The following is a 72089-nucleotide window of genomic DNA, read 5'->3' on the forward strand; positions in this document are numbered from 1 at the left end:
CTGGTCTGGAGCCAGTAAAGTGTTGTATGCTGGTAAACCTGATTAGGGGACCCCTCCTTGCTTCCAGGCATGGCATCACCCCCTGTGAGGGAGGCAATGCCACTGTGGCAACCGGACCCCTGGGGTGCCACATTCCCCCCTAGTTAAATTCAGTACTCCGGGACTGAGGACACCTTTTGAATTAACAATTAACAACAATAATTATTCACATTACAAATTAATTTACAAAATCTCAAAAAGGTAAGATTGCAGAATAACAAAAACCAAACTAAACTTGGGAACAGTCATTGCGGCGCTTAGTGTTTACGCCGCAATCTGGGAATTGTTTTTTTTTCCGGATACCTGGAGGTTGGTTGGTGGGAACCGCCTCAACCCACTTCGTGTATTGTCCCTTGGTGTGGCTTCAGGGCACTCTGTCGGTGGGCCTGGTTTTCGGCCACACCTGCGGTTTATTTTCAAGGCCAATCATTAACTTTATTCAACATTGTCCTGACCACACCTAGTCCTGTGGTCCATTTGTCCATAATTTTAATAACTATATCCACTCACGATTACTTAAAAGTTCTTACAGGAAGTCTCTGTAGGATCTCATACTTAACGGTTGCAACTATACAACATATACTATTATTTTACTACTTTTTAGTCCCTATAACGAGCAGGGAGCTGACCTATGGTACTAAGGGTTGATCTACGCAGTACATTTGTTGCCAATGATCTACCCGAGTCTCTAGTGTCTACCGCTGGTGTGGTGGGCTCAGTGTGGACTACACTACGGTTAGTCTGAGGTAACACCGGTAGGCTTGGTGGTCTTCTACGACTTCTTTAACTCACCATGGGTATGACAGATTCACCGCTAGCAGAGGCTAGATTCTCCTGATCCGCTGCTGATGAAACATCTGTTTCTGGGACCGACTGGTCTCTCTGCTTTTCTAGAGTCTCTGCGGCTTCCAGTGAGGCTACTTGGAGAAAGGTCAGGACACTTACCACGATTGCTTGGTTCACCTTCGTCCAAAGACAGGGGAAATTCTCCAAGGATGGTTTGAACCGTTTCTTCCACCTTTTCTGTGTGCTGGGGGCTGTTTTGGTCTTCCTCTTTGTGTTTCAATTGATCAGGCCATATCTTCAGGTGGTCTCTTGAGACTGCCGCCGAAGTCTCTTCTCCATCTTTACTGATGAGGCATACCTTGGTGTTGTCAAAATTTGAAGTTAAGACGGTGTATGGCTCAACCTCCCACTGATCATCTAACTTGTGAACTCGTCTTTTCCTTTTGAGTACCTGTTCTCCAGGTGACAAGGGAACTGCAGGTGCTTGCTGATTATAAGTTCTCTCCTGCTTCTGTCTCGCCTGGGACAAACTTCTCTCCACACATTCTTGCACCTTGCGGTATTGGTGCTGCCGCTCCGTATCCCAGTCTGTATCTGGTGATGTCGTCTCAGGTGTTAACACTCCATGTCTAAGTCAATGGGTAGCTTGCCAGGTCTTGCTCTTATCAGGTAGGCAGGTGTACAGTTAGTGGAGTTCACCGGGATGTGGTTATATAGGTCCACCAAATGTGGTAACTTCTCTGGCCACAGGCTACATTCTTCAAGGGGCAACGTCTTGAACAGGTCTATTACCACCTGGTTCATCTTCTCGCACAACCCGTTGGTCTGGGGATGATACGGCGTCGTCCTTATTTTCTTGCAGCCATACAAGTTACAGAATTGTTGAAACACTTCTGCTTCAAAGGCTGGGCCTTGGTCGGTAAGCACTCGTTCAGGGTAACCATGCGGGCGACAAAAGTGTTGTTGAAACACTTTGGCTACCGTCTTAGCCGTGTGATCTTTCACTGGCACTACTACCAGGAATCGGGAGTAGTAGTCTGTTATGGTGAGAGCATAGACATAGACTGACCGGCTTGGAGATAGCTTCACGTGGTCCAAGGCTACCAGTTCAAGTGGTTGGTGATTATGGGCTGCAGGGGAGCCCTCTGGCTATCACGGTCTTTCCGTCTCAGGTTGCATGGACCACATTCTCGACACCATCTCTCGATTGCTTTCCTCATGCCAACCCAGTAGAATCGCACACAGAGCAGGACTTCCAACTTCTTGAACCCGAAGTGTCCTGCTTCATCGTGGTACGCTTCTAAGACCATTGGCGCATCCCGCTTCGGGACTACCACCTGTCAGACCAGTTTGTGTGTCTGGGAGTTGATGCTTCTCCGACACAACTTTCCCTCGTAGATGAACAGCTTGCCCTTCTCCTTCCACAACTGTTGGGTCTCCTGTGGAGCATCTGGACCAGGGTGTGAGTCAGCTTGTGTCAGCAACTCCTGTACTAGGTGGACAGCTGGGTTGCTATTATGCGTTTCTGCCCATCCATGGTGGGGCAATGGGTTAAACGTGGCCTCTCTGTTGGTGGAGTGCTTGTTCCTCACACAATGGGAGCACTGGGTCACCCCGTGACGGTGGAAAACCGGTAGCTCTATCTCCTCCAGCTCTTCCGGGTCTTCTCCCCCATCTGGCAAGTTGGGCATAATGGACAGCGCATCAGCATTAGCGTTTTTATGCCCCGCCCGATACTTGATGGCAAACTCGTAGTTGGACAGTCGAGCCATCCATCGTTGTTCTAGGGCACAAAGCTTCGCCGTTTCAAGGTGGGTCAGCGGGTTGTTATCCATGAAGACTGTAAATCTGGAGGCGAGGTAGTGTTTGAAGCTCTCTGTTACAGCCCAGACTATGGCTAAATACTCCAACTTAAAAGAACTATAGTTGTCGGGGTTCCTTTCCGTAGGACGGAGCTTCCTGCTGGCTTAGGCAATCACTCTCTCTGCCCTGCTGTTCCTGGGACAACACCACTCCCAATCCCACGTTGCTGGCATCCGTATGAAGTATAAAGGGTTGGCCATAGTCGGGATAGGCCAGGACTTCGTCTCCCGTAAGAGCCACTTTCAGTCGAGTGAAGGATTTTTCTTCTGTTTTACTCCACTTGAACAGAGGATTCGGGTTCTTGGCCTTCTTGGACTGGCCTACTAAGAGGTCCTGCATGGGTGCCGCCATCTTGGTGAAACCCTTGATGAATCGCCTGTAGTAGCCTACCAGACCTAGGAACTGCCGCACTTCTTTGATAGTGGAGGGTCTTGGCTTGTCCTTGATCACAGTGACTTTTTCAGGGTCTGGTGCTACACCTTCGGCGCTTACCACATGACCTAGGTACTGTACCTTGGGCTTCAACAGGTGTCACATGGACAGCTTTACCTTCAGGCCATAACCAGATAGGGCTTCGAACACCTCAGCCAGGTGCTCTAGGTGGTCTTCATATGTCTTTGAGTAGACGATTACGTCGTCAAGGTACAGCAGGACGGTTTCAAAGTTTTTGTGTCCTAGGCAACACTCCATTAACCGCTTGAAAGTTCCCAGGGCTTTGCAGAGCCTGAATGGCATGCAGTTGAACTCGCTGAGGCCCATTGGTGTTGTAAACGCGGTCTTTTCTCTGTCCGCCTCTGCCACGGGAACCTGCCAATACCCACAGGTGAAATCCAAAGTGGAGAAATAGTTAGCGGATCTTAGTGCAGCTAATGATTCCTCAATTCTGGGTAATGGGTAGGCGTCCTTATGTGTAATGCGGTTAATCTGCCTATAATCAACACACATCCTCATTGTACCGTCTTTCTTTCTAACGAGGACTAATGGAGCTGCCCAGGGGCTGCAACTATCTCTGATCACCCCAGCCTCCTTCATCTCCCGTAACATTCCTTTGGCTCATTGATAGTGAGCTGGGGATACAGGCCGGTACCTCTCTTTAATGGGTGGATGATCACCTGTGGCGATATGATGTTGGACCCCTTTTACCTGCCCAAAGTCTAGTGGGTGTTTGCTAAAGACTCGCTCATATTCTTGGACCACCCGGTACACCCAATGCTTTTGGTGCAAAAGGGTGGAGTCAGTGCCTACTTGTAACTTCTGACACCAATCCTCCACCTTCCCCTTGGAGCCATTATCCTCTGCCAGGTTTGGATGGAGGCAAGGGTTCCATTGCCTTTATTGCATTGTTACTGGCAGTGAACAGCTTAGCAAGGGTGACATACCCGGGTAAATGGACCTCTTTCTCCCCACAATTCAGGATGCGTATCGGTACTCTCCCCTTGCGGACATCGACCACCCTCCTGGCCGTCAAGATGGTGGGCCTACTATCAGAGTACACGGGTTCTACCAGGGCCTGATAATCTTGACCCCTGAGACCTATTGCTGCCCGACACCATATTAACATTTAACTCCTAGGGGGCATTGCAATGGGGAATGGATCACTCATCCTCACACTGCTGACTTCTCCACCAGACAGCTCTACCTGTTGTCTTTGCATCAGGGCTCTTATTTCCTTCTGCAGAACTCGCTGCTGACCAGAACTGGCAGTTTCTGCGACCTGTTGCAACAAAACAATAATTTCCCCAAGTCAATTCTCTATCACATTGGTGCCTATAGTTATCATGGGATGACTTTCTCTGCGATCAATATCTACAATAATCATTCCTTGTGATGGCAATTCTACTGGGCCAACCTTTATGATCACCTCTTTATACTCCACCTGAGGCAAGGGCTAATCATTGGTGGCAAAGATATTAATATGTTCATCTGGACTGTGGGTAATGTCTGAATCAGTCCAGTATCGTTTGAAAAGGATATATGGCATCGTTGTCACCTGGGATCCGGTGTCCAGCAATGCGTTCATTGGGATGCCATCAAGCACGACAGGTAGGACCGATGGTCCTCCCACTTACTTGACTTGCCAACTTTGTGGGCCTGGTCGTCTTACTCCTCGGGGTTGGCCCTCTGCCCCAGGGGTTGCTCATTTAAATCACAGAATCTTGCAAGGTGCCCCGCCTTTTGACAACGGCGGCAGATGGGTTGTCTGTCCTGGTCGTAGCGATCGCTGTTTCTCCCTCTGGTCGGTGGAATTCTTCTCTGTCGTCACCACGGGACGTCATCTGGACTGGAAGCCAGCTGGATTCTTTCCTTTAGAGTCACTTGCATGGCCTGCACGGTTTTGGTTAGTGTAGCCACACTTTTGGTCAGCTCCTGGACCTGAAGGCGTAGGTCTGCAGAGGGGTCATTATCTAGGGTCTGCGCGTCAGCCTCCACAGGTGCCGGCGAAAAGGATGCCACCTCCTGGTGGTATGTGATAGCTGGGCGCCGGAGGGGTGCAGTGCCACTTGGGGTTGATTCTCGCAGCACCCGGATGGCCCGGTCTTTAAATTGCACAAAGTCAAGATCAGGGTTTTGCAGCGCTATAATGCGCAGCTGAGTCTGGTGAGCGTTAGACAGGAGCCCCTCAATAAACTGCTCAGTTAGCAATCTGTCCTCATCATGCACACTGTCGGGGTCTACCTGTTTGATGGCCCACTGTGCCTCCTGCAGGTTTAGAGCAAAGTCCTGTACACTGTCCTGCACCCTTAGTTTGCACCCATAGTACTTCATTTTAATCTCTGCTGCTGTGCGGGTGTCAAAGGTATCCTTCAACCGGGCCAGTATTTCCTTAACAGTGCCTTTGTCCCTGCCCGGCCGGGACTTCACCTCTCTCTGGGCTGCACCGATTAGCTGGCCTATAAGGATGCTGACTTTCTCCTCCTCAGACAGGGGGTACACTTGGAACAAACTGCGCAGTCTCTCCCCAAAGTCGCTCAGGGTGTGCGACTCCCCTGAGTACTGGGGCAACCACGCCGTCCCTAGTATATATGGCATTGATAACGACATCACAGTGGCGGCGGTCGCGCCCACGGCTGATTCCTCTCCCAGGTTGGGCATCTTCCTCCCCCCTAGTGAATCTCAGCCAGGTCCTGGGTTTCTGCTGACGTACCACCAGTATGTTGCTCTGCAGGCGGGAGGGATCGCTTACCCGGCGGTTCCGGATCGGGACCTCCTGCTTCCCTTCCGCTGACGGCAAATGACATGATGATACAGTTCAGTAAAGTCTATGGCACACAGTACCCGGTTATACCGGGCTTCGTTAATCCCGTTCGTGACGCCAAGTATGATGCACCCCCTGGGCCGTGGGGTACTCGGTAGCCGGGCCGGTCGATGCTGGAGGATGTCACGGTGGCAGTGACCCGGTCCGTGACCCAGGGCAGTCAATTAAAGGAAAAGGTAAAAGGGGAATAAAGTTCTTAGAGATAATGTTCGTGACGCCACCTGTGATATATGGCTATATGGAGCCGCCGCTGCGGTGCAGATCCTCTGGAGCTAATGGTGACGCAGCAGAGTTGGTTCAGCTCTCCACAGGCAGAGCTTAGCTCCAGGGCAGTAGATGGTGATTTTATGAGATAGATGTTGTTTGTGCGGTGTAATGCAGGTGATGGCGCAGATAACGACCAGTCCACAGCTTAATGGCGGTTTCCTCTTATCTTTACTTGTGGTTTGTTAAGCAGACCGGGGCACGGGTACTAGCTGGTAGAAGAGGTCCACACGGCCTGGAAGCAAGTTGGGAAGGCCTTCCCTTTGCGCTAATCTCTTTGGCCCTGCTGCTTGAAGCTATGCTTCGGCCCTCGTCCCTGAGTAAAACGTCTTTTTCCTCACCCGTATGGCAGGCAGCTCGGGCATTCCTTAAGTGTCACTTCCACGTGGTGGTGCTGGGCACTATGATGCTGCGGTGTCGCTGGGCGTCTGGTGGGGCCAGGAGACCTGCAAGCTCCTGCCCTCCGGATTCAGCTGCTAGGCCTTCAGTGCCCCACAACCACAGACTCCGGTGTTCGGTTCCTTTGCGCTTTTCTCTGGGGTGAGCTTATTCACAGCTCCCTTCCCCAGGTCCTTCCTTGTCCCTGTCCTGTCTCCAACTCCCCTCAACTAACTCTTACTAACCCCGCCTCCAGATTCCAGTTTAAAGTGGAGGAGCTCCCCTTTCTGGTCTGGAGCCAGGAAAGTGTTGTATGCTGGTAAACCTGATTAGGGGACCCCTCCTTGCTTCCAGACATGGCATCACCCCCTGTGAGGGAGGCAAGGCCACTGTGGCAACCGGACCCCTGGGGTGCCACATACATACATTACATTACTTATCCTGTACTGATCCTGAATTACATCTTCGATTATACTCCAGAGCTGCACTCACTATTCTTCTGGTGCAGTCACTGTGTACATACATTACATTATAGATCCTACACTGATCCTGGGTTACATCCTGTATTATACTCCAGAGCTGCACTCACTATTTTGCTGGTGAAGTCACTGTGCACATACAGTGCCTACAAGTAGTATTCAACCCCCTGCAGATTTAGCTGGTTTGATAAGATGCAAATAAGCTAGAGCCTTCAAACTGCAAACGAGAGTAGGTTTTATGAACAGAAGCATAAATCTTACAAACCAAAAAGTTATGTTGCTCAGTTGAATTTTATTAAATTTTAAACATAAAAGTGTGGGTCAATTATTATGCAACCCCTATGTTTAATGTTTTGTGGAATAACCCTTGTTTGCAATTACAGCTAATAATCGTCTTTTATAAGACCTGATCAGGCCGGCACAGGTCTGTGGAGTTATCTTGGCCCACTCCTCCATGCAGATCTTCTCCAAGTTATCTAGGTTCTTTGGGTGTCTCATGTGGACTTTATTCTTGAGCTCCTTCCACAAGTTTTCAATTGGGTTAAGGTCAGGAGACTGACTAGGCCACTCCAACACCTTGACTTTTTCCCTATTGAACCAGGCCTTGGTTTTCTTGGCTGTGTGCTTTGGGTCGTTGTCTTGTTGGAAGATGAAATTACGACCTATCTTAAGATCATTGATGGAGGAGCGGAGGTTCTTGGCCAAAATCTCCAGGTAGGCCTTGCTATCCATCTTCCCATGGATGCGGACCAGATGGCCAGGCCCCTTGGCAGAGAAACAGCCCCACAGCATGATGCTGCCACCACCATGCTTGACTGTAGGGATGGTATTGTTGGGGTCGTATGCAGTGCCATCCAGTCTCCAAACGTCACGTGTGTGGTTAGCACCAAAGATCTCGATCTTGGTCTCATCAGACCATAGAACCTTGAACCAGTCTGTCTCAGAGTCCTCCAAGTGATCATGAGCAAACTGTAGACAAGTCTTGACATGACGCTTTGAAAGTAAAGGTACCTTACGGGCTCGTCTGGAACGGAGACCATTGCGGTGGAGTACGTTACTTATGGTATTGACTGAAAGCAATGTCCCCACTGCCATGAGATCTTCCCGGAGCTCCTTCCTTGTTGTCCTTGGGTTAGCCTTGACTCTTCGGACAAGCCTGGCCTCGGCACGGGAGGACACTTTCAAAGGCTGTCCTGGCAGTGGAAGGCTAACAGTAGTTCCATAAGCCTTCCACTTACGGATGATGCTCCCAACAGTGGAGACAGGTAGGCCCAACTCCTTGGAAAGGGTTTTGTACCCCTTGCCAGCCTTGTGACCCTCCACGATCTTGTCTCTGATGGCCTTGGAATGCTTCTTTGTCTTTCCCATGTTGACCATGTCTGAGTGCTGTTCACAAGTTTGGGGAGGGTCTTAAATAGTCAGAAAAGGCTGGCAAAAGAGATCTTTAATCCACACATGTGAAGCTCATTATTCGTGGTGCCTGAACTACTTCTTAATACTTTAGGGGGACCAAACAGAATTCTTGTGGTTTGAGGGGTTGAATAATAAATGACACTCTGAATTAACTTTTTACGTTTAAAAAAAAAAAAAAAAAATTTGCTGCAGTGCATTTCCCACTTCCAGGCTGATCTACAGTACAAATGTCACAATGCCAAGTTAATTCCGCATGTGTCAACCAGCTAAATCTGCAGGGGGTTGAATACTACTTGTAGGCACTGTACATTAAATTAGTGATCCTCTACTGATCCTCAGTTATATCCTGTATTATACTCCAGAGCTGCACTCACTATTCTGCTGGTGAAGTCACTGTGTACATGCATTACATTATTGATCCTATACTGATCCTGAGTTACATCCTGTATTATACCCCGGAGCTGCACTCACTATTCTGCTGGTGAAGTCATCGTGCACATACATTAAATTGCTGATCCTGTACTGATCCTCAGTTATATCCTGTATTATACCCCAGAGCTGCACTCACTGTTCTGCTGGTGCAGTCACTGTGTACATGACGCGCCCCCTGGGCCATATTCTTTTAGGGGGAATATCCGGAGCCGGATCAGATGGAGGTTGTAGTCTTCCGAGTGGCTGTGACCCGGTCCGTGCCCAGGGTGTCAAACTCAGTTGTATGTGGCAGTCCTACAGATGTTAATAAGTTCTTAATGTCGACTACGCCACCCGTTGTGTTGCGGTCACTATGGCCGCCGCTGCAGCAGGGTCCGCTGAGGCTGATGGTGTAGGTGCAGCTTGTGATGGTATAACCCCCAACGGGTGGGGTATAGCCTCAGGGGGATCAGGTGCAGAGGATGGGGGTGGTGGTGATGCAGGGTAGACGGCAATCAGAGACAGAGTCGGGTTATGCAGTTTAGGATGTTTACTCACTGCTGATGTTCTGGTCACTCCAGCTTCGAGTGACCTCCCGAGCCGTGCTGCGTCCACCAGGTTCTGGATCCAGCCAACCCCCAAATAAGTCCGGAGCGTGACCCTGAGCTCTCCTTCTGTCCTTTCTCTGGCCGTCCCCACTATTGATCCACCCAGGTCCAGCTCCCTCGGGCCTTCTGTTGGGAGACCCTTGGCCTTGGGTTCCCTGACCCTCCACGTGGTATGCCTTCGTGGTGGATATGGTGGGTGGCCGTGGCAGACGCTGCCCACGGCCTCTGGTCTCTGGCTGGGGTGTGTTTTTGCCCCCACCAGCTTGGGTTCCGGTACCCTGTGCCGACTCTTCACCCGGGGATTTAATTTGGGGTCTTAGAGTCCTTTCTTCTTTTTCCCCCTCTGGGTCTCTCTCTCTCCTCTCTCACTCTGGGTCTCTCTTCTCCTCCGCTCGCTGACTTTCTCTCTGCAACTGACCCTGTTCTTAGTTGGTGCCCACCTTATATACACCCTCTATGTGTGAGCTCAGGTGACCAGCACCCAATGAGCTCCTATCTTTACCCAGGCTGCTCCCCCTATCTGCCCCTACACTACTTGGGATGTACCACCCCCCTCCCACTCCAGCCAGGAACAGACTCGGTCGTACCTGCACATTTCTAAGTGGGAGTACCGTTGGTCTGTTCCTCGGAAATGGGGTGTGTGTAGTGCATGCAGCCTACCGAGCTCAGATCCACACTCCATCCTTACCCGGGAGTGGAATATCACACCTCTGGGTTGAGGTGCAATACCCCTGTAGCAGCCGAATCCTCAGGGTGCTACATTCCCCCCTGGTAAATCACAGCACGTCCTCGGGCTGTAAGACATAAAACAACACCAAAACATACAAATTTTTTTTCATAAACATATAAAACATATACAACAACATATATTAGCATAAAACTTTTCAGATAAAACATTCTCGTCGCCTCTGGCTCCTCCTCCGGTCACTGTGCAACGTGTGACCGGGTAAAGTGCGACAGTCTCTCTGGAAAACTGGTTTTCCTATAAAACCGGTAGGGGCGCTTTAGGACGCGCAACTATATACAAGGATATGGCCGCTCTCAGTCCTCGGCCAGTTAAGGAGGGAAAGGGAATGGCTGCTCACAGTCCTCAGCCTGTGGGATTAAGGGTAAACGGGTAAACAGTGCACTCAGCTGGTCCCAACGGGGACTATATTTGCAGTAACAGTTTCTTTATACCCCGATCGGGTAACTATTTACAGCACCTACTCCGCTGTACTCAACAACGTCTTCCTCCTGCTCCTTCTTTGGGGATCTCAGCTTCAGACCCGTCCGGATCCTCTTGCTCTTCCTCCTCACATCGCAGCTCCTCCTCTGTCAGGCGATGCACATGGAGGGCGTAAGGTCCTTTGGCACACTTGTGCCGGGTAAAGGTGACCTCGTCCCCGATATAAAGGTCACGACCTCTGTGCCCCTCCGGCAGATGGACTCCACATCTCTGCGCGTGACAAAGACGTCGCCGGGGGTGTTGTGGTCTCTGATGAAGCCCACCCATGCTGCATGTTGAACTTAATTACAGTCCCGGTGGTGCGGGGACTGTGCGCTGCACGGGGGTCCCTCCTGGTTCGGCTCTTCTGCTCGGCGCTCCTTATTTGGGCCTGTTGTTCCCGGACCCGCCTCTCTCTCCGCTCCCTCGTAAACTCCTCGAGCTGCTGTCGGCAGCACTCAGCACGCTCCGCTGCAGCTGCCCTGGTTTCTTGAGTGAACCCCATTAGGTCTTCTCCGGTGGGGTCCCACTCAAATTGGGTCTCTTCAAGCGGGGGCGAGATCCTTATCACGGGCTTCGGAGCCGGAATCAGGGGTGCACACATGGCCCCAACTCTCCTCTGGTGCTCCAGTTCATAATATCTCTGGGGCCAGATGAAAGGCTGCCCGTCCGGCCACGTGTGCTGGGCAAACAAGTCCTCTCCCAGACGCGGCACCCTTGGTTTTACGGGTGCGGGCGCGGTGGTGGTGGCGCCCGGGTTGCCCAGGCCTTGCGGCCAGGCCTGGGGCACCTGGAAGGTGAAGGGCACCGTCAGGACGGCGGCGCCCTGGGCTACCTGGCCTTGCGGCCAGGCCGGAGGCTCCGCGGAGGTAGGGGGCGCTGTTGGTGATGCGACGCCCGGGAATTCTAGGCCCTGCGACCAGGCTGGTGTTACTTCCTGTTTTGCCACGCTCGGGGTCGGTGCGCATGGCGTCACAGGGGTCGCGGCGGCGGCTTCCGGTTGGGGCCTAGTCTGCGTCGGTGACATGGCGTTTTCGGGCACAGCAGGGGGACTTTCGGGCTCTGCGACGGGGAGCTGGGGCAGGTAAGCGGTGTCCTGGTTTGGGGTATAGACGTCCCCTTTACCTGCCTCCATGCGTTCGGCTCCCTTCTCGGCGCCGTCTCCGGCCTTGGGTCCTCCCGCGCCATCCTCAGAGGCGGTCTGTCTCCTCATCTTGGCTGGCGTGCTCCGGGTCTTGGTTTGCTGGGCCATCTCTCGGCTCCACTCCGCCAATGTCTCTCGCTGTACCCGGGCCATCCTCCGTGCGAGGCCCTCCAGGGCAGTCTGTGCACACTCCCGGTCTCGGGGGAGCTGTGCGAGGACCTCCACTAGGCCTAGTGGGGTCGTGGTTTCCAGCAGGCTCCTGACCAACGGGTCGGTGCTGCTCTGCTCTTCTTCCAGCAGGCTCCTGGCCAGCGGGCCGGTGCTGCTCTGCTCTCTGGCCATCTCCGGGTGAGCTTCTCTGCTACTCCTCTCCAGGCTTCTTGCCTCCGGGTGCGCTCGCTCCAGACTGCTCCAGGCGGCACCCATCTTTGTTCTCTCCTTTCGTCTCCTCCCCCTTCGAGGGCGGTCCCGGGGCCACTTGGTGATTGTCAGCTCCAGGGGCTGTTCTTTCACGCTGACAGACACCTCTAGCATCACAGTCTCTGTTGGTGGGGGCGGTTTCCACTTTTGGCGCCATTTTCGGTCCTGGCCCACGATGGGAGGTGGCCTCTCGCCACCCTCTGGCACGCCCATAATGGCGTCCGCTCTTCCAAGGCGGGAAACCTTTGGAAATGGCGGGAATCGCTTCCCAGTGGCGGGAAACTCTGCAGATGGCGGGAAAACGCTGTTAATGGCGGACAACCGGCTGGAATCGACTTGTGATGGGGTCCGATGGCGAGGACCCTCCGGAACCGGCAGGAGACTTCTTTTTGAGGTAAACTTGCACTTTTCTTCAGGCACGCAGTACCCGGGTGTTGTGGGCACGTAATCCTGCCGACTACGCCAAAGTTGACGCGCCCCCTGGGCCATATTCTTTTAGGGGGAATATCCGGAGCCGGATCAGATGGAGGTTGTAGTCTTCCGAGTGGCTGTGACCCGGTCCGTGCCCAGGGTGTCAAACTCAGTTGTATGTGGCAGTCCTACAGATGTTAATAAGTTCTTAATGTCGACTACGCCACCCGTTGTGTTGCGGTCACTATGGCCGCCGCTGCAGCAGGGTCCGCTGAGGCTGATGGTGTAGGTGCAGCTTGTGATGGTATAACCCCCAACGGGTGGGGTATAGCCTCAGGGGGATCAGGTGCAGAGGATGGGGGTGGTGGTGATGCAGGGTAGACGGCAATCAGAGACAGAGTCGGGTTATGCAGTTTAGGATGTTTACTCACTGCTGATGTTCTGGTCACTCCAGCTTCGAGTGACCTCCCGAGCCGTGCTGCGTCCACCAGGTTCTGGATCCAGCCAACCCCCAAATAAGTCCGGAGCGTGACCCTGAGCTCTCCTTCTGTCCTTTCTCTGGCCGTCCCCACTATTGATCCACCCAGGTCCAGCTCCCTCGGGCCTTCTGTTGGGAGACCCTTGGCCTTGGGTTCCCTGACCCTCCACGTGGTATGCCTTCGTGGTGGATATGGTGGGTGGCCGTGGCAGACGCTGCCCACGGCCTCCGGTCTCTGGCTGGGGTGTGTTTTTGCCCCCACCAGCTTGGGTTCCGGTACCCTGTGCCGACTCTTCACCCGGGGATTTAATTTGGGGTCTTAGAGTCCTTTCTTCTTTTTCCCCCTCTGGGTCTCTCTCTCTCCTCTCTCACTCTGGGTCTCTCTTCTCCTCCGCTCGCTGACTTTCTCTCTGCAACTGACCCTGTTCTTAGTTGGTGCCCACCTTATATACACCCTCTATGTGTGAGCTCAGGTGACCAGCACCCAATGAGCTCCTATCTTTACCCAGGCTGCTCCCCCTATCTGCCCCTACACTACTTGGGATGTACCACCCCCCTCCCACTCCAGCCAGGAACAGACTCGGTCGTACCTGCACATTTCTAAGTGGGAGTACCGTTGGTCTGTTCCTCGGAAATGGGGTGTGTGTAGTGCATGCAGCCTACCGAGCTCAGATCCACACTCCATCCTTACCCGGGAGTGGAATATCACACCTCTGGGTTGAGGTGCAATACCCCTGTAGCAGCCGAATCCTCAGGGTGCTACATACATACATTACATTACTAATCCTGTACTGATCCTGAGTTAAATCCTGTATTATCCTCCAGAGCTGCACTCACTATTCTGCTGGTGGAGTCATTGTGTACATACAGTGCATTACTGATCCTGTACTGATCCTGAGTTACATCCTGTATTATACTCCAGAGCTGCAATCACTATTCTGCTGGTGGAGTCACTGTGTACATACATTACATTAGTGATCCTGTACTGATCCTGAGTTACATCCTGTATTATACTCCAGAGCTGCACTCACTATTCTGCTGGTGCAGTCACTTTGTACATACATTAAATTACTGATCCTGTATTGATCCTGAGTTACATCCTGTATTATACCCCACAGCTGCACTCACTATTCTGCTGGTGCAGTCACTGTGTACATACATTACAATACTGATCCTGAGTTACCTCCTATATTATGCTTCAGAGCAGTACTCACTATTCTGCTGGTGCAGTCACTGTGTACATACATTACATTACTGATCCTGAGTTACATTCTGTATTGTACTCCAGAGCTGCACTCACTATTCTCCTGGTGCAGTCACTGTGTACATACATTACATTACTGATCCTGAGTTACATTCTGTATTATACTCCAGAGCTGCACTCACTATTCTGCTGGTGCAGTCACTGTGTACATTCATTACATTACTGATCCTGAGTTACATCCTTTATTATACTCCAGAGCTGCACTCACTATTCTGCTGGTGCAGTCACTGTGTACATACATTACATTACTGATCCTGTACTGATCCTGAGTTACATCCTGTATTATACCCCAGAGCTGCACTCACTATTCTGCTGGTGCAGTCACTGTGTACATGCATTACATTACTTATCCTGAGTTACATCCTGTATTATACTCCAGAGCTGCACTCACTATTCTGCTGGTGCAGTCACTGTGTACATACATTACATTACTGATCCTGAGTTACATCCTGTATTATACTCCAGAGCTGCACTCACTATTCTGCTGGTGCAGTCACTGTGTACATACATTACATTACTGATCCTGAGTTACATCCTGTAAATCTTTTATTATAAAAATGAAAAAACATAACAATAATAATAACAGAAACATAACAAAATTAATAACCAGAAAATAAACAATGTAATGAACTGGTCCAGCCGCTCCCTCTCTCCTCACACACATATTATACATATACACACAATAATAACTACCTACACCATGACATCTGGACCGGTTACCAAACAAATAATAACAATATAATAAACAATAACAGACAAATTATATACAAACTAATATATACATTCTTTTTTTTTTTTTTTTTTTTTTTTAAATAAAATAAATACTAACTATGCAAATATATACAAGACAAAACAAAACCCCCCACACTCAAGCCCACCAGTCCCTCCCCGGCACTGACCTGAGAGCTGGTCCTGCGTCTCATGCCTCAGTCCATGTCCAACGTCCATAGGACAGATCAGGCAGTGCCAGTTATTCACCCAAATAACCAGTGTCCCACAAGATGAACCCACCTCCCCCCTTTTCCCTCCACCCAACCTTACACCTACATCCAAACCCATATATACAATATATACAGAAACAAACAATAGAATAACAAACAATACAATAACCACAACTGACAAAGCCCAAGTTCGGTGCCTGTAGCCCTACATCACTGTCTACTGATCAATAAAACAAAAATCTATGGTGTCAGCAGCAGCCCACCACCAGGACAGGAGATGACCAGACTAGGGCACACTAAAAGAAAAGCCCCTCCAGAGGAGAGCGGCCCTCCGTGTACCCAGTCTCCCATACTCCAGAGAACGCACCTTCACCAGGTCACCGAGTATGGTCCTAAACACATCGTCCACTGGGAGGATTTTCCGCTGGGTCGATACTAAGTGTGTCACCCTACCTGGATGCCACAAGTGTAATAAAGCTGTGTCTGAGAGCAAGGGGGAGGTTCTCTGGTTAGGGGAACATTAGCATGCAATGCCTCCTGTCTCAGGCCAGTAGGGGGAGCAGGCTGCCCCTATAAAAGCTGGTACTGGGGACAGGGTTAGGGAGAACTGGAAAGCCTGTCTCAGCACTGAGACGTGTCCCAGAGTGGAGCAGGGACAGAAAGTTGATTGCACCTAAGAGGAAGTGTGGCAGGAGAGAGCCACAAGCCAGAGACAAGAGGCGAAGAGAGCCTGTCTTGGCAGAGAAAAGACTTACTTTACCAGACTTTGGTGTCTGAGGCTGGAAGGATTCTACATCCCCCAGCAGAGAACCAGTCCGCAAGGGACTGTATATTCCTTGGCCTAAGAAGCCTGGAGGCCCTGCCACAACCGAAGGGACCAGTAAAGCCGTACAAGGCTGGGAGCAGAAAGGAACCCACGTCGCAGGCCATACAGGCGAGAAAGCACGGAAAGCTCGGAAACGTGGGCTGTTACCCTATCAGGAGGAGATAGCCAGAAGGAGCGTAGAAAGCACGGTAGGCCTACACCCTCACCCTGACCAGGGCCAATTTCCCCGTTGCTCTCAGACATCCAGGTCCCCTCCTAGCTGGGACTGTTTGTGGGTCAGTTTACCTGTTTCAGTAAAGACCCTGGACTGCAACCTGTTGTCTGTGTGCTCCTTGCTCCTCCAGCACTATCAGCACTGGGACTCTCACTACCATCACTCCCACCATCCACTACACTGCCCTGGGGCCGCACTCTTCCCGTGGGGAGTCACACTACCATAGCTGCACACCTCATCAGCCCCAGTGGTCTGCCTTGCAGCGGCGGTTCCTAATGACCGCAAATCCACGGGTGGCGTAGTCGGACATAATCAACAACACGTAACAGACTACCATTGGCCTGACCACCCTGAGCCACGGACCGGGCAGCCACTACTACCCCCATCGTTCCCCTGTCGCCTGGATCCGCGTGCCCCACGGCCCAGGGGGCGAGTCAGCTTTGGCGTAGTCGGCAGGATTTCGTGCCCGCAACCACTGGGTACTGCGTGCCTGAAAAAGACTGTTGTAAACTTACCTGTGGAGAAGTTTCCCGCCATCAGACGCCATCTTGGACCGTTTCCCGCCGTCCGGAGTCGTTTCCCGCCATCCGGAGCCGATTCCCGCCATCAGACGCCATTTTGGACCGTTTCCCGCCGTCTTCTGCCGTCTTCCCGCCATCGGACGCCATCTTCAGGACGCCGTCGGGATGAAGAGGGGCGTGGACGTCAAAACCGCGCGAGATCCGAAGCTCTGCCCCACGCACCGACGCTGCGCAAGGTCCTGGAAGGGAGAGAGAGCAACGCTGACGTCATCGGAGTGCGACGCCAGGTCCTCGTCCAGAGCAGCAGCGGAGCCGCGGCCTACAGAAGAGGATCGTCGGAAGGTAGGCCACACTTCACTAGGGGGGGAGGAAGATGTCGGACACAGAGGCGCCCACTACCACCAACGCAGCTGCAGCAGCGGTGATGCCCTTTTCCTTGCCCTACATCCCTGGAGCGGCCTGGCTGCCCAAATACTCAGGGGAGCCCCATGCCCTAACTGACTTCAAGGAAAGACTGTATAGTTTGTTCCAAGTTTACCCCTTGACAGAGGAACAGAAGGTCAGCATATTGACAGGGCAGTTAACTGGCGCAGCCCAAAGGGAGGTAAAATCATGGCCCATTGAGGAGAAAGGGACTGTGAAGGGTATTCTGGCCCGGCTGCGGGGTACCTTTGATACACGTACCTCCGCTGAAATTAAAATGAGGTTCTATGGATGTAAGCAGCGGGCACAGGACAGCATCAGAGACTATGCCCTAAATCTGCAGGAAGCCTTGAGGGCTATTCAACAAACTGACCCTGGCAGTGTGCAGGAAACCGATAAGCTGCTAACAGAACAATTCATTGAGGGTCTGCTGTCCAGCGCCCACAGGGCCCAGCTGCGCCTCATGTTCTTCCAGAACCCCGACGTGACCTTTGCCCAATTTAAGGACAGGGCCCTAAGGGTGCTCCGTGAATCTGCAACCAGTGGCGCTATAAACCCCCGGCGCCCTGCTATCACCTAACACCAGGAGGCGGCGCCCTCCTCTATGGACTCCGTGGAGGCTGATGCACAGGCCCTGAACCAAGCCCCGTCGAAAGGCCTGCACCACCAAGTCCAGGAGCTGACCAGGAGCGTCGCGGCGCTGACCAGGACCGTCCAGGCGTTGCAAGTGGACCCGTCAAGACCCATCAAGCTGGCTTCAAGTCCGGAGGATGTCCCGTGGCGTCGACAGAGGCGGATCCCGTCGTTCCGAGGGAGGCCGACAGACCGCTACGCAGAGGATGGACAGCCCATTTGCCGTCGATGCAACCAGCCCGGACACATTTCCAGGTACTGTAATTTAAACGGGTCCAACCAGGGGCAGAGGGCCGACCCCCAGGCATAAGATCACCATGCCCTTATAATTGGCGTGATAAGTACGTTGGGGGGCGCCCGGTTTTACCCGTGGTGCTGGACGGTATCCCCATGAGCGCCTTGCTGGATACTGGGTCGCAAGTAACCACAATCCCTTATATACTTTTTAAGCAGTATTGGACTGATGCTGATATCACACGGTATCCAGACAGTAACTTGAGCATCATCGCCAGTAATGGCTTACCCGTGCCGCAGATGGGGTTCAAGGAGATGACCATTAAAATTGGTAAAGTTGAACTGCCGGCACAGGGAGTGATTATTGTGGACATTGACCGTCATGAAAGTCACCCTAAAATAACTGTGGGTACTAACATAATTGAAAATTGTCTTTCAGAGGTAATTGTAATTCTACAACAGGTGGCGGTGAATGCTAGTTCCAGCCAACAAAGGGTCCTCAACAAAGAGATAAAAGCCCTGATGAGACGGCAGCAGGTAGAACTGTCTGGTGGTGAGATCGGTAGCGTAAGACTCAGTGATCCATTCCCCATTTCCATGCCTCCCAAAAGTGAAATGATGATCTGGTGTCGGACTGCAATCGGGTTGAGAGGTAGAGACTACCAAGCCATGGTAGAACCCGTGTACTCAGACAGCAGGCCCACCATTTTGACAGCCCGGGGGGTGGTTGATGTCCGTCATGGGAGGGTGCCCGTCCGCATCCTCAACATTAGGGAGAGGGAAGTACACTTACCCAGGTACGCTACACTCGCCAAATTGTTTGTTGTCGAACACCAAGCTATCAGGGCCGTGGAACCCTTGCCTCCATCTCCTCAGGCGGAGGGTAATGGCTCCCAGAAACAAAAGGAGGACTGGTGCCAGAAACTCCACGTGGGTGCTGACTCCACTCCCCTGCACCAAAAACAAGGAGTCTACCGGGTGGTACAGGGGTACGAGAGAGTCTTTAGTAAGCACCCGCTAGACTTCGGCAGAGTAAAAGGGATAGAACACCACATCCCCACAGGGAGCCACCCACCAATAAAAGAGAGGCACAGACCGGTACCCCCTGCACATTATCAGAACGCCAAGGGTATGCTGCGGGAAATGAAAGAAGCTGGGGTCATTAGAGATAGCTGTAGCCCCTGGGCAGCCCCCTTGGTTCTGGTGAAAAAGAAAGACGGCACCATGAGAATGTGCGTGGACTATAGACAAATCAACCGTATCACCCACAAAGACGCATATCCGCTGCCTAGAATAGAAGAGTCTTTAGCCGCACTAAAATCTGCTAACTTCTTTTCTACTTTGGACCTTACTAGCGGGTACTGGCAGGTTCCTGTGGCAGAGGCTGACAAGGAGAAGACCGCCTTCACCACCCCGATGGGACTGAGCGAATTCAACTGTATGCCTTTCGGGCTCTGCAACGCACCAGGGACCTTCCAGCGGCTGATGGAATGCTGTCTAGGGCACCGAAACTTCGAGACGGTCCTCCTTTACCTGGACGACGTGATCGTCTATTCGAAGACCTACGAGGACCATCTCAAGCACCTGGCCGAGGTGTTCGAAGCCCTGGCAGGCTATGGCCTGAAGGTGAAACCATCGAAGTGTCACCTGCTGAAACCAAAGGTCCAGTACCTAGGGCACGTGGTAAGTGCGGAAGGAGTAGCCCCCGACCCTGACAAGGTCACGGCAATCAAGAGCTGGCCAAGCCCCTCGAACATCAAAGAGGTGAGACAGTTTCTCGGGTTGGTAGGCTACTACCGAAGGTTCATCCCCGGGTTCACTAAGATGGCAGCTCCTATGCAGGACCTCCTGATCGGACAGTCCAAGTCCCGAAGTCAAAAGCCACCCTTCAAGTGGGATAAACCGGAAGAGGAGTCCTTCTGCCAGCTAAAGATGGCCCTCACGGGGGATGAGATCCTGGCCTACCCTGATTACGGCCAGCCTTTCATTCTCCACACAGATGCCAGTAATGTGGGACTGGGAGCCGTACTGTCCCAAAACCAACAGGGCAGAGAACGGGTGATCGCATACGCCAGTCGGAAGCTGAGGCCCACCGAGAGGAACCCGGAGAATTACAGCTCCTTCAAGCTAGAATTCTTGGCGGTGGTGTGGGCCGTGACGGAACGCTTCAAGCATTACCTGGCCTCCGCGAAGTTCACCGTGTACACGGACAACAACCCGTTGACACACCTGGACAATGCAAGACTGGGTGCCCTAGAACAGCGGTGGATGGCCCGTCTCTCCAACTATGACTTCGTGATCAAGTACCGGGCAGGCAAAACCAACGCCAACGCGGACGCCCTATCAAGGATGCCTCACTTACCTGAAGGTGACGAAGACCCAGAAGAGCTGGAGGAGGTAGAACTCCCTGCGTTTCACCGGTATGGAGCCGCTCAACACTCTCACCGCGTGAAGGAGGAGGATCTAACAACTGTGATGATGAATCCCCTACCTCACCACAGCTGGGCCGAGACCCAAGATAGTGACCCTGCAGTCCGCCTGGTGAAAGATCTGCTGACCCGGGAAGACGCCCGCCTAGATCCAGATGCCCCAGAGGAAGCCAAGCAGCTATGGAAGGAGAAGAGCAAGCTGTTCCTCGACGAAGGCAAGTTGTGCAGAAGGATTGTTAACCACCGGACGCACGAGCTGACCTGGCAAGTCGTGGTCCCAAGGCGAGATGCAGCTATGGTCCTGGGGGCTTACCATGACAGAGCGGGACACTTCGGTTGGAAGAAACTGGAGTTCCTACTAAGAGGAAGGTTCTTTTGGGTCGGCATGAGAGGAGCTGTGGAAAAATGGTGCAGAGACTGTGGCCCTTGTCACCTAAGGAGGAAGGACCGTACCAGCCAGAAGACACCCTTGAGGCCCATCGTCACCACGCAGCCTCTTGAGCTGGTAGCTCTGGACCACGTCAAATTGGCTCCAAGCCGGTCTGGATACATCTATGCCCTGACAATCGTGGACCACTATTCCCGTTTTCTAGTGGTGGTCCCAGTAAAGGACTTGACAGCCCAAACAGCGGCCAGAGCCTTCCAGCAATATTTCTGCCGTCCACACGGGTATCCGGAACAGGTCCTGACTAGAGATGAGCGTTGTTCTACTCGAACTGTTCGCCAATCTCAAATTCGAGCTGTTTTGGGCGGTGTTCGAGCCGGTCGGCGAACACGAACAATTTGAGAAAAATTCGGCTGTTCGAGGTTATGTTCGATAACTGTTCGTGCACCAAAATCATAACTGGATTTTTTCTCAGTAATGATGAAAATTAATGTTAATACGCAGTTTGAGTGTACAGCGGGGCGGGGGGAGGGGCAGGGGATGGATCTCTGCAGGAACAATGAAGATCTCCATTTTTTTTTCTCTTTCCCGCATTTGCAGTGGGGAGGTGCAATCTGTCAGCCTATCAGCAGCGCACACACGGAGCGAAGTGCTTTTTTTCACACAAGCAAGGGCATGTGTGATTGGCAGTGTATGTCACATGTCCTTGCCCTATAAGACCAAGCCATTTTCCCCGTCGCCACCATTTTCTCACTGCTGCAGCTGCGTGTTAGACGGCACCGCTGTTGCTGTGTGTGCTATACCTTGTTAATTTCAAGCCAATTTTCGCACAAATATACAGATAGCTTGGGAGTAGGGAATAGTTGTGATTGCAGTCCTTTTAAGGACTAGGTTACAGCATTTCCTACGACTTTTATCAGGCAGGTCTGTGCTCTTAAATAGATAGATTGTGGGAGTAAAGACTAATTGTAATTGGAGTCCTTTTCAGGACTAGGTTACATCAGTTCCTATCAGTTTTTGCCAGGCAGGTCTGTGCCAGTGCTGTGCAAGTTTTTTTCACAGCATTTGGCTGAATCTAGCAAAGCTAATCCTTTTTGGCCTATTGCAGAGTGTGTTAGTCAGTGGAGTAGCCTATCTGTGTTGCAAGATATACCACCTGTGTATAGAATACCAATTTTTTTACTGCACCTAGTGAAGTAAAATCTTTTGGGCATAGCATCATTCTATTAGTCCATCTATACTGACCTCCATCAGGTTGCAAACTGAATATAATTTTTTTCTGCATCTAGCTCTGAAAAAATATTTGGGCTTCTAGCAGTGTGTGGGACTTGGTCTATTAGTCCATCTATACTGACCTCCATCAGGTTGCAAATTAAAAATAATTTTTTTCTTCATTTATCTCTGAAAAAATATTTGGGCTTCTAGCAGCGTCTGGGACTTGTTCTATTAGTCCATCTATACTGACCTCCATCAGGTTGCAAATTAAAAATAATTTTTTTCTGCATCTAGCTCTGAAAAAATATTTGGGCTTCTAGCAGTGTGTGGGACTTGGTCTATTAGTCCATCTATACTGACCTCCATCAGGTTGCAAATTAAAAATAATTTTTTTCTGCATCTAGCTCTGAAAAAATATTTGGGCTTCTAGCAGTGTGTGGGACTTGGTCTATTAGTCCATCTATACTGACCTCCATCAGGTTGCAAATTGAATAAAAAAAATTTCTGCATCTAGCTCTGAAAAAATATTTGGGCTTCTAGCGGTGTGTGGGACTTGGTCTATTAGTCCATCTATACTGACCTCCATCAGGTTGCAAATTAAAAATAATTTTTTTCTTCATTTAGCTCTGAAAAAATATTTGGGCTTCTAGCAGTGTGTGGGACTTGTTCTATTAGTCCTTCTATACTGACCTCCAGCAGGTTGCAAATTGAATATAATTTTTTTCTGCATCTAGCTCTGAAAAAATATTTGGGCTTCTAGCGGTGTGTGGGACTTGGTCTATTAGTCCATCTATACTGACCTCCATCAGGTTGCAAATTAAAAATAATTTTTTTCTGCATCTAGCTCTGAAAAAATATTTGGGCTTCTAGCAGTGTGTGGGACTTGGTCTATTAGTCCATCTATACTGACCTCCATCAGGTTGCAAATTAAAAATAATTTTTTTCTTCATTTATCTCTGAAAAAATATTTGGGCTTCTAGCAGCGTGTGGGACTTGTTCTATTAGTCCATCTATACTGACCTCCATCAGGTTGCAAATTAAAAATAATTTTTTTCTGCATCTAGCTCTGAAAAAATATTTGGGCTTCTAGCAGTGTGTGGGACTTGGTCTATTAGTCCATCTATACTGACCTCCATCAGGTTGCAAATTAAAAATAATTTTTTTCTGCATCTAGCTCTGAAAAAATATTTGGGCTTCTAGCAGTGTGTGGGACTTGGTCTATTAGTCCATCTATACTGACCTCCATCAGGTTGCAAATTGAATAAAAAAATTTTCTGCATCTAGCTCTGAAAAAATATTTGGGCTTCTAGCGGTGTGTGGGACTTGGTCTATTAGTCCATCTATACTGACCTCCATCAGGTTGCAAATTAAAAATAATTTTTTTCTGCATCTAACCCAGCCAATAGTTTTGGCCTAATACCACAGTTTGGCCACTCAGCTCTGCTCGGTTACCATCCATTGTTTTTTTGTGCAAACAACTCCAGAGTTGTGAATTAGTTAACCACCAAAATGAGTGGAAAAAGGCCTGCTGCTGGTGGAAAGGGGAATAGGCGTGTTGGGAAGGGGAAAAAAGGTTGTGTCCGTGGGGTAGGTGCAGAAGAAAGACCATCTTCCAGCCAAACTAAAATGTCTACTTCTTTTAGCGGACAATGTGATAAGATCCCTTTCTTACGGCCACGCCAATCGCTACAAATTCCAGATGAGGCACAAAAACAGCAGGTGCTTCAACGGATATCAAGTGCTCCTTTAAGTGGGCTCTCCTCCACATCAACTTCAACATCACAAATACTCCAGTCCTCAAAGGTGTCACCCAAATCGCACTTGCTTCCTCACAGCTCCCAAATCTCCAGCTGCCCGTCTGAGTATGAGGTAGAACAGATGGTTGAGTCTGCAGAGCTGTTTACTCATACTATAGCCTGGGAATCAGAGGTCGACTCCAGCGCTTCTGTGAATCCAGACGAGGAAATGATCTGCACTGATGCCCAGAATCTTTATGAGTCGGATCCAGGACCAGACCCAGAAGGTTCTGACCATAATGTAGACCCTCATTCCCAAACTGTAACTCCTGTTGGTGTAGACAATGAGGAAGACGATGATAAGACTCAAATACCTGATTGGAGCGACAACTTTAGTTTTTTGTCAGGGCAGGAACAGGTTGGCTCTGAGGACGACGGGTGTGATAATGCACAGGGTGATGATGATGAGGTCGGAGATCCCACTTACTGTCAACCCACAGTCAGCCAAGAGATGAGGTCAGCAGAGGAGGTGGAGGAAGATGCTAGTGACGACGAGGTCAGGTTGCGCCTTCCTGGACAGAGACGTAGTACTGGAAGCACGTCAACAACTGCATCCTCAAACACAACTCTGCCTCTCACCACAAGTCGTGGTGGCTCTTCAGGTCGCATGGGTGCTAAGCCTTGCATAGCCTGGGCATTTTTTCAGATCGATAAAGATGACCCAACTCGTGTTATCTGTAACATTTGTCAGCAAAAGCTAAGTAGAGGCCAAAAAATACATAGTTTGAGTACTTCATGCATGAACCGGCACATGGACATGAAGCATAAGTTGCAGTGGGAAGCTCAGTGTGCTACAATGCGGTCTAGCCGGCCGGGCCAACCACCGTCTGCCATATCTTGTGCATCCGCGGCCTCTTCATCCTCTGTGACTGGGGGGACAGCAGTCACACCTGTTTTGGGGCGCAGACCTGCCACCTCTTTACCCGCAACAGCCAGCGTGATTGGCAGGTCATCATTTTCTTTGGAGGTGGTAACACCAGCTGGTCTTGAGCGCTGTCCGACATCGATAGCACCACCTTTGGATCAAGGCAACCTAACATGTCCGCCTGCATCTTCCTCACAGACCGGCAGTTTGCCGGGGACACCCTTATCAACCCCGTCTAAGCACAATAGCCAGCCCTCGGTCCCTCAGATGTGGACAAGTAAAAGACCATTTCCTCCTAGCCATGAGAAAGCTAAGAGGTTGAATTTCACCATCTGCAAGCTCTTGGCTACAGAAATGCTGCCTTTCCGCCTGGTGGACACAGAGGATTTTCGAGACCTTATGTCCGTCGCAGTGCCCCAGTACCAGATGCCCAGTCGGCACTACTTCTCAAAGAAAGGTGTGCCTGCGCTCCACCAGCATGTCGCACACAACATCACCGCTTCTTTGAGAAACTCTGTGTGTGACAGGGTGCATTTCACCACAGACACTTGGACGAGTAGGCATGGACAGGGGCGTTACATGTCGCTGACTGGGCACTGGGTAACTATGGTGACAGCAGGACAAGGGGCTGCTGTCCAAGTCTTGCCGTCCCCACGAGTTGTGCGTCAATCCTCTTTATGTCAAAGTTCCACCACTGCTTCTGCCTCCTCAACCTCCTCTCGGTCTTCCACCTGCACCCAAAGCCTGTCTGGTCATGCCACAAGCTTTCTAACTGCGCAGAAGGGATCCTGCACACCTCCTTACTATGCTGGCAGTAGGGCTCAACGTCATCAGGCGGTTTTTACATTGAAATGTCTGGGAAATGTGAGTCACACAGCTGAGGAGTTGTGGTCAGCTCTGGAGAACCAATTTCATGAATGGTTGTCTCCACTGGACCTGAAACCAGGGAAGGCCGTGTGCGACAATGCTGCAAACCTGGGTGCGGCCCTTCGCCGGGGCAATGTCACACACGTGCCTTGTATGGCTCACGTGTTGAACCTGGTTGTCCAGCAATTTTTAGCCCACTATCCCAGACTAGATGGCCTTCTGCAGAGGGCACGGTCGCTGTGTGCTCACTTCCGCCGTTCGCATCCCGCAGCTCAGCGACTTACATCTCTACAGAAGTCGTTGTGCCTGCCACTTCACCGGCTAAAATGCGATGTGCCTACCCGGTGGAATTCAACTCTGCACATGTTGCAGCGACTGTGGCAGCACCGACAAGCCCTGGTGCAATACGTTCTGACGTATAGCCTGGGCCAACGAGATTCAGAGGTGGGGCAAATCACGCTGGAGGAGTGGTCTCAGATCAGGGACCTATGCACCCTTCTGCACAGTTTTGAAATGGCGACGAAGATGTTTAGTGCTGACGATGCCATTATCAGCATGACTATTCCGGTGATTTACATGCTGGAGCACATGTTAAACAGAATTCGGAGTCAGGTGGTGGCACAAGAGGAGGTGGAGGAAGTAGAGGAGGAGGAGTTGTATGCGGAAGGGCTAACATCTGCAAGGTCCAGACGGTCGGCAGCACCAAGGCGGCAGGCATGTGAGGGTGGGGGAGATGGTTTTACCAGGGCGCATGGTAGCAGCCAAACTAGTGAGGAAGGTGCAGGAGCCCAGGAAGAAGTGGAGGACGAACTGATGGAAGACTCATCAGATGAGGGAGACCTTGATCACATTTCTGTTGTGCGAGGTTGGGGGGAGAGGACAGAGGAAGGAAGCATGATTGTTACCTCGCCACCAACACAACAGGGACTTGGTGCTCCTGGATGCGCAACACACATGAGTGCCTTCTTGCTGCACTACCTGCAACATGACCCTCGAATTGTGAGAATTAGAAATAATCCTGACTACTGGGTTGCCACACTGTTAGATCCCCGGTACAAAAGTAAATTTGCAGAAATTATTCCTGCCATAGAAAGGGATGCACGCATGCAGGAGTATCAGCAGAGACTGTTGCAGAATCTTACATGTGCTTTTCCACAAAATACCAGTGGTGCACGTAGTGAATCTCACAGTTCCAACTTGCCAACCGTGGGACCGTCAAGTGTTCAGCACTCAAACCGTGACAGAACCACAGTATCTGCTGGTAACATCAATTTTGCGGAATCATTTCACCACTTTTTTAGCCCATCCTTTGCAAGGCCACAGGAGACAAGAAGTCTGACACATAGTCAACGCCTAGAGACGATGGTACAGGAGTATCTCCAAGTAAACATTGAAGCCACGACTGTGTCACTGGACCCTTGCTCTTTTTGGGCTTCCAATCTGGATAAATGGCCGGAGCTAGCCACTTACGCCTTGGAGATCTTGTCATGCCCCGCAGCCAGCGTTCTGTCTGAACGTGTGTTCAGCGCTGCTGGTGGTGTGCTGACAGATAAGCGCACGCGGCTCTCCACTGATAATGTAGACAGACTCACGTTCATAAAGATGAACAAATCATGGATCCGAAACGACTTTTCTACCCCTGTGTCATCCTGGGGAGAGTAAAAGCTTGATGATTGGTTAAAATCACCCTACCAACCGTTTTAAGCTTTCAAATTACTAATCATGTTTATCTGTATCTTGACTGGAAAATAATTTGGGCTTTGTAGCAGTGTGCAGCACTGATCCTATTAGGCCATCTATACTAAAGCTTCACCAGATTTAAAATTAAAAATAATTTTTAGCTGCATCTAGCCCGGAAAATAATTTTGGGGCTCCGAGATGCGCAAGGCACATAAGTGCCTTCTTGCTGCACTACCTGCAGCATGACCCTCATATTGTCAGAATTCGAAGTAATCATGACTACTGGGTTGCCACACTCTTAGATCCCCCAAACTTTTCGATCAACCTTTTCATTTTAATAAAGACCAAAAAAATGGTCATTTTTGAAATTATAAGCATTAGCAGGTTGTTAGAAACTGAAATCAAACAGTTTTCAACTCAAAACTTTATTCTAGGTGATGTTACATTTTCACATAGGACCCCTTGTTCGAAAGGAGCTTCTGAACTCTCTCGTCCATTGAATTTGTCAGGTTTTGGATGGTTTCTGCTTCAATTGTTTTGCATGAGGACAGAATACCCTCCCAGAGCTGTTGCTTAGATGTGAACTGCCTCCCGCCATCATAGACACTCCTTTTAATGATGCTCCAAAGGTTCTGAATGGGGTAGAGGTCAGGGGAGCATGGGGGTCACACCATAAGTTTGTCCCCTTTTATGCCCATATCAGCCAGAGATGCAGATGTTTTATGTGCAGCATGAGATGGTGCATTATCATGCAGAAAAATGATCTTGCTGTGAAATACACGGTTCTTCTTCTTGAACCATGGCAGGAAGTGCTGTTTGAGAAAATCCACATACATTATGGAGTTCATCTTTAGCGCCTTCAGGGATCCTAAAGGGGCCGACAATCTCTCTCCCCATGATTCCAGCCCAAAACATTACTCCACCTCCTCCTTGTTGGCGCTGTAGCCGTGTTTGCGTGGGGTGTCCATCAACCAGCCATCCTCCACTCCATCCATCTGGACCATCGAGCGCTGCACGGCACTCATCCGTGAACAAAACAGTTTTGAAATCAGTCTTCATGTAATGTTTGGCCCACTGGAGCCGTTTCTGCTTGTGTGAAGTGGATAGAGGAGGTCGACAGGATGGCGCATGCACAGCTGCAAACCTCTGAAGGACCCTGCATCTTGTTGTTCGGGGGACGTTGGAGGCACAAGCAGCTTCAAAAACTTGTCTGCTGCTATGACAAGGCTTTTTTGCCGCTGCTCTTTCAACCTGACGTAATTGCCTGTAGGAAAGAGTCCTCAATTTGCCCTTATCAGCACGCACACGTGTGTACTGTGAATCAGCTACATACTTCTTGATTGCCAAGACACTTCATCCTGATCATCGCACAATGTTGATTGTAGTCATGCCTTGACCTAAACACTCCACAATTTGTTGCTTCTCAGCAGCCGACACATCCTTTTTCTTTCCCATTTTGGCAGCAAATGTAGGCTGCTTAATAATGTGAGACAGCCTTCTTAAGTAGTCTTGCCTTTCATTGGACACACCTGCCAAACTAATTAGCACAGGTGTCTGCAATTGCTTACAGTGATATAAAGAGCCCTGACACACATCACCATCAATGAGTTTAACTGACAAACAAACAAATTCTTACCTTATCACTCCTAAACACTTTTTGTATAATAATTTGGAACGCAGTGTACATGTGCTTTTCCACAAAACACCAGTGGTTCACGTAGTGAATCTTACAGTTCTAACTTGCCAACCGTGGTCTGTATGGAGTTGTTCAATAAAGGGCCCAAAATTAAGATAACATAGATGGGAGAGGTCTCTATGAATAGGAATTCCTAAGTATTTGATACCCTGAGAGGGCCAGGCAAAGGGAAAGTTGGACTGGATGGAATCCTATATGGATTTGGGGAGGGAGACATCGAGGGCCTCAGACTTCGCTGCATTGATTTTAAAATTTTACCATGTAACAAAGTGATCTATTTCAGCCATAACAGCATGGATGGATATATGTGATTGAGTGATATATACTAGGACATCATCAGCAAATAGAGAGCACTTGTACTCGGTGCCTCCCACCTCAATCCACCTAATATTGGGGTTATGGCGAATTGATGAGAGCAGGTGCTCCGTCACTAGGATGTATAAGAGAGGGGACAGAGGACATCACTGCCTTGTCCCATTGGTGATTGTGAAAGGTGATGAAAATGTTCTGACGCACCCCCTGGGCCTTGGGACACCCGGAGCCGGACCCTTTTTGGTGGATGCTGGTGGTTGTAGTCTTCGTGGCGGCGACCCAGTTCCGTGGCTCAGGGCGGTCAAACCAGTGGCGGAACTATTTATGTGGTTTTCATGTTTAAATGTCCGACTACGCCACCCGTGGATTGCGGTCAGAGTGAACCGCCGCTACAGGGCAGACCACTGAGGCTGGTGTTGTGGGTGCAGCAGAGCGTAGCATAACTCCCCACGGGAGGAGTATAGCCTCAGGGCAGTGTATGCGGAGGATGGGGGTGATGGTGCAGGGCAGCAGCAGTAACGACACGGAGTCAGTGATGCAGTTCAGGGCCTTTACTCACAGTTCTTATTATCCAGACCACGTCTGCAGGTAACGGCTGCCCACGTCGTACTGTGCTCACCAGGTGAGGGGCTCAGACAACTCCCAGATAACTTTGGAGCACTTCACAGGACCCCCTTTGTGTGTCCTTTGTCTGGCCTTTCTTACCAACACTTCTGTCCGGCTGCCTCGGGCCTCCTCTTGGTAAACTTGGCGCCAGTTTCCCTGACCCTATGTGGTGCCTTCCTAGCGGGTGTAGCGAGGGGCTGCGCCACATAAAATGTCAGAGCCTCCGGTTTCTAGCTGAGGGTCGTTTCCTGCCTCCACTAGTTCGGGGACCGGTCTCCCCCTTTGGCCTGACCCCTCCACGCAGGTGGATTCGGGCGTGCGGTGGCGACTCGCCCGTCCGCACCCCTGGGATCCCTTCATTCCTCGTTCCTGGAGCCTTCTCCGCTCCTCTTCCTTCCTTCTCCCTCTTCCAGGCCTGGGCCTCTGTTACTAGGCCCGCCTCTGGAGCAGAGCTCATGCAGAGCCCCTGCTCCCTGCCACTTCTGCTCAGACTTCTCTGCACTGAACTAAGATGGTGCCCACCTTTTATACTCCCTTCTCAATGCACCCAGGAACTGCTTCCTCCCTGCTCCTGCACTACAGGGTTCCCCTTCCTCAGTGTTCCCTCCCCCCACTCCAGCCAGGGACAGGGACTGTCGTGCCCATCTCAGGGGCATATTGGTCGCCCTGCCCCACGGCAATGTGGTGTAATGCATGCAGGTGTCGGGTCCTGATCCACACTCCATCCTTACCTGAGAGTGAGATATCACACCTCTGGGTGAGGTGCAATACGTCTTTAGCAACCGAACCCTCAGGGTGCTACAGTTCCATTTATCTTCAGCCTAGGTGACGTATTGCGATACAGGGCCGTGATTTTGGCTATAAAAGGGTCCCCTAGACCCCTACCCCAAGCTTTTTAAGAGAATCATATATGGCGTGCCAGGAGACTCTATGGAATGCTTTCTCAGCATCCAACGAGAGTATCTAATTACAAATTTTTAACTGCATCTAGCCCAGGAAATACTTTGTGCCTAGTAGCAGTGTCTGCTAGTAAGCGGATTATCCCGGCTGTTAAGCAAGCTGCACCACCTGTAGTTTAGACACTTAATTTTTTCAAAGGAAATGCTTCGGGACCATGGGATACTTAGTGAAGAGCATCAGGAGGCACCCCAAGGCATAGGGGCTGGGACTGGCAGTAGGATGCCTTGCGGTGGACAGCCGAGCTCGATCCTTATAAAAGCTTTTTAACTGCAGCAGCTTTAGTGGACGCTACTGGAGCTGGAATTACCGCGGCTGCTGGCATGAGACTTGCCCTCCAATAGATCCTTGTAAATGGATTTAAAGTGTATTCATTCAAATTAGAGAGACAATTTAAATTAAAAAGCTTAGAGCTGCCTCCACCACAGGGGGGCTCGCTCGACCCACCAGCGGACAGGCACCAGTATTGCGAGAGGGGGGCTGGCCGTCAGGGTTCACCGCGGCTCTGGCACAAACCCGGCGACACGGAGGTGGCACGGGCAGGAGCGGACTGGCCGTGTCGGCTTCTCACTTTTTGGATTTTAGAAGGGCATGACATGCCTATATCTGTGTCTCCTCCTCCTTTTACTCCTCCACCTCTTTTATTTTCGCATGACTATATGTACTTGTCACTTTTCCATGTGTTAGTTATGTCTTCTGAGCAGTTTGTCAGCTTTTGGACACCTTTGAAGGTGTTTTCTATGTGTTTCTATGTGTTTTTGTTTGCCTGCCATTGGTTTTAACGGTGTTCGAAGGTGTTCGACGAACAGTTCGACGAACAGTTCGGCGAACACACGGGTGTTCGACGAACCGAACCGAACTCGAACACTACGGGGGTGGCTCAACTCTAGTCCTGACAGACCAGGGTCCAGCGTTCGAGGCTGAAATCTTCCAGGAGTTCTGCAACCTCTATGGCTGTAAGAAGATTCGGACAACGCCTTACCACCCCCAAACCAACGGGATGTGTGAGAAGATGAACAATATAGTCATTGATCTCCTGAAGACGTTGCCCCTGGAGGAACGCAGCCTGTGGCCAGAAAAATTGCCGGACCTGGTAGACATGTACAACAATATCCCGGTGAACGCTACAAACTGCACCCCGGCTTACCTGATGCGAGCTAGACCAGGTAAGCTGCCCGTAGACCTGGAGATGGGAGTCCTAATACCTGAGGACACCTCCCCGGATGCGGACTGGGATACGGAAAGGCAACTGCAGTACAAGAAGGTACAGGAGAGTGTTGAGAAGAGCCTGGCCCAGGTGAGAGAGAAGCAAGAAAGACTCTTCAATCAACACGCCCCTGCTAGTCCCCTAGAACCTGGTGAGCAAGACCTAAAGCGAAAAAGAAGGCTACATAAGTTGGACGACCAGTGGGAAAGGGAACCCTACACCGTACTGCAGTCTGACCACGACAACCCAAAGGTGTGCGTAATCACCAAGGACGGAGGAGGAACCACTAGTGTCGTCTCCAGAGACCACCTCAAAAGATGCCCCGAGCAACTCCGTAGTGCAGAAGAGGATCAGAGTGACCTTGAACCCGCAGAGGACAAGGAAGAAATGATCAGCACCGTTCTCGGAGAGTTCCCTCAGTCCTGGACTCGCATAAATGATGCCATAGTGGTACCTGTCCTGCATTTCCTGCAACCGGCACAGCAACAACCAACACCAGAGCCGGAAGGTGAAGAGGAGCAAGCGGTTCCAGAGGCAGAAGAGCCTGTACCAGCAGCCCAGGAGAGTCAACCCTCTGCTGACAGTGAGCCTGCCATGCCTGCGGTAAGCCAAAGGACCCGCAGACAGCTGCCTGCCCTACCTGTACACCCAGCTGGTAGCTGTACCCCTAACGCTAGTGGGGAAAGCCAGGTTAGTCCACCACCAGACAGTGGGTTAAGGAGGTCAACCAGGAGCACAAAGGGACAGATACCCGCTCGCTGGAGAATATAGAGTGCAATAAGATTGTAAATAACCCTGTTGCCAAATGTTAAAATGTTTGCCAAAGTTACCTGCATGTTTATTGATAGTGTGTTTCAGTTTCTTGCAGCTACCGTAAGGACTCGAAGGTTATGGACTTTTTATAACCGGGACCTTGTATGGACTGCATTCTGAGCCTAACCCAGGAATGAACTAAGACTGTGAAGGACTTGGGGTAGGACAGACCCCCACCTGGTTAAGGCTCCCGTTGTTTTGGTGATATGGACACCCGGTCACAGGCCACACTGTGACCTAAAGAACTCAATTTGTGCGCCGTGTGTCTATTAATGTTTTATTGTTATGCATATTATCTTTGTTTATTGTTTAGTCCCGGAGTACTACATTTCACTAGGGGGGAATGTGTCACCCTACCTGGATGCCACAAGTGTAATAAAGCTGTGTCTGAGAGCAAGGGGGAGGTTCTCTGGTTAGGGGAACATTAGCATGCAATGCCTCCTGTCTCAGGCCAGTAGGGGGAGCAGGCTGCCCCTATAAAAGCTGGTACTGGGGACAGGGTTAGGGAGAACTGGAAAGCCTGTCTCAGCACTGAGACGTGTCCCAGAGTGGAGCAGGGACAGAAAGTTGATTGCACCTAAGAGGAAGTGTGGCAGGAGAGAGCCACAAGCCAGAGACAAGAGGCGAAGAGAGCCTGTCTTGGCAGAGAAAAGACTTACTTTACCAGACTTTGGTGTCTGAGGCTGGAAGGATTCTACATCCCCCAGCAGAGAACCAGTCTGCAAGGGACTATACATTCCTTGGCCTAAGAAGTCTGGAGGCCCTGCCACAACCAAAGGGACCAGTAAAGCCGTACAAGGCTGGGAGCAGAAAGGAACCCACGTCGCAGGCCATACAGGCGAGAAAGCACGGAAAGCTCGGAAACGTGGGCTGTTACCCTATCAGGAGGAGATAGCCAGAAGGAGCGTAGAAAGCACGGTAGGCCTACACCCTCACCCTGACCAGGGCCAATTTCCCCGTTGCTCTCAGACATCCAGGTCCCCTCCTAGCTGGGACTGTTTGTGGGTCAGTTTACCTGTTTCAGTAAAGACCCTGGACTGCAACCTGTTGTCTGTGTGCTCCTTGCTCCTCCAGCACTATCAGCACTGGGACTCTCACTACCATCACTCCCACCATCCACTATACTGCCCTGGGGCCGCACTCTTCCCATGGGGAGTCACACTACCATAGCTGCACACCTCATCAGCCCCAGCGGTCTGCCTTGCAGCGGCGGTTCCTAATGACCGCAAATCCACGGGTGGCGTAGTCGGACATAATCAACAACAAGTAACAGACTACCATTGGCCTGACCACCCTGAGCCACGGACCGGGCAGCCACTACTACCCCCATCGTTCCCCTGTCGCCCGGATCCGCGTGCCCCACGGCCCAGTGGGCGAGTCACTAAGCACCGTGCGTTCCACGTGTGATACCTAACCACTGCGATAACTAGAAATAAGGTGCAGTGGTCCCGACCACCCAGGTCCCTGAATGCTCCATAGGCCCATTCCGCATAAGAGAGACCGGCCAGCTGGGGCCAGCCAATGGAGGCGCCCACCCTGTTGTACACCTCTGTGTTAAAGGGACAATGAAGCAGGAAGTGGTCCATGCTTTCAAGCATGGTACCACAATGCTCCCGAGGACGGTTCCTGTCCTCAGAGCTCCTACACTTCAGATTGTCCCTCACACACAGTTTCCCATGGAAGCAGCGCCAAGCCAAGTCCCAAACCTTCGAGGGGATCCTGATAGAATTCAAAAGATACAGACCCACCCCAAGATCCCGACTTGGGCAATCCCTGAGCGCCAGAGGCCTCTGAAAATGGGTCAACAGAACCCTTTTGTCAAGGAGCTTCCTTGGCAGAGTCCTGACCTCCCACATTCCCAGACCCAACCGGCGAATTACCTTCAGAACCACGGTAGCGTATGCCGGGAGATGTCCATGCGTTGTGCGGAGATCCTTCACTTGCCCTCCTGTCTCCCATTCCTGGAAGAAAGGCTGAAACCATCCCTTACAGGAGAATACCCACGGAGGAGCCCTCTCTTTCCAGAGGTTTGCAATATTGATCTTAATGAAGGTATTCACAAGGAATACCACAGGGTTGACCATACCCAACCCTCCTAGTCTCCTCGTATGGTACGTAACCTCCCTCTTGACCAGGTTCAGTCTATTCCCCCATAACAGTTGGAAGAACAAACTGTAGACCTGAGTCCAGAGAGGCTCTGGCAAGATGCACACACTGCCCAGATAGATCAGCAAAGGGAGCAGGTAAGTTTTGATCGGGTTTACCCTTTCCCTTAGGGTCAAAGACCAACCCTTCCATTGGTTCACCTTCTGAGTGGCGATCTCTAGCCTGCAGTCCCAATTTCGTTTGGGGTAATCCCCCTGGCCAAATTCGATGCCAAGAACTTTTGCAGAGACTTTGGGTCCTGGAAGGGTGTCCGGGAGATCAAAACCAGGATCTCCTCCTCCCAGCCAGAGACTCTCACCCTTATCCCGGTTGATCTTAGACCCGGATGCCTCCGAGTAGCGATTTACCTCTGACATCAGCCATTCTGCCTCCCCATCAGAGGAAACAAAAATGGTGACGTCATCGGCATACGCCACCACTCTCAGAGTGGCTTCCGGTGCTGCCCGGTCCATCCCGATCCCAGCCAACGGTCCACGCTCCACCCTCCTAAGAAGTGCAAACACGTACAGTAGCGGGCTCAAGGGACAACCCTGGCGAACACCACACCCACCATCAAAAGAGCTGCCAATCCAACCGCTCACAAGCGGGAAACTCTCTGCCCCAGCGAACAAGGTCTTAAGCCAATCAACAAACCCCCCCGGCAGGCCATACCTCCGAAGGACAGACCAGAGGTACTCATGATGAACCCGATCAAACGCTTTTGCCTGGTCCAATGACAGCATGTACCCCTTCCAGTGACCAGCCCTTCCCTGCTCCACCGCCTCTCGGACACAGAGTACAGCACTAATTGTACTGCGGCCCGGAACAGAGCAATGCTGGGCCCCCGAAAGGAGCTGGGGTGCAAATTTCACCAGCCGATTAAACAGCACCTTTGCCAAAACCTTCCTGTCTGCATTGAGAAGCGCTATGGGACGCCAGTTCTCAATGCAAGATGGTTCCTTACCCTTTGACAAGATGATCAGGGCAGACCTCCTCATTGACTTTGGCAGAGTGCCCGAGGAAAGACACTGATAGAATACCTCAGTCAAGAGGGGAACCAAGGCGTCCTTAAAGGTCTTATAGAATTCAGATGTTAAGCCATCTGGACCGGGAGATTTCTTTAGGGCAAGCCCTTCAATCGCCAACTTAACTTCCTCTTCCCTGATCATCTCTGTCAAAACGCCAAGAGAGGGGTCTACCCCTGGTTCGGGGACGGCTTCTGCCAGAAAAGCCGACATCTCATCCCAATCCAGATCCCTCTTCCCCAAGAGGTGCGAGTAGAAGGATCTGACGACCTCCAGGATCCCTGAACTGGATCTTTTCAGGGACCCCGCAGTGTCAACCAGTCCTGTAACAACTTTACTATTCACTGACATCTTGCAGTTTCTGTAAGGGTCGGGCGAGCGGTACTTCCCGTAATCCCTCTCAAAAACCAAAGATGCGTGTCTATCATACTGACACCTCATTAGCAAAGATTTCACTCTGGAGATTTCCTCGCGGCTACCTCCAGTTGAGACAAGATGCTCGAGTTTCCTCCTCAGGCCCTGATACAGGCGATACCTGTCCAGGCTCCTGAGGCTCGAGAGCTGGCGGAAGAATCTCGCCACCCTTTTCTTAAACATCTCCCACCACTCTGACTCACTACTACAAAGATCCAGAAAGGGTACCTGGCTCTGAAGAAAATCCTCAAAGGACTGTCTTATCTCCGCTTCTTCCAAGAGAGACGAATTGAGCCTCCAAAAGCCTCTTCCCATCCGGGGGGTCTCTGTAACATTCAGGGAAAACAAAATCAAACAGTTATCGGAGAACTCCACCTCAACAACAGATACTGCTGAAGAGACGGCTTCCTCCTTTAAATAAAACCTGTCTATCCTGGACCTACAGTTACCTCTATGATAGGTGAACCCCTCGTGGCCTGGGGTGTGCCGGATGTGGACATCCACCAGGCGAGCCTCACTAGCTATACTATTAAGGGCGACGCTATCATAAGTCAGCTTGTCTCTGGAACCTCCTCTATCCCGGGGCCTCGTGACAGTGTTGAAGTCCCCTCCAAAGACGACCTGCCGACTCGTAAAAAGGTAGGGCTTGATCCTCGTAAAGACACACTTCCGGTCCCACTTAGATTGGGGACCATAGATGTTAATGAGCCGAAGCTCCTGTCCCTTCATGAGGACATCTAATATCAGGCACCTCCCCATTTCTAACTCAATAACCCATCGGCATTCTATCGGTGCGGTAAAAAGGACCGCCACTCCGCTATACGGCTCGGCCGCAAGAGACCAATAGGAGGGCCGAGTCTCCACTCCCTCTTAGCTATAAACACCTCTGCCATATTTGGCAGCCTGGTCTCTTGCAAAAAGAAAATGTCAGCTTCAACCCGGCTGAGAAAATCAAAGGCCGCAAATCTAGCCATATTTGACTTAATGCTGGCAACATTAATGGACGCAAGCGTCAACGGAGTGGGTACCGCCATCCTTGGTGATTAAGTTAGACGGCTTTCCTCTTCGCACTCCCCTTATCCTCTGCCTCAGAGGAGGAATCCTTTCCCCTCTTTAATGACACAGAGGTGTCCATTCCAGCATTTTTCCTTCTTTTCTCGTCCTCGTCTCCGGACTCTGGGCCAGTCCCTCCCCCCGAGGACCTTGCATCCCCAGGAGAAGGAGACTCGGCACCCCCTGTAAGCTCCGCTGAAGCCGGAACCTCACCCTCAGCCTCCTCTTCTGAGGAAGAGATGTTATCAAGGGCTTGGAACAGGTTAGAAAGACCAACCAGAGGGGAGTCGGTTTTACCTTCCTTGGTCAGAGCGGGAGAAGATGTTTTATCCCCCTTCTTTTTCTTCTTTTTGGTGCCGAGCTTACGCTTGTTCTCTAGCCACCGCTTATTATCCTCATCCATACTTTCATAATGGGAGGATTCTGAGGCAGAGGCTGTTTCCTCCCTGTGGATCCTCCTGACCTCCTCATCCAACTCATCATCCCTTGAGGCCTCAGCAGCAAGACTGGCATCCAGGACAGGGGCTGCCCCGGTAGTCTGGGGCTCGCCCCGCTCCCTCTCCTGTCTGCGCTTGTCTAGACGCCTCAGCTGGGCAGGCGTCTTTTTATTGCTTTTCTTCCCTGGCCCCTCAGCTCCCCCACCCCTGCTAGTCCCCTCCCCAGCAGAATCGGCCTCACGGCTTACTCCCACCGGGGTCTCGACTGCATTAGCAAAGGAGCGAGGACAACGGCTGAATGGGTGACCTAACTCACCACACAGGTGGCACCTAATCTCCACACAAGAGGCGGCAAGATGGCCGACACCCCCACACAACGCGCATTTCTGTACGGTGCAGTTTGCACTGAAGTGTGTGGGGTCGCCCACCTGTGACAGAGCTTCGGTTGCCCCTGGTAGAAGACCAGGATACAATCCCTACCCAGGAAGGCAGACGATGGAATGTGGGCAACCGTACCACCTGAACGCTTAAGTTTTACCATAAACGTCCAGGCCCCTGACCAGATACCAAACTCGTCGCGGTTTTTCTTTGGCATCTCCACCACCTCTCCATACCGACCAAGCCACGTCATGATGTCATAGCAAGAAAGCGACTTGTTACGAGTCATCACGGTCACTTTCTTGATCTGGTTTTGGCGAGACACTGCCTGAACGGCAAAGTCTCGCCAACCGGGCTCATTTTTTGCCAACTCATAATTCGCCCAGAAGAGCTCAAGCCCCTCCGGCCGAACAAAGCTGACATCAAACTCAGGCGTGGAATAGGGATGTATCAAGGCGTAGATGTCAATCGCCTTGAAGCCCATCCTCAGCGGGAGCTCCACAACTTTAGACCTTGGCGGACATGCATCACTGCCCCTCCACCGAAGACGGACCACATTCCTACGCACACTGCCTGGCCCGGCTGTTGGAAGGGACCACACTGTGTCCCCCCCTTTTTGCTCTCGGAAGGCCCCGAGGCCATGCCTCTCGATCCAGAAGGATAGATCAACCTCTCGACCCTCTACCATTAGTGATCTCTCCCCCTTCTTTAGAGCCACCAGAAGGCGCCGCTGCAACATGCCGTCCCCAAAGCCCGGAGATGAGGAGGATGCCCTATTTGCCCCGGAGGTGACACTGGCATAACTCTGGACAGGTGTTGCCACCCCCGGGGGGGCAACCGGACCAGTGACCACATCAGCCCCAACAGTATCACCATTACCCACCTCCATCTCACCCTCCACCAAACCAGCAACCACACCACTAGACAATGAATTAGCCTCATTCACCCCCACCACCACATTCATTCCTGCTGGACCAGTAACAATGGCAGATGACATTTTGACCTCCGCATCAGGCACAAGGGGCTCAGTCACCTCCATAGAACTGGAGACGACCTCACCCCCGGTCTTATGTGTGCCCTCCACATCATTGGTCGGTAATTTCCGCTGTTTGGCATTCGGTATAATGTGCCGCTGATCTTTAGCTGCTGTTAGGCGCCGCTGATCTTTAGCATCAGGATCTTCCGGACCAGCGACGCCAATGACGCGCCCCCTGGGCCATATTCTTTAGGGGAATACCCGGAGCCGGATCAGATGGGGGTTGTAGTCTCCGAGTGGCTGTGACCCGGTCCGTGCCCAGGGTGTCAAGCTCAGAGTATGTGGCAGTCCTACAGATGTTACAAAGTTCGTTATGTCGACTACGCCACCCGTTGGATTGCGGTCACTACGGCCGCCGCTGCAGCAGGGTCCGCTGAGGCTGATGGTGTTGGTGCAGCTTTAGATAGTATAACCCCCAACGGGAGGGGTATGGCCTCAGGGGGTCAGGTGCAGAGCATGGGGGTTGTGGTGGTGCAGCGTAGATGATAATTAAAGACAGAGTCGGGTTGTGCAGTTCAGGGTGTTTACTTACTGCAGATATTCCGGTCACTCCGGCCTTGAGTGACCACCCGAGCCGTGCTGCGTCCACCAGGTCCTGGATTCAGCCAACCCCCAAGCAAGTCCGGAGCGTGTCCCTGAGCCCTCCTTCTTGTCCTTTCTTCTGGCCGTCCCCACCAGGGATCCACCTAGGTCCAGCTCCCTCGGGCCTTCTGTTGGGAGACCCTTGGCCTTGGGTTCCCTGACCCTACACGTGGTTTGCCTTCAGGGTGGATGTGGTGGGTGGCCGTGGCAGATCCTGCCCACGGCCTCCGGTCTCTGACTGAGGTATGCTTTAGCCCCCACCAGTTTGGGATCCGGTACCCTGTTGCCAACTCTTCACCCTAGGGTTGTACTTGGGTTCTCAGAGTTCCTTCTGTTTCCCCCTCTGGGTCTTTCTTTCTTCTCCTCTCTCACTCTGGGCCTGGGGCTGCTCTGCTCCTCTGCTCTCCTCCTCTGACTTCTCTGCAAAGACTGGCTGACTGACTGACTCCTCTCTGCAAAAGACCCTGTCCTAAGATGGTGCCCACCTTAAATACTCCCTCTATGTGTGAGCTCAGGTGACCAGCACCCAATGAGCTCCTAACTTTACCCAGGCTGCTCCCCCTATCTGCCCCTACACTACTGGGATGTACCACCCCCCTCCCACTCCAGCCAGGAACAGACTCGGTCGTACCTGCACATTTCTAAGTGGGAGTACCGTTGGTCTGCTCCTCGGAAATGGGATGTGTGTAGTGCATGCAGCTTTCTGAGCTCAGTTACACACTCCATCCTTATCCGGGAGTGGAATATCACACCTCTGGGTTGAGGTGCAATACCCCTGTAGCAGCCGAATCCTCAGGGTGCTACATTCCCCCCTGGTAAATCACAGCACGTCCTCGGGCTGTAAGATATAAAAACACCAAAACATACAATTTTTGCATAAACAACATAATAAACACATATAAAACATATATATCAGCAATAAAACTTTTTTTTTTTTTTTTCATAAATAACATTCTCGTAGACTTCTCTTGCTTCTAGCTCCTCCTCCGGACACTGTACAACGTGTGCCCGGGAAAAGTGCAACAGTTTATCTAGAAAAATGGTTTTCCTATAAAACCGGTAGGGGGCGCTTTAGGAAGCGCAACTATATACAAGGGGATATGGCCGCTCTCAGTCCTCGGCCAGGTAATGGGAATAGGGATGACCGCTCTCAGTCCTCGGTCAGAGGGATTAAGGGAAATACGGGTAACAGTTCAATTCTCTGGTCCCAACGGGGACTATATTAGCAGCAACGGTTCACTGTGCCCCGACGGGCAACTATATACAGCTTCTACTCCGCTGTACTCAACGACGACGTCCTCCTGCTCTTTCTTTGTGAACAGTTTCAGTTTCAGACCCGTCCGGGTCCTCTTGCTCGATGGTCTCTGATAAAGCCCCATCCGTGCTGCATGTTGAATTTTATCACAGTCCCGGTGGAAGGGGGACCATGAGCTGCACGGGGACTCCTCCTGGCCCGGCTCTTCTGCTCCGCGCTCTTTATTTGGGCTTGTTGTTCCCGGACCCGCCTCTCTCTCCGCTCCCTCTCAAAGACCTCGAGCTGCTGCCGGCAGCACTCTGCACGCTCCGCTGCAGCCGCCCGGGTCTCCTGAGTGAACCCCATGAGGTCTTCTCCGGTGGGATCCCACTCAAACTGGGTCTCTTCTAGCGGGGGCGAGATCCTTTTTACGGGCTTTGGAACCGGAATCAGGGGCTCGTCTAGGGGTCTCTCTTTCCGGAGTCGGGGATGGTGAAACTCCGGTGGCCATATAAAGGGCTGCCCATCCGGGCACGTATGCTGGGCGAACAGATCTTCTCCCAGATGCGGCACTCTTGGTTTTATGGGCGCGGTGGTGGTGGCGCCCGGGTTGCCCAGGCCTTGCGGCCAGGCCTGGGGCACCTGGAAAGTGAAGGGCACCGTAAGGACGGCGGCACCCTGGGCTACTTGGCCCTGCGACCAGGCCGGTGGCTCCGCGGAGGAAGGGGGCGCTGTTGGTATTGCGGCGCCCGGGGGTACTAGGCCCTGCGACCAGGCTGGTGATACTTCCTGCTTGGTCACGCTCGGGGTCGAGGCGTGTGACGTCACAGGGGTCGCGGCTGCGGCTTCCGGTTGAGGCCTAGTCTGTGGCGGTGACGTTGCGGTTACGGGCACAGCAGGGGGTACTTCGGGCTCTGCGACGGGGAGCTGGGGCAGGTACGCGGTTTCCCGGCTTGGGGTAGAAACGTCCCCTTTACCTGCCTCCTTTCGTTCGGCTCCCTTCTCGGCGCCGTCTCCGGCCTTCAGTCCTCCTGCGCCATCCTCAGAGGCGGTCTGTCTCCTCGTCTCGGGTGGCGTGCTCCGCTGACGAGTCTCGGTCCGCTGGGCCATCTCTCGGCTCCACTCCGCCAACGTCTCTCGTTGCACCCGGGCCATCCTCCGTGCGAGGCCCTCCAGCGCAGTCTGTGCACACTCCCGATCTCGGGGGAGCTGTGCCAAGACCTCCACTAAGCCTAGTGGGGTCGTTGCTTCTAGCAGGCTCCTGACCAACGGGTCGGTGCTGCTCTGCTCTCCTCTCGTTGTCTCCAGCAGGCTCCTGGCCAGCGGGCCGGTGCTGCTCTGCTCTTCTCCCATCTCCGGGTAAGCTTCTTCTGGACTCAGCTCTAGGCTTCTTGTCTCCGGGTGCGCTCTCTCCAGACTGCTCCAGGCGACACCCATCTTTGCTCTCTCCTTCTCAGTCCTCCCACTTCGAGGGCGGTCCCGGGGCCACTTGGTGATTGTCAGCTCCAGGGGCAGTTCTTTCACGCTGACAGACACCTCTAGCATCACAGTCTCTGTTGGTGGGGGCGGTTTCCACTTTTGGCGCCATTTTCGGTCCTGGCCCATGATGGGAGGTGGCCTCTTGCCACCCTCTGGCACGCCCATAATGGCGTCCGCTCTTCCAAGGCGGGAAACCTTTGGAAATGGCGGGAATCGTCTCCCAGTGGCGGGAAACTCTGCAGATGGCGGGAAAAAGCTGTTAATGGCGGACAACCGGCGGGAATCGATCTGTGACGGAGTCCGATGGCGGGGACCCTCCGGAACCGGCAGGAGACTTCTTTTTGAGGTAAACTTATTCTTTTCTTCAGGCACGCAGTACCCGGTTGTTGCGGGCACGTGATCCTGCCGACTACGCCAAAGTTGACGCGCCCCCTGGGCCATATTCTATAGGGGAATACCCGGAGCCGGATCAGATGGGGGTTGTAGTCTCCGAGTGGCTGTGACCCGGTCCGTGCCCAGGGTGTCAAGCTCAGAGTATGTGGCAGTCCTACAGATGTTACAAAGTTCGTTATGTCGACTACGCCACCCGTTGGATTGCGGTCACTACGGCCGCCGCTGCAGCAGGGTCCGCTGAGGCTGATGGTGTTGGTGCAGCTTTAGATAGTATAACCCCCAACGGGAGGGGTATGGCCTCAGGGGGTCAGGTGCAGAGGATGGGGGTTGTGGTGGTGCAGCGTAGATGATAATTAAAGACAGAGTCGGGTTGTGCAGTTCAGGGTGTTTACTTACTGCAGATATTCCGGTCACTCCGGCCTTGAGTGACCACCCGAGCCGTGCTGCGTCCACCAGGTCCTGGATTCAGCCAACCCCCAAGCAAGTCCGGAGCGTGTCCCTGAGCCCTCCTTCTTGTCCTTTCTTCTGGCCGTCCCCACCAGGGATCCACCTAGGTCCAGCTCCCTCGGGCCTTCTGTTGGGAGACCCTTGGCCTTGGGTTCCCTGACCCTACACGTGGTTTGCCTTCAGGGTGGATGTGGTGGGTGGCCGTGGCAGATCCTGCCCACGGCCTCCGGTCTCTGGCTGAGGTATGCTTTAGCCCCCACCAGTTTGGGATCCGGTACCCTGTTGCCAACTCTTCACCCTAGGGTTGTACTTGGGTTCTCAGAGTTCCTTCTGTTTCCCCCTCTGGGTCTTTCTTTCTTCTCCTCTCTCACTCTGGGCCTGGGGCTGCTCTGCTCCTCTGCTCTCCTCCTCTGACTTCTCTGCAAAGACTGGCTGACTGACTGACTCCTCTCTGCAAAAGACCCTGTCCTAAGATGGTGCCCACCTTAAATACTCCCTCTATGTGTGAGCTCAGGTGACCAGCACCCAATGAGCTCCTAACTTTACCCAGGCTGCTCCCCCTATCTGCCCCTACACTACTGGGATGTACCACCCCCCTCCCACTCCAGCCAGGAACAGACTCGGTCGTACCTGCACATTTCTAAGTGGGAGTACCGTTGGTCTGCTCCTCGGAAATGGGATGTGTGTAGTGCATGCAGCTTTCTGAGCTCAGTTCCACACTCCATCCTTACCCGGGAGTGGAATATCACACCTCTGGGTTGAGGTGCAATACCCCTGTAGCAGCCGAATCCTCAGGGTGCTACACCAACACAAAATAGCACTTTGGTGGGAGGACCGGAACGCTCAGCCCCGACAGCCCCCTCACACTGCCGCCGCATCTCAACTAAGTGATCAGCGGCAACAGCATTCAGAGGTGCCGAGGCTACCGGAGCTGCCCCCGACACCGGGCTGCTCCCCCCTCCCACTGAGGAGCGCACCACAGCATCGTGGCCTGATGGAACACCCGCCGCTGGGCCGCCCTCACTGTCCAGCCTCTCGGCTGATGCACCTCCTGCTGCGTCCCCACTACTACAAGCAGAGACGGAGCTCTGCGCCTCACTACCGCGCTCTGTAATCTCCCCGCGCCTTTGCACCGGATCCACAGCAGAACCCGGGCTGGGCTGGGCAACGGGGCTTATACAGCGAGCTGAGCCAGCCGCCGACTCAGGGGGTACAGGGAGGGGGGCATATACGTATCTTACCGCTTCCTGCAGCTTTGGCTTGGTCTTCTTTGCCTTTTTGTGGCCCCCAGGTGCCTCTTCTGGTAGATCGTCACCAAGATGGAAGTTTTGGAGGCACACTGGGGACTCCAGGAGCTTAATCTCCGCCATTAGCGCCCCTCCCTGGCCGCTGCTGTCACTGTCCTCCCCAGAACCAGCAGAACTGCGACCGGATGTCACTGTCGCCTGTCCTGCAGGGAGCTGGCTGCACGTGGCCTGCGGGTGACTTTGCAGGCTGCCAGGTGGGGCTTCCTGCTGGTCATCATCACTCTCATCATCCACCTGGCTCTCAGGCTGCAGCCCCATCTGCCTTTGCTCTCTGGTATCAGCCATTTCTCTGTAGCGGTCTTCATTTATTAGTTTTTCTTTGAATGGACCACTCTGCTCTCTGATGGTGGCTTTCCTTATTTCCAGCAGGTGAATCTCACTGGTCAGCCTCTTTACTTCAGCCTGGAGCTTGGCCTTCCTTGGTTTGGAGGCCCCTGCAGCTTTTGCGCTTGTGCAGCGCAGCTCCTCCCGGAGCCTCCTGATGAGCTTACTGGCATCTTCATACTCACGGAGGTGGATCATGACCCGGGAGGCATAGGTGGACACAGACTCCCGGGGTCCCTGCAGCGCCCAACCCCCCTCAGGGAGGTCGGCCTCACCTCCATGAGCACTCAGCTTTCCTCCGGAAGGAGCGCCATCATGCACGCCGCTGTCAGGCTTTTCCTCCATGCTGGAAGCCTTGCGGCTTCTAGGGGTCTCCACAATCCCGGGGGGAGTAGGAGCCACATTGCTGCGACTCCTGGTGCAGCGTCTCACCCCCGAGTCCTCTGATGTGCAGGCCGGTTGCTGGTTTCTTCTGCCCCCCGCCGGCCTGGTTCGGGAAGCATAAGCCTGGGACTTGGCTCCTTCACTCATCCCAGAAACCCGCTCTCTCTCTGGGAAAGAGAGAGAGCAGGTCCCCAGGTGGAGAGGTGTTGGTTTCTCAGAGATCAGGAGCTCACAGCAGGATCTGCAGCCACCACACCCGTAATCAGCACACTGACTAGCAGCTGATCAGAGCTGCACTCACTATTCTGCTGGTGCAGTCACTGTGTACATACATTACATTACTGATCCTGTACTGATCCTCAGTTACATCCTGTATTATACTCCAGAGCTGCGCTCACTATTCTGCTGGTGCAGTCACTGTATACTTACATTACATTGCTGATCCTGTAGATCTTTTATTATAAAAATGAAAAATATAACAAAATTAATAACCAGAAAATAAACAATGTAATGAACTGGTCCAGCTGCTCCCTCTCTCCTCACACACATATTATACGCATATACACAATAATAACTACCTACACCATGACATCTGGTCCGGTTACCAAACAAATAATAACAATATAATAAACAATAACAGACAAATTATATACAAACTAATATATACATTCTTTTTTTTTTTTTTTTTTTTTTTATAAATAAAATAAATACTAACTATACAAATATATACAAGACAAAACAAAACCCCCCACACTCGAGCCCACCAGTCCCTCCCCGGCACTGACCTGAGAGCTGGTCCTGCGCCTCATGCCTCAGTCTATGTCCAACGTCCATAGGTCAGATCAGGCAGTGCCAGTTTTTCACCCAAATAACCAGTGTTCCACAAGATGAACCCACCTCCCCCCTTTTCCCTCCACCCAACCTAACACCTACACCCAAACCCATATATACAATATATACAATATATACAGAAACAAACAATACAATAACCACAACTGACGAAGCCCAAGTTCGGCGCCTGCAGCCCTACATCACTGTCTACTGATCAAAAACAAAAATCTATGGTGTCAGCAGCAGCCCACCACCAGGAGAGGAGATGACCAGACTAGGGCACACTAAAAGAAAAGCCCCTCCAGAGGAGAGCGGCCCTCCGTGTACCCAGTCTCTCATACTCCAGAGAACGCACCTTCACCAGGTCACCGAGCATGGTCCTAAACACATCATCCACTGGGAGGATTTTCCGTTGCGTCGATACTAAGCACCGTGCGTTCCACGTGTGATACCTAACCACTGCGCTAACTAGAAAAAAGGTGCAGTGGTCCCGACCACCTAGGCCCCCGAATGCTCCATAGGCCCATTCCGCATAAGAGAGACCAGCCAGCCGAGGCCAGCCAATGGAGGCGCCCACCCTGTTGTACACCTCTGTGTTAAAGGGACAACGAAGCAGGAAGTGGTCCATGCTATCAAGCATGGTACCACAATGCTCCCGAGGACAGTTACTGTCCTCAGAGCTCCTACACTTCAGATTGTCCCTCACACACAGTTTCCTATGGAAGCAGCGCCAAGCCAAGTCCCAAACCTTCGAGGGGATCCTGATAGAATTCAAAAGATGCAGACCCACCCCAAGATCCCGACTTGGGCAATCCCTGAGCGCCAGAGGCCTCTGAAAATGGGTTAACAGAACCCTTTTGTCAAGGAGCTTCCTTGGCAGAGTCCTAACCTCCCACATTCCCAGACCCCACCGGCGAATTACCTTCAGAACCACGGTAGCGTAAGCCGGGAGATGTCCATGCGGTGTGCGGAGATCCTTCACTTGCCCTCCTGTCTCCCATTCCTGGAAGAAAGGCTGAAACCATCCCTTACAGGAGAATACCCATGGAGGAGCCCTCTCTTTCCAGAGGTTTGAAATATTGATCTTAATGAAGGTATTCACAAGGAATACCACAGGGTTGACCACACCCAACCCTCCTAGTCTCCTCGTACGGTAAGTAACCTCCCTCTTGACCAGGTTCAGTCTATTCCCCCATAACAGTTGAAAGAACAAACTGTAGACCCGAGTCCAGAGAGGCTCTGGCAAGATGCACACACTGCCCAGATAGATCAGCAAAGGGAGCAGGTAAGTTTTGATCAGGTTTACCCTTTCCCTTAGGGTCAAAGACCAACCCTTCCATTGGTTCACCTTCTGAGTGGCGATCTCTAGCCTGCTGTCCCAATTTTGTTTGGGGTAATCCCCCTGGCCAAATTCGATGCCAAGAACTTTTGCAGAGACTTTGGGTTCTGGAAGGGTGTCCGGGAGATCAAAACCAGGATCTCCTCCTCCCAGCCAGAGACTCTCACACTTATCCCGGTTGATCTTAGACCCGGATGCCTCCGAGTAGCGATTTACCTCTGACATCAGCCATTCTGCCTCCCCGTCAGAGGAAACAAAAACGGTGACGTCATAGGCATACGCCACCACTCTCAGAGTGGCTTCCGGTGCTGCCCGGTCCATCCCGATCCCAGCCAACGGTCCACGCTCCACCCTCCTAAGAAGTGGGTCAATCGCAAACACGTACAGTAGCGGGCTCAAGGGACAACCCTGGCGAACACCACACCCAACCTCAAAAGAGCTGCCAATCCAACCGTTCACAAGCGGGAAACTCTCTGCCCCAGCGTACAAGGTCTTAAGCCAATCAACGAACCCCCCCGGCAGGCCATACCTCAGAAGGACAGACCACAGGTACTCATGATTAACCTGATCAAACGCTTTTGCCTGGTCCAATGACAGCATGTACCCCTTCCAGTGACCAGCCCTACCCTGCTCCACCGCCTCTCGGACATAGAGTACAGCACTAATTGTATTGCGGCCCGGAACAGAGCAATGCTGGGCCCCCGAAAGGAGCTGGGGTGCAAAATTCACCAGCCGATTAAACAGCACCTTTGCCAAAACCTTCCTGTCTGCATTGAGAAGCGCTATGGGACGCCAATTCTCAATGCAAGATGGGTCCTTACCCTTTGACAAGATGATCAGGGCAGACCTCCTCATTGACTTTGGCAGAGTGCCCGAGGAAAGACACTCATTGAATTCCTCAGTCAAGAGGGGAACCAAGGCGTCCTTAAAGGTCTTATAGAATTCAGCCCTTCAATCGCCAACTTAATTTCCTCTTCCCTGATCATCTCTGTCAAAACACCAAGAGAGGGGTCTACCCCTGGTTCGGGGACGGCTTCAGCCAGAAAAGCCAACATCTCATCCCAATCCAGATCCCTCTTTCCCAAGAGGTGAGAGTTGAAGGATCTGACGACCTCCAGGATCCCTGATCTGGATCTTTTCAGGGACCCCGCAGTGTCAACCAGTCCTGTAACAACTTTACTATTCACTGACATCTTGCAGTTTCTGTAAGGGTCGGGCGAGCGGTACTTCCCATAATCCCTCTCAAAAACCAAAGATGCGTGTCTATCATACTGACACCTCATTAGCAAACATTTCACTCTGGTGATCTCCTCGCGGCTACCTCCAGTTGAGACAAGATGCTCGAGTTTCCTCCTCAGGCCCTGATACAGGCGATACCTGTCCAGGCTCCTGAGGCTCGAGAGCTGGCGGAAGAATCTCGCCACCCTTTTCTTAAACATCTCCCACCACTCTGACTTACTACTACAAAGATCCAGTAAGGATACCTGGCTCTGAAGAAAATCCTCAAAGGACTGTCTTATCTCCGCTTCTTCCAAGAGAGACGAATTGAGCCTCCAAAAGCCTCTTCCCATCCGGGGGGTCTCTGTAACATTCAGGGAAAACAAAATCAAACAGTGATCGGAGAACTTCACCTCAACAACAGATACTGCTGAAGAGACGGCTTCCTCCTTTAACCGGTTCCCGACCGCCCACTGTAGATAAACGTCGGCGCTTGCCGGGCTCTGTGCAGCGCCGACGTTTAAAAACGGTGGGGGGTCTCGCAGCACTCAGGACCCCCAGGGTCCTGCAAGCGCTGCGATTCCGGTGCAGAGCGTTAGATCTGACAGGGAACATCATCGGGACCTGATTAGATCAGGTCCCAGTGATGTTAACCCCTTACTGTCTTCTATATGCTGCGATCTATAGTGATCGCGGCATATAGGAGACAGCAGGAGGAGAGGGGGTCGTCTTACCTCTCCGAAGACCTCCGTTTCCTTCCAGGACCTGGGGTTGCTATGGCAGCTGGAGGTCACATGACCGCCTCCAGCTCTGCCATATATGGTGTCCTATCTGGCTCAGCCTGCAAGCTGAGCCAGACAGGAGACTGACTGAAACAGTCAGGGAAGATCTCATGTAATGTAATATATGTCTATTACATTACATGAGATCAGTGATCAGAAAAATAAAAATTAGTGTCCCATACAGGGACTAAGTAAAAATGTAAAAAAAAGTAAAAAAAAAGTTTTTAAACTATTAAAAAAAAAAATCACAAAATAAATAAAAATAAATAAATAAAATATTAAACCAATAAATCCGTATATTTTTACAAAACCAAAAAAAGTACACATATTTGGTATCGCCGCGTCCGAAACAACCCGTGCTATAAAACTGTCACACTAATTAACTCCTTCTGTGCACACCGTAATAAAAATAATTAAAAAACGGAGCAAAAAAATATGCTTTTTCATCATATCGCCAAACAAAAAGTGGAAAAAAATGCGATAAAAAAACAAAATAGAAATAAAAATGGTACCACTGAAAACGTCATCTTGTTCCGCAAAAAAAAAGCTGCCATACAGCTCCATCAGCCGAAAAATAAAAAAGTTATAGCGCTCAGAATAAAGCAATGTAAAAAAAATATTTTTTTCTATAAAATAGTTTTATTGTGTAAAAGCGCCAAAACATAAAAAAAATACAGTAAGTGTAGTATCGCTGTAAACGTACTGACCCCAAGAATAACGCTGCCTGATCACTTTTACCACACGCAGAACGGCATAAAAAAAAACCTCAAAAAGCAATTCCTGAATTGTTTGTTTTTGTTAATTTTACCTCCCAAAAAACGGAATAGAAAGCGATCAAAAAATGTCACGTTCCCAAAAATGGTACCAATAAAAATTTCAACTCGTCCCGCAAAAAACAAGCCATCACATGACTCTGTCGGCCGAAATATGGAAAAATTATAGCTCTCAAAATATGGTGATGCAAAAACTAGATTTTGCAAAAAAAGCGTCTTTTAGTGTGTGACAGCTGTTAGTCATAAAAACCCGATATAAATCTGGTATCTCTGTAATCGCACCAACCCAAAGAATAAAGTAATCTAATCAGTTATATCACACTAGGAACGGCGTAAAAAATAAATAAAACCAATTCTTCACCTGCTACTGATTTGTTTATTATGTCTCCCAAAGATCCCAGTAAGGCTCTGCTCACATTTATCCTGTGCTCTGCGCTGAGCACTTACACCAGAGTTTCCGTGTAAATCTCTGAAATATGTGATTCAGCCGGAACCCATGACGGAAGATTCCCTGTAATGAGGCAGATATAGGCCACTGTGGATGCCGTCTGGCCTGTGATCCCACGGTGTCATTTGTTTTAGGCGTGCATAAAAGTGCGGTTGGCCACAGTTTTGTGCCCTTCTGAAATAAAGGACACCGCTAAACAGAGGCCAGACAGAGTCCAGAGTAACTCTGCTGCCTCGTTACAGTGAATGGATCCTGCAGGGGTTTCATCTGAATTACATCACTTGGAAATTTAGATGGAAACCCCGATGTAAGTGCTCAGCCTAGAGCGCCGGATAAATGTTACGTAAAATGTTCCCAATAAAGGCTTCAACTCGGTCCTCAAAAAAAGCTAGTCCCCACTCAGGTCCGTCATCTGTTAAAAATATAAGGGACTTCCAAGTTACTGGTAGCAGAAAGGCTCTGGAAAAGTGAAATGGCCCTTGCCCCCCAAAAGAAATTCAGAAAATTTTGTGCTCCCAAATCCAAATGCCTATTCTACAATAATTTGTTCTCCAATTGTCAAATAGCGCTCCGTTCCCCCCAGATCTCGCCGTATGGCTAATCGGTACGATACAGCCACATATGGGGTATTGCCACTTTTAGAAGAAATTGTGTGACACATTTCGGCACCATTTTTACCCATTGCCCTGTGTGAAAATGTAAAATCTGAGGGTAAAACATTTTTTTGTGGTAAAAATATAATTATGTTTTTTTCACTGCCCAATGGTATAAATGTAAAAATTAAAAAATACTCACTACTTCCCTAGATGAATTCCTTGAGAGGTGTAGTTTACAAAATGGGGTCACTTGTGGGGGTTTCTGCTGTTTTGGCATGTCAGCGACTCTTCAAATGTGACATGGCGTCTGCTGCCTATCCCAGCCAACATAGCGCTCCTTTCTCTTCCGAACCCTGCCGTACACCAAAGCAGTGGTTTTCCCCCACATACGGGGTATCGGCGTACTCAGGAGAAATTGTACAACAAATTTCATGGTGCAATTTATCCTGTTACCCTTATGATAATGCAAAATTAGGGAATGAAAAACATTTCTTATGGGAAAAATGTGAAAATTTTATTTTTACGGCTCAATATTATAAACTTCTGTAAAGCAGCTGGGGGTGCAAGGTGCTCACCACACATCTAGATAAGTTCCCTAAGGGGTCTAGTTTCCAAAATGGTGGCACTTGTGGGAAGTTTCCACTGTTTAGGCACATTAGGGGCTCCCCAAATGCGACATGGCGTCTGCTAATTATTCAAACAAATTTTACATTCAAAAAGTCAAATGGCGCTCCTTCCCTTTCAAACCCTGCCATGCGCCCAAACAGTAATTTGCCTCCACATATGGGGTATCAGCGTGTTCAGGAGAAATTGCACAACAAATTTCATGGTGCAATTTATCCTATTACCCTTATGATAATGCAAAATTAAGGGATGAAAAACGGTTTTGTGGGAAAAATGTGAAAATTTTATTTTTACGGCTCAATATTATAAACTTCTGTGAAGCAGCTGGGGGTGCAAGGTGCTCACCTCACATCTAGATAAGTTCCCTAAGGGGTCTAGTTTCCAAAATGGTGGCACTTGTGGGGGGTTTCCACTGTTTAGGCACATCAGGGGCTCTCCAAACGCAACATGGCGTCTGCTAATTATTCAGACAAATTTTACATTCAAAAAGTCAAATGGCGCTCCTTCCCTTTCAAACCCTGCCATGTGCTCAAACAGTAATTTGCCTCCACATATGGGGTATCAGCGTGTTCAGGAGAAATTGAACAACAAATTTCATGGTGCAATTTATCCTATTACCCTTATGATAATGCAAAATTAAGGGATGAAAAACGGTTTTGTGGGAAAAATGTGAAAATTTTATTTTTACAGCTCAATATTATAAACTTCTGTGAAGCACCTTGGGGTTCAAGGTACTCACCACACATCTAGATAAGTTCCCTAAGGGGTCTAGTTTCCAAAATGGTGTCACTTGTGGGGGAGCTCCACTGTTTAGGCACATCAGGAGCTCTCCAAACGCAACATGGCGTCTGCTAATTATTCAGACAAATTTTACATTCAAAAAGTCTAATGGCGCTCCTTCCCTTCTGAACCCTGCAGTGCACCCAAACAGTGGTTTTCCCTCACATATGGGGTATCAGCACGCTCAAGAGAAATTGCACAAAAAAATTTGGGGTCCATTTTTTCCTGTTACCCCTGTGAAAATAAAAAAAATTGGGTCTAAAGTAACATTTTTGTGAAAAAAGTTAAATGTTAATTTTTTTCTTCCACATTCCAAAAATTCCTGTGAAGCACCTGAAGGGTTAATAAAGTTCTTGAATGTGGTTTTGAGCACCTTGAGGGGTGCAGTTTTTAGAATGGTGTCACTTTTGGGTATTTTCTGTCATAAAGACCCCTCAAAGTGACTTCAAATATGATGTGGTCCCTAAAAAAATGTTTTTGGAAATTTTGTTGAAAAAATGAGAAATCGCTGGTCAACTTTTAACCCTTATAGCTCCCTAACAAAAAAAAATTTTGGTTCCAAAATTGTGCTGATGTAAAGTAGACATGTGGGAAATGTTATTTATTAACTATTTTGTGTGACATATCTCTCTGATTTAAGGGCATGAAAATTCAAAGTTTGAAAATTGCAAAATTTTCAAAATTTTCGCCAAATTTCTGATTTTTTCACAAATAAACGCAAGTTATATCGAAGAAATTTTACCACTATCATGAAGTACAATATGTCACGAAAAAACAGTCTCAGAATCAGGGGAATACGTTGAAGCGTTCCAGAGTAATTACTTTATAAACTGACAGTGGTCAGAATTGAAAAAATTGGCCCCGTCACGAAGGCAAAAACAGGCTCTGGCGCGAAGTGGTTAAATAAAACCTGTCTATCCTGGACCTACAGTTACCTCTATGATAGGTGAACCCCTCGTGGCCTGGGGTGTGCCGGATGTGGACATCCACCAGGCGAGCCTCACTAGGTATACTATTAAGGGCGACGCTATCATAAGTCAGCTTGTCTCTGGAACCTCCTCTATCCCGGGGCCTCGTGACAGTGTTGAAGTCCCCTCCAAAGACGACCTGCCGACTCGTAAAAAGGTAGGGCTTGATCCTCGTAAAGAGACACTTCCGGTCCCACTTAGATTGGGGACCATAAATGTTAATGAGCCGAAGCTCCTGTCCCTTCATGAGGACATCTAATATCAGGCACCTCCCCATTTCTAACTCAATAACCCGTCGGCATTCTACCGGTGCGGTAAAAAGGACCGCCACTCCGCTATACGGCTCGGCCGCAAGAGACCAATAGGAGGGCCCGAGTCTCCACTCCCTCTTAGCTATAAACACCTCTGCCATATTTGGCAGCCTGGTCTCTTGCAAAAAGAAAATGTCAGCTTCAACCCGGCTGAGAAAATCAAAGGCCGCAAATCTAGCCATATTTGACTTAATGCTGGCGACATTAATGGACGCCAGCGTCAACGGAGTGGGTACCGCCATCATTGGTGATTAAATTAGATGGCTTTCCTCTTCCCACTCCCCTTATCCTCTGCCTCAGAGGAGGAATCCTTTCCCCTCTTTAATGACACAGAGGTGTCCATTCCAGCATTTTTCCTTCTTTTCTCGTCCTCGTTTCCGGACTCTGGGCCAGTGCCTCCCCCCAAGGACCTTGCATCCCCAGGAGAAGGAGACTTGGCACCCCCTGTAAGCTCCGCTGAAGCCGGAACCTCACCCTCAGCCTCCTCTTCTGAGGAAGAGATGTTATCAAGGGCTTGGAACAGTTAAGAAAGACCAACCAGAGGGGAGTCGGTTTTACCTTCCTTGGTCAGAGCGGGAGAAGATGTTTTATCTCCCTTCTTTTTCTTCTATTTGGTGCCGAGCTTACGCTTGTTCTCTAGCCACTGCTTATTATTCTCATCCATACTTTCATAATGGGAGGATTCTGAGGCAGAGGCAGTTTCCTCCCTGTGGATCCTCCTGACCTCCTCATCCAACTCATCATCCCTCGGGGCCTCAGCAGCAAGACTGGCATCCATGACAGGGGCTGCCCCGGTAGTCTGGGGCTCGCCCCGCTCCCTCTCCTGTCTACGCTTGTCTAGACGCCTCAGCTGGGCAGCCGTCTTTTTATTGCTTTTCTTCCCTGGCCCCTCAGCTCCCCCACCCCTGCTAGTCCCCTCCCCAGCAGAATTGGCCTCACGGCTTACTCCCATCGGGGTCTCGACTGCATTAGCGAAGGAGCGAGGACAACGGCTGAATGGGTGACCTAACTCACCACACAGGTGGCACCTAATCTCCACACAAGAGGCGGCAAGATGGCCGACACCCCCACACAACGCACATTTCTGCACGGTGCAGTTTGCACTGAAGTGTGTGGGGTCGCCGCACCTGTGACAGAGCTTCGGTTGCCCCTGGTAGAAGACCAGGATACGATCCCTACCCAGGAAGGCAGATGATGGAATGTGGGCAACCGTACCACCTGAACGCTTACGTTTTACCATAAATGTCCAGGCCCCTGACCAGATACCAAACTCGTCGCGGTTTTTCTTTGGCATCTCCACCACCTCTCCATACCGACCAAGCCACGTCATGATGTCATAGCAAGAAAGCGACTCGTTACGAGTCATCATGGTCACTTTCTTGATCTGGTTTTGGCGAGACACTGCTTGAACGGCAAAGTCTCGCCAGCCGGGCTCACTTTTTGCCAACTCATAATTCGCCCAGAAGAGCTCAAGCCCCTCCGGCCGAACAAAGCTGACATCAAACTCAGGCGTGGAATAGGGATGTATCAAGGCGTAGATGTCAATCGCCTTGAAGCCCATCCTCAGCAAGAGCTCCACAACTTTAGACCTTGGCGGACATGCATCACTGCCCCTCCACCGAAGACGGACCACATTCCTACGCACACTGCCTGGCCCGGCTGTTGGGAGGGACCACACTGTATCCCCCCCTTTTTGTGACTCGCCCCCTGGGCCGTGGGGCACGCGGATCCGGGCAATAGGGAAACGATGGGGGTAGTAGTGGCAAACCGGTTCCGTGGCTCAGGGTGGTCAGACCAATGGTAGTCTGCTATGCACTATTGATAATGTCCGACTATGCCACCCGTGGATTTGCGGTCATTAGGAACCGCCGCTGTAGGGTAGACCGCTGGGGCTGATGGTGGGTGCAGCTGAGGTGGTGTGACTCCCCACGGGAAGAGTGCAGCCCCAGGGCAGTGTAGTGGATGGTGGGAGTGATGGTGGTGAGAGTCCCAGTACCGGTAGTGCTGGAGGCGCGAAGGAGCACACAGACAACAAGTTACAGTCCAGGGTCTTTACTCACAGTTCATTTGTTCCGGGTCACTTCTGTCAGCAGTGACCGCCCGAGCCGTGCTGCGTCCACCAGGTGTGGGGCTCGGTCAACTCCCAGGCAGTTCAGGAGCATGGCACAGGACCCCCTTTAATCCTTTCTCTGGCCTGCCTTACCAGTGACCCACTTTTGTCCAGCTGCCGCGGACTTGTGCGGTTAAACGTGGGCCCCGTCTTCCGCTGTCCTATATGGTGCCTTCCTAGCAGGTTTGATGAGGTGTCGCACCAATAGATGATCACGACGACCGGTCTTTGGCTGAGGGTAGTTTCTCCTCCACCAACTTGGGATCCGGTACCCTTAATCTGCCTGACCCTTCACCCTGGATTCTCGTGGGTTCTTAGGGTCCCTTCCACCTTCTTGTTCCTGAGCCCTTCTGTTTCTCTGTCTCTTCATCTCCCTTTCCGTTCCTTCCTGTTCCTTTCTCTTGGAGCTGGGCTCAGGTGGCACCACAGCTCCCCTTCACCTCCTCCTCGGCCTCTCACTAGGCCCTCCTGGAGTAGAGCTCCTACAGAGTCTCCACTCACTGTCCTCTCCTCTCTGGACAGAACGAACTTCTCCTAGAGCTAAGATGGTGCCCACCTTTTATACCTCCCTCTGACCATGAGCCCAGGTGACCAGCAACCAATGGGCTCCTACCTACGCTCAGGAACCAACCCCTATCTGCTCCTACAGCACTGGGTGTTCCACCCCCCTCCCCACTCCAGACAGGGACATAGTCGGTCGTGCCTGCACTTCTGTCTAGTGGGAGCACCGTTGAGCTGTCCCTCGGAAATGGGGTGTGTGTGCTGTATGCAGCTAACTGAGCCCTGGTCCATACTCCATCCTTACCCGGGAGTGGAATATCACACCTCTGGCAGAGGTGCAATACCCCTGTAGCGGCCGAACCCACAGGGCGCTACATTCCCCCCTGGTAAAGCACAGCACGTCCTCGGGCTGGAAAAGAGCAAAACAGTTGATTACAGGACATGCAAAACTTTTTAAAACTTTTCACATTTAGAAACAGACAACACAGCTTAATTCCCTTTATGGGACATACTTTTTCTTCACTAGGCATTATAAAACATTTTCAACACTACTGGAACTCTTTTGTCACTTTGTCATATAAAACGGTTTCAAGATTATGTAAAACATTTTCTAGCAGCATATTAAACTTTTCACATAAAACATCTTTAGGCAAAACACATTCTTGTATTCTTGGATCATGGTCGCGGTGCAACTTGCGACCAGGTAAAGGTGCAACAGTCCAGTAAACTCGTCTTGAGGTAGACGTTGCAGTTTTTGTATAAAACCAGTAGGGGGCGCTTTAAGAAGCGCAACTATATACAAGGGATTGGCCGTTCCCAGTCCTCGGCCGGTGGGGATAGGGGAATGGCTGCTCACAGTCCTCAGCCTGGTAGGGGATGAGGGGATAACGTTCACACAGTTCCATAACAGCAATCAGTTCTCTGTACCTTGACGGGTAACTATGTGCACAGGTACGTGGCTACTTATTAGTAGCGGTGTCCTCCATATGCTCCTTCTTCCTCCTCATATGGTTCTTCAGACCCGTCCGGGTCCTCTTGGCTCTCCTCATAGCCGCGGTGTTGTAGCTCCTCCTCAGTGAGCCGATGAACATGTAGGGCGTACGGTCCTTTTGCACCTACGTGGCGGGTAAAGGCGACCACATCGCCAGGGTACAAGTCACGGCCACGGTGTCCCTCAGGTAGATGACTCTCAACGTCCCTGCGGGTCACAAAGACGTCGCCTGCGGTTTCTGGGCCCCTGATGAAACCCCAGCCGTTTTCCATGTGGAATTTGACTATGGTCCCGGTGATTCGGGGACCACGGGCTGCTTGGGGGTCTTGGCGGGCCTTACGTTTTTGTTCAGCACTCTGGGCCTGAAGCCGTTCCTCTCTGACGCGCCTCTCTCGTCGCTCCCGCGCAAAGGTCGCCAGTTGCTGATGACAGGCCTCCAGACGACGGACCGCGTCTGCCCGGGTCTCTTGAGAGAATCCCATCAAGTTCTCGCTGGTGGGGTCCCACGCAAATTGGACGTCCTCCAGTGGGGGTAGGGTGACCTCTACGGGTTCTGGAGCCGGTATCAGAAGCTCGCGCGGGGGCTGGGCCTTCCATGGCTGACTGCCGGTCACTTCCGCCGGCCACTCCAGCGGCAGTTCATCCGGACCGGTATGATGTGCCAATAGGTCCACGCCCAGCGATGGTATAGTGGGGAGACCTGATCTGGGAGCAGCGCCCGGGGGCACTCGGCCTTGCGACCAGGCCGGGGGTCTTTTGGCTGCGCTAGGTGGCAGTCCCATTCAGGACAGGGGCGCAGGCTTAGCGATGGCGCCCGGGTCATCCAGGCCTTGCGACCGGGCCGATGATGCTTCTTGCTTTACGGCGCCCGGGGTCAAGGGGCGTGGCGCCGGGGGGGCGTGGCCGCGGCACTCGCCGCTTGAGGCCTAGCTGGGAGCAGTGGCGGCGCGGCAACAGGTGCGGTGAGTGGGGCTTCGGGTGCTGCGACGGGAGGCTGGGGCAGGCTTGCGGTTGCTGGGCTTGGGGTGGTGACGTCCCCTTCACTTGCCTCAGTCCTCGTGGCTCCCTCCGCGGCGTCGCCTCCGGTCCTCTCTCCTCCTGCGCCGTCCTCAGAGGCAGGCAAACTCCGGGGTGCGGTTGAGGCCTGTCGCTGGTGGGTCTCGGCCTGCCGGGCCAGTTCCTCTCTCCACTCAGTGAGTGCACCCCGCTGCGCCCGGACCATCCTCTGCTCCAGTGCAGCTTGAACACGCTCCGGGTCTCTGGGGAGCTGCGCTAGGACTTCTGCTAGGCTGCAGAGCGGTTCGGCCTGCAGCAGGCTTCGTGCCAGGAGGCTGGTGCTGCTGAGGGCGTCCATCCCCGGGTGCGGTCAGTCTGGACTAATCCAGACCACCCCCTGCCCCGCAGTTTTCTTCTCTTTCCGCCCCCATGGGAGGTGGTCCTGGGGCATTCTGCTGACAATCACTCTCAGGGGCAGCCCCCCCACGTTGACGGACATTTCCACAGCCGTGCTCATGGTTGTTGGGGGCGGGCTTCCTCTTTGGCGCCATTCTGGGACCCGGCCCACGATGGGAGGCGGCCTCCTGTGGTCTTTTGGCGCGCACATTATGGCGCTCGTTCTTCTAGGACGGGCGCCATCTTTAGTACAACGAAACAGTCTCTTTTCAGGCGCGCAGTACCCGTGGTTAGCGGGCACGAAATCCTGCCGACTACGCCAAAGCTGACTCGCCCCCTGGGCCGTGGGGCAAGCGGATCTGGGCAATAGGGAAACGATGGGGGTAGTAGTGGCAACCCGGTTCCGTGGCTCAGGGTGGTCAGACCAATGGTAGTCTGCTATGCACTATTGATAATGTCCGACTACGCCACCCGTGGATTTGCGGTCATTAGGAACCGCCGCTGCAGGGTAGACCGCTGGGGCTGATGGTGGGCGCAGCTGAGGTGGTGTGACTCCCCACGGGAAGAGTGCAGCCCCAGGGCAGTGTAGTGGATGGTGGGAGTGATGGTGGTGAGAGTCCCAGTACCGGTAGTGCTGGAGGCGCGAAGGAGCACACAGACAACAAGTTACAGTCCAGGGTCTTTACTCACAGTTCATTTGTTCCGAGTCACTTCTGTCAGCAGTGACCGCTCGAGCCGTGCTGCGTCCACCAGGTGTGGGGCTCGGTCAACTCCCAGGCAGTTCAGGAGCATGGCACAGGACCCCCTTTAATCCTTTCTCTGGCCTGCCTCACCAGTGACCCACTTTTGTCCAGCTGCCGCGGACTTGTGCGGTTAAACGTGGGCCCCGTCCTCCGCTGTCCTATATGGTGCCTTCCTAGCAGGTTTGATGAGGTGTCGCACCAATAGATGATCACGACGACCGGTCTTTGGCTGAGGGTAGTTTCTCCTCCACCAACTTGGGATCCGGTACCCTTAATCTGCCTGACCCTTCACCCTGGATTCTCGTGGGTTCTTAGGGTCCCTTCCACCTTCTTGTTCCTGAGCCTTCTGTTTCTCTGTCTCTTCATCTCCCTTTCCGTTCCTTCCTGTTCCTTTCTCTTGGAGCTGGGCTCAGGTGGCACCACAGCTCCCCTTCACCTCCTCCTCGGACTCTCACTAGGCCCTCCTGGAGTAGAGCTCCTACAGAGCCTCCACTCACTGTCCTCTCCTCTCTGGACAGAACGAACTTCTCCTAGAGCTAAGATGGTGCCCACCTTTTATACCTCCCTCTGACCATGAGCCCAGGTGACCAGCAACCAATGGGCTCCTACCTATGCTCAGGAACCAACCCCTATCTGCCCCTACAGCACTGGGTGTTCCACCCCCCTCCCCACTCCAGACAGGGACATAGTCGGTCGTGCCTGCACTTCTGTCTAGTGGGAGCACCGTTGATCTGTCCCTCGGAAATGGGGTGTGTGTGCTGTATGCAGCTAACTGAGCCCTGGTCCATACTCCATCCTTACCCGGGAGTGGAATATCACACCTCTGGCAGAGGTGCAATACCCCTGTAGCGGCCGATCCCACGGGGCGCTACATTTGCTCTCGGAAGGCCCCGAGGCCATGCCTCTCTATCCTGAAGGATAGATCAACCTCTCGACCCTCTACCATTAGTGATCTCTCCCCCTTCTTTAGAGCCTCCAGAAGGAGCCGTTGCAACATGCCGTCCCCAAAGCCCGGAGACGAGGAGGATGCCCTATTTGCCCCGGAGGTGACACTGGCATAACTCTGGACAGGTGTTGCCATCCCCGGGGGGGCAACCGGACCAGTGACCACATCAGCCCCAACAGTATCACCATTACCCACCTCCATCTCACCCTCCACCAAACCAGCAACCACACCACTAGACAATGAATTAGCCTCATTCACCCCCACCAACACATTCATTCCTGCTGGACCAGTAACAATGGTGGATGACCTTTTGACCTCCGCATCAGGCACAAGGGGCTCAGTCACCTCCATAGAACTGGAGGCGACCTCACCCCTGGTCTCATGTGTGCCCTCCGCATCATCGGTCGGTAATTTCCGCTGTTTGGCATTTGGTATAATGTGCCGCTGATCTTTAGCTGCTGTTAGGCGCCGCTGATCTTTAGCATCAGGATCTTCTGGACCAGCGACGCCAACACAAAATAGCACTTTCGTGGGAGGACCGGAACGCTCAGCCCCGACAGCCCCCTCACACTGCCGCCGCTTCTTAACTAAGTGATCAGCGGCAACAGCATTGAGAGGTGCCGAGGCTACCGGAGCTGCCCCCGACACCGGGCTGCTCCCCCCTCCCACTGAGGAGCACACCTCAGCATCGTGGCCTGACGGAACGCCCGCCGCTGCCCTCACTGTCCAGCCTCTCGGCTGATGCACCTCCTGCTACGTCCCCACTACTACAAGCAGAGACGGAGCTCTGCGCCTCACCACCGCGCTCTGTAATCTCCCCGCGCCTTTGCACCAGATCCACAGCAGAACCTGGACTGGGCTGGGCAACGGGGCTTATACAGTGAGCTGAGCCTGCCGCCGTCTCAGGGGGTACAGGGAGGGGGGCATATACATAGCTTACCGCTTCCTGCAGCTTTGGCTTGGTCTTCTTTGCCTTTTTGTGGCCCCCAGGTGCCTCTTCTGGTAGATCGTCACCAAGATGGAAGTTTTGGAGGCACACTGGGGACTCCAGGAGCTTAATCTCCACCATTAGCGCCCCTACCTGGCCTCTGCTGTCACTGTCCTCCCCAGAGTCGGCAGGACTGCGACCGGATGTCATTGTCACCTGTCCTGCAGGGAGCTCGCTGCACGTGGCCTGCGGGTGACTTTGCAGGCTGCCAGGTGGGGCTTCCTGCTGGTTATCATCACTCTCATCATCCACCTGGCTCTCAGGCTGCAGCCCCATCTGCCTTTGCTCTCTGGTATCAGCCATTTCTATAAAGCGGTCTTCATTTATAAGTTTTTCTTTGAAAGGACCACTCTGCTCTAAGATGGTGGCTTTCCTAAGTTCCAGGAGATTAATTTCACTGGTTAGTCTTTTTATCTCTGCTTGAAGCTTGGCCTTCCTTGGTTTGGAGGCCCCTGCAGCTTTTGCGCTTGTGCAGCGCAGCTCCTCCGGGGGCCTCCTGATGAGCTTACTCGCATCATCATACTCACGGTGGATCATGACCCGGGAGGCATAGGTGGACACAGACTCCCGGGGTCCCTGCAGCGCCCAACCCCCCTCAGGGAGGTCGGCCTCACCTCCGTGAGCACTCAGCTTTCCTCCGGAAGGAGCGCCATCATGCACGCCACTGTCAGGCTTTTCCTCCATGCTGGAAGCCTTGCGGCTTCTCTGGGTCTCCACAAACCCAGTGGGAGTAGGAGCCACATTGCTGCGACTCCTGGTGGAGCGTCTCACCCCCGAGTCCTCTGATGTGCAGGCCGGTTGCTGGTTTCTTCTACCCCCGCCGGCCTGTTTCGGGAAGCAGAAGCCTGGGGCTTGGCTCCTTCACTCATCCCAGAAACCCGCTCCCTCCCTGGGAAAGAGAGAGAGCAGGTCCCCAGGTGGAGAGGTGTTGGTTTCTCAGAGATCAGGAGCTCACAGCAGGATCTGCAGCCACCACACCCGCAATCACCACACTGACTAGCAGCTGATCAGAGCTGCACCCAGTATGCTGCTGGTGGAGTCACTGTGTACATACATTACATTACTGATCCTGATTTACACCCTGTATTATACTCCAGAGCTGCACTCACTATTCTGCTGGTGCAGTCACTGTGTACATACATTACATTACTGATCCTGTACTGATCCTGAGTTACATCCTGTATTATACTCCAGAGCTGCACTCACTATTCTGCTGGTGTAGTCACTGTGTACATACATTACATTACTGATCCTGAGTTACACCCTGTATTATACTCCAGAGCTGCACTCACTATTCTGCTGGTGCAGTCACTGTGTACATACATTACATTACTGATCCTGTACTGATCCTGAGTTACATCCTGTATTATACTCCAGAGCTGCACTCACTATTCTGCTGGTGCAGTCACTGTGTACATACATTACATTACTGATCCTGAGTTACATCCTGTATGACGCGCCCCTGGGCCTGTGTCGCGCTGCGTTGCGCACGCGGGAGCTTACCCGGAGCCGGATCTCTTGAGGGTTGTAGTCTCGTGGCGGTGATCCGGTCCGTGCCCAGGGAGTCAGACTAAGTGGCGCTGTATTAGCGGTAGATGTTGGACGACTACGCCACCCGTTGAGTACAGCTGAGGAGCTGCTGCTGCAGGGCAGACCGCTGAGGCCGGTGGTAGGATTGTGCAGCGTGATAGTATAACCCCCAACGGGAGGGGTATGGCCTCAGGGCAGCCGACGTGGATGATGGGGGTAGCAGGAACCACTCGGAGACGGTACGGTGTAGTTCAGGGTCTTTACTGGTGACAAAGATAGACCCTCCCGGAGTACTGGCTAGCGATTGGGGCCTGGTCAGTCCTTGAGCAGATGGGATCTCCCCTGGCCAGGCGGAGTTGTAGGCCTCCCAAACTAACGATACTCTTCTGGCTACCTTGCTAGAGGCGGGTATAAGTAGCCCACGTCCCTGAGTGTACCGTGTGGTGCTCACCCGTATGGCCGGTGACTCGGGGCCTTCTAGTAGCTTTCGCTCCACGACGGCGGTGCTGGTCCCACGCGTGTGACCGTGCCTTCGGGTTTCTGGGCCAGAGGACCTGCAATCCCCTGCTGGTCGGTTTCTGCTGCTGGGTAGGAGTTAGTCCCCACAGCCTCGGACTCCGGGTCCGGTGATAACTTCTCAGTCAGGGCGAGCTCTGCAGCTGCCAGCCCCTGACTCCTTGTAGCACTGCTCCCACAGAGCTCCTGTTGTTTCTTCCTATGCTGCTTCTCTTCTCTACTTCTTCTCTACTCACTAACCCTGCCTCAGCCCTAGGTTTATATAGGGGAAGTTCTTCCCCTCCCAGGACTGGGCAGGAGGTGTGGCATGCATAGGATCCCTGACCAAGAGACCTCCCACCTGCTCTCAGACGTAATATCTCTATCACTGTGGCAACCAGACCCCTGGGGTGTCACATTCCCCCCTAGTGAAATTTAGTACTCCGGGACTAAACATATTTTTAGAAAAACATAACAAGGTATAAACAATAATAATACAATAAGAAAAACACATAAAGATGGTTACGGCGTGTCCGCAACCGGGTGCAGTTTTGAAGAAAACAAAGGTGTCCATTTCACCAAAACAGGGAGACGTAACCAGGTAGGGGTCTGTCCTGCCCCGAGTCCTTATCAGTCTTTTAGTCCATCCTGGGTTACGCTCCAACTAATTGTACAAGGATTCCCGGTAAATCCACCAAGGACTCCTAAAAATAACGAGAAACACATAATTATTTACAAGCAACAAGAAAAACAGGTAACCACAAATAAAACAATTTATACATTTCAAATCCTCCAACGTGCGGGTAACTGGCCTCTAGTGGCCCTAGTGGACCTACGGAGCTGACTGTCTAGCCCTGAACTACAGGGTGTAGGAGCTGTCAAGGGTAAACTGGGCAGCTGTCTACCGGCTCTTTGGCTCACTAGGGGTACGGCAGGCTCACTATAAGCAGAGGGTTGATCCTCCTGTTCTGCTTGTGTGGAGTCTTCTGCCTCCTGGACCGGCTGTTCTTCCAGCTCTACCTGTTGCTCCGTAGGTGCTTGGGATGCTGGTTGGAGGAAGGTGAGTACGGGTACCACAACTGCGCCATTGACTTGAGTCCAAGACCGAGGGAAGTCTCCGAGCACAGTACTAACCATGTCTTCCCTTTCCTCTACGGGTCGAGGGTCTTCTTGTTCCTCTTCAGGGTTCCGTAGCTGTTCGGGACACTTCTTCAGGTGATCCCGGGATACAATGGTTGTGGTTTCCCCTCCGTCTTTACTGATGGTACAGACCTTTGGGTTGTCGTGGCTTGAGGGCAGTACGATGTACGGGTCCTTCTCCCACTGGTTGTCCAACTTGTGGAGCCGCCTTTTCCTCTTCAAGACCTGCTCTCCGGGTACCAGGGGAACAGCGGGAGCATACTGGTTGTAAGTTTTCTCTTGTCTTTCCCTAGCTTGACAGAGACTTCGCTCCACGCTCTCCTGTACTTTCCGGTACTGCTGCTGCCTCTCTGTGTCCCAGTCTGCTTCTGGTGAAGTGTCCTCGGGTGTCAGGACTCCCATCTCCAGGTCAACAGGTAGCTTACCAGGCCTTGCCCTCATCAGGTAAGCCGGGGTACAGTTGGTGGAACCTACCGGGATGTGGTTGTATAGGTCCACCAGATCGGGCAGCTTCTCAGGCCACAGACTGCGTTCTTCCAGGGGCAACGTTTTCAGAAGATCCATTACCACCTGGTTCATTTTCTCACAAAGTCCATTAGTTTGCGGATGATAGGGTGTCGTCCTTATCTTCCGGCAGCCATACAGATTGCAGAATTCCTGGAAGACCTCCGCTTCAAAGGCAGGTCCCTGCATAGGAGCTGCCTTTTTGGTGAAACCGGGGATGAATCTGCGGTAATAGCCTACCAACCCGAGGAACTGCCGCACTTCCTTTACACTGGAGGGACTTGGCCATTCCTTAATTGCGGTGATCTTATCAGGGTCGGGAGCCACTCCATCAGCGCTCACCACGTGTCCCAGGTACTGCACCTTTGGTTTCAGGAGGTGACACTTGGAGGGTTTCACCTTTAGTCCGTAGCTTGCCAGAGCTTCGAACACTTCCGCCAGGTGTTTCAGGTGGTCCTCATACGTCTTGGAATATACGATTACATCGTCCAGGTACAACAAGACCGTCTCGAAGTTTCTGTGGCCCAGACAGCACTCCATTAATCGTTGGAAGGTTCCTGGGGCGTTGCAGAGTCCGAACGGCATGCAGGTAAACTCGCTAAGTCCCATCGGGGTGGTGAATGCGGTCTTCTCCCGGTCCGCCTCTGCTACAGGAACCTGCCAGTACCCACTAGTGAGATCCAAGGTTGAGAAGAAGTTAGCAGATCTTAAAGCAGCCAAAGACTCCTCTATCCTTGGTAAGGGGTACGCATCCTTGTGTGTGATACGGTTGATTTTCCGGTAATCTACACACATCCTCATAGTGTTGTCTTTCTTTTTGACTAAGACTAGTGGAGCTGCCCAGGGGCTACAGCTATCCCTGATCACCCCAGCCTCCTTCATGTCTCTAAGCATCCCCTTGGCGTGTTGGTAGTGTGCAGGGGGTACGGGTCGATACCTCTCTTTTATGGGAGGATGGTCTCCCGTGGGGATGTGGTGTTCTACCCCCTTGACTCGCCCGAAGTCTAACGGGTGTTTACTAAACACTCTCTCGTACTCTTGAACCACCCGATAGACTCCCTGTTTCTGGTGTGAGGGAGTGGAGTCAGTACCCAAATGTAGTTGCTGACACCAGTCCTCCATTGTTTTCTGAGAGCCGTTACCTTCCTCCGGGGAAGATGGAGGCAAGGGTTCTACGGACTGTATGGAATCTTGATTGATGGTATACAATTTGGCTAGCATGGCATACCGGGGCAGGTACACTTCCCTCTTCCCGATATTTATTATGCGAACGGGCACCCTCCCATGGCGTACATTGACCACCCCCCGTGCTGTCAAAATGGTGGGCCTACTGTCTGAGTAAACTGGTTCTACCATTGCCTGGTAATCTCTACCTCTCAGACCAATAGCTGCCCGGCACCAAATCATCATTTCACTTTTCGGGGGCATGGCAATAGGGAAAGGGTCACACATTCGCACGCTACCAATCTCACCACCGGAGAGTTCTAGCTGCTGCCGTCGCATCAGTGCCCGGATCTCTTTCTGGAGCACTCGCTGCTGGCCGGAGCTGGCGTTCTTGGCAACCTGCTGTAAAAGGAAAATCACCTCTGCAAGACAATTTTCAATTACATTAGTTCCTAGAGTTATCTTTGGGTGACTCTCGTGTTTGTCAATGTCTACAATGATCAGTCCCTGTGCTGCCAGTTCGACTCTACCGATTTTAATGGTCACCTCTTTAAATCCAATCTGTGGCACGGGCTGACCATTGCTGGCGATGATACTCAAGTCGTCGTCAGGGTAGCGGGTGATATCCGAGTCATTCCAGTACTGCTTGAAGAGCACGTACGGGATGGTGGTGACCTGTGACCCGGTGTCCAGTAGGGTACTCATAGGAATGCCATCCAGTACCACGGGTAAGACTGGACGTCCTCCCACATATTTGTCGCGCCAGTTCGATGGGCCTGGTGATCTTTTTCCTGGGGGTTGGCCCTCTACCCCAGGTTGTGCCAGTTTAAAGGACAGTACCTTGCCATATGTCCGGGTTGATTGCAGCGGCGGCAGATGGGTCGTCCGTCCTCGTTGTATCGGTCGCTGGGTCTTCCTCTGGCCAGTGGGGTCCTCCTTGGTCGACGCCACGGGATGTCCTCCGGTCCGGATGCCAGCTGGATCTTCCCTGGAGTGGAAACCTGTAAAGACTGCACAGTTCGGGTTAGCGCAGCAACGCTTTTAGCTAGCTCTTGGACCTGATGGTGCAGGTCTGGAGCCGGGTCATTGTTCAAAGCCTGCGCATCAGCTCCCACAGGCCCTGCTGACAAGGGCGCCGCCTCCTGGTGGTAAGTGGTAGTGGGGCGTCTGTGGGTCACAACGCCACCTGGTGCCGGTTCTCGAAGCACCCGGATGGCTCTGTCCTTGAACTGTGCAAATCCCAGATGAGGGTCCTGTAAGGCCATTGCCCGCAACTGGGTTCGGTGGGCATTGCAATATAAACCCTCTATAAATTGTTCAGTCAACAGCCTGTCCTCGTCTCCCACGCCGTCAGGGTCGGTCTGCTTAATGGCTCTCAGGGCCTCTTGTAGGTTCAGGGCATAGTCCCTTATACTCTCATGTGCCCGCTGTTTGCACCCGTAGAATCTAAGCTTGATCTCGGCTGAGGTGCGGGTATCAAAGGTGTCCCTCAGCCGGGTTAGTATCCCTGCGACAGTCCTCCCCCCAGGTGGCCAGGACTTTACCTCCCTTTGGGCTGCCCCGGTTAATTGGGCCACCAGGATGCTCACTTTTTGCTCCTCTGTGAGGGGGTACACCTGGAAGAGGCTATCCAGCTTTTCTCTAAAGTCATGCAGAGTATGTGACTCCCCTGAGTACTGGGGTAGCCAGGCTGCCCCCGGGATATAGGGCATGGTGAAAGGCATGAGCGCAACAGCGGTGGCGCTGGCGGGGGTTGAAGCGGTGAAGCTCTCCTCCGTATCCGACATCCTTCTCCCCCCTAGTGGACCGTGGCCTACCTTGCGATGATCCTCTTCCGTAGGCCGCGGCTCTGCAGTGGATCGTCAGGGTTGAGGACCTTCCGTCGCGCTCCTGTGACGTCGGCGTCTGCTGGGCTCCTTCCAGGACCTTACGCAACGTCCGGACGTGAGGCGGGGCTTCAGTTCTCGCGCGCTTTCGGAGTCCACGCCCCTCTTCTTCCCGCGCGGCGTCCTCAAGATGGCGTCCAATGGCGGGAAAACTCCACGTGTGGCGGGAAGAAGGCTGAAGATGGTGCCGGATGGCGGGAAAACTCCACCGATGGCGGGAAGGAAGCGGAAGATGGCGCCGGATGGCGGGAATCTTCACCACAGGTAAGTTTGAACAGTCTTTTTCAGGCACGCAGTACCCGGTGGTTGCGGGCACGAGATCCTGCCGACTACGCCAAAAGTTGACGCGCCCCTGGGCCTGTGTCGCGCTGCGTTGCGCACGCGGGAGCTTACCCGGAGCCGGATCTCTTGACGGTTGTAGACTCGTGGCGGTGATCCGGTCCGTGCCCAGGGAGTCAGACTAAGTGGCGCTGTATTAGCGGTAGATGTTGGACGACTACGCCACCCGTTGAGTACAGCTGAGGAGCTGCTGCTGCAGGGCAGACCGCTGAGGCCGGTGGTAGGATTGTGCAGCGTGATAGTATAACCCCCAACGGGAGGGGTATGGCCTCAGGGCAGCCGACGTGGATGATGGGGGTAGCAGGAACCACTCGGAGACGGTACGGTGTAGTTCAGGGTCTTTACTGGTGACAAAGATAGACCCTCCCGGAGTACTGGCTAGCGATTGGGGCCTGGTCAGTCCTTGAGCAGATGGGATCTCCCCTGGCCAGGAGGAGTTGTAGGCCTCCCAAACTAACGATACTCTTCTGGCTACCTTGCTAGAGGCGGGTATAAGTAGCCCACGTCCCTGAGTGTACCATGTGGTGCTCACCCGTATGGCCGGTGACTCGGGGCCTTCTAGTAGCTTTCGCTCCACGACGGCGGTGCTGGTCCCACGCGTGTGACCGTGCCTTCGGGTTTCTGGGCCAGAGGACCTGCAATCCCCTGCCGGTCGGTTTCTGCTGCTGGGTAGGAGTTAGTCCCCACAGCCTCGGACTCCGGGTCCGGTGATAACTTCTCAGTCAGGGCGAGCTCTGCAGCTGCCAGCCCCTGACTCCTTGTAGCACTGCTCCCACAGAGCTCCTGTTGTTTCTTCCTATGCTGCTTCTCTTCTCTACTTCTTCTCTACTCACTAACCCTGCCTCAGCCCTAGGTTTATATAGGGGAAGTTCTTCCCCTCCCAGGACTGGGCAGGAGGTGTGGCATGCATAGGATCCCTGACCAAGAGACCTCCCACCTGCTCTCAGACGTAATATCTCTATCACTGTGGCAACCAGACCCCTAGGGTGTCACATGTATTATACTCCAGAGCTGCACTCACTATTCTGCTGGTGCAGTCACTGTGTACATACATTACATTACTGATCCTGTACTGATCCTGAGTTACATCCTGTATTATACCCCAGAGCAGCACTCACTGTCCTGCTGCTGCAGTCACTGTGTACATACATTACATTACTGATCCTGAGTTACATCCTGTTTTATACTCCAGAACTGCACTCACTATTCTGCTGGTGCAGTCACTGTGTACATACATTACATTACTCATCCTGAGTTACATCCTGTTTTATACTCCAGAGCTGCACTCACTATTCTGCTGGTGCAGTCACTGTGTACATACATTACTTTACTGATCCCGAGTTACATCCTGTATTATACCTCAGAGCTGCACTCACTATTCTGCTGGTGCAGTCACTGTGTACATACATTACATTACTTATCCTGTACTGATCCTGAGTTACAGCATGTATTATACTTCAGTGCTGCACTCACTATTCTGCTGGCTATTCCAGCACAGTACTATACTCCACCCAAGAACAGTTCCTGTCCTCAGAGCTCCTACACTTCAGGTTGTCCCTCACACACAGTTTCCCTTGGAATCAGTGGCAAGCCAAGTCCCAAAGCTTCAAGGGGATCCTAATAGAATTAAACAAATATAAAATGGACCCAATATCCTTACTTGGGCAATACTTTATGTTAAAGGCTTCAAAAAATGGGTCAACACAACAATTGTCAAGGAGTTTAATTGATAGAGTCCAGATCTCCGGCATTTCCAGACCCCACAGGTGAATTACCTTCAGAATCAAGGTAGCAAAAGACGGAAGATGTCCATGCGTTGTGATAAGAACCTTTCCTTGCCCCCCTGTCTCCCATTCCTGGGAGTTCTCCTCCTTCATAAAGACATAAAAATCAGGCATCTCCCCATCTGTAACTCAGTAGCCAGTTAGCATTCTACTGGTGCGGTAAAAAGGACCACCACTCCACTGTACGTCTCGGCAGTAGAAGATCAATGGGAGGGCCCAAGTCTACACTTCCTTTAAGCTTTAATCACAGCTGCCAAACTTACAGATCCCCTAGGAAATGTTCTTGTTTTTTCCCTCTGCTGAACAGTAGTGGTGGTGAGTGACATGAATGTCTTCAAACTACTTTTCTATGGTTCAAAAAAGTATAGCACGTCTACCTATAGTAGCTTGCGAAAATACCCCCCTGTCCTGTTTTCCATTGATGAGCTGTAATCTACGAGGAAACCTTGCAGTACATGTTCAATGTGCCTACAGTGCCTCCACAGGGGAAATTAGGTATTGCACAGTGCCCATTCAAATCAATGGGTGGTATTTCAAATGGCAGAAGACCACAACCTATTCATTCTCTCAACAACGGGTCTTCTAGAAAGAGACACTTTTTATAACTGTTCTCCATTTTGGCTAAGAACAAAAGGTCTGAAACCGAAAACCCCCTTCTTCTAATTGTCTGGAGATTGGTCCTCCAGAGAGAGACACTCTTTGTAACTGGTCTCAACTCTGGCCAAGAGTGAAGGATCTGAACAGAAGACCCTCCATGCTGTCATTTTTTCTTTTTGGCTCCTTGGGTTGTATTACCATGAATTTTTTGATTTAGGGCCCCTCCACCCCTCGTTAAGGAAGTCACATTTGTTTTTTATTTTAGGAATCTTATATTTTATTATTGCAGACTGAACATTTAAACATTTTTACTTTTAGATCTTTTTTATACTTTTGTAGTGAAAAAGAATATTTTGTAATTTTACACTTTTCTATTTGGTGAAGAAGAAACGGCATTAAAATGATTTTACATCCTGATACCGTCAACTTCTCAAACTTTCCAATAACCAAAATCTTCATCGTCTCCGAAAGCACTGGTACTACCGTTATCCTCATAGTTGTCATTATCTTCACCATCCTCTTCATCATCATCAGGGCAAGGCTCCAGGTCAGTTTCTATTATTAAAAAAATATATAAATAAATAAAGCATAAAAAGGCTAAAAAAAAGTATAATAAAGCATATTTATCTA

This window comes from Phyllobates terribilis, unplaced genomic scaffold, assembly GCF_046119375.1.
Source record: "Phyllobates terribilis strain yellow unplaced genomic scaffold, ASM4611937v1 Scaffold_7__3_contigs__length_470593459, whole genome shotgun sequence".
Classification (NCBI taxonomy): domain Eukaryota; kingdom Metazoa; phylum Chordata; class Amphibia; order Anura; family Dendrobatidae; genus Phyllobates; species Phyllobates terribilis.